Below are 72089 nucleotides of genomic sequence, written 5' to 3'. Positions count from 1 at the left end.
ATGCGGGGCTGCGTCCTGCCACCCGGCCGCTGGCTAGCTTTATACCCGAAATAATTACACGGAAACTGTATTCTTTTAAATCACTGCCTTGGGATAGAAGTAATCCACAGAGTCTCATCCTCTGTGAAAACAAAAGAAGAAACTCTTTTCCAAAGCATGATATCCTTAGATCCAAATTCTGAAGTCATACCGTTAAGATGTCCATTCTGGTCTAGCCTGGCAGCCCATATAATGAAATGTCTCTCTGTACTTAGCTCCTTTACAGTCAAAAAAATCAAAGAAAACACAACAAAATACATAATCCGGATTCTCTGTGAATTTTCCTTTTTTACGTGGCTTATTTTTACTCTATCACTTTACTTCTTTTAATCTATAACTATCTGTACTCTGTCTCTTTAAAGACTTTACCCTTTTTTAAATGCATTAACTTTATTCTCTATATTCTTTTTCTCTCTCTCAAGCCTACGTACATTCATCCAACATTGTGACCCATATGGGGGTCTTCTATGTCTGAATCTGTCCTATTGTGAATCTGTAATTTTTTTACTATCCAGGAGCACTTCTTAAAAGGTTAAGCACTTCTTAAAAACTTAAGTTGCGCCACGTAGAGGTAATATGGTACCGCCTGTTTCCAGCCAAGTCTAAACCTTAACTGCGCTGTTATCATGGTAATTATAATAGATCCTGCCTGAAATCAGCACAATTCAGCATGGCAGAGCAGAGCCAAAGCTGCTCCTGCCTCAGTCATTTGGTGCCCCTGAGCTGCACACAGTTCCAGGCACACAGCAGTCCACATTGGAGCCGCACTCAGTAGTTTAATTCTGAGACTGAGCATGCAGCACAGAAACTCTTTTCATCCAAGTTCAGCCAAATCTGACGAGCAGAGCACTGTGCAGTCTGAAAACATCTCTCTGTATAATGGCAGAAATCCACCAAGCTCTCCCGCTGGCCTAAACCTGATTTTGCCATCTGCCCAGGTGCAGGCAGGGAGTAGTGAGCCATTGGCATGGTCTCAGAGCACTTTCTTTCTGATCCCGAGCGGGCACACAAACATCCAGTCTGATAAAAGCCATTGAAATGCTTTAAAAGCCAGAGTTTGCAGTGGCGGCACAGTGCAGGAAGCTGCCTTTTAAAATGACTCAGCTTTTTTTTCTGCCGCTATTGCCGAAACAGAAAATCTCTCTACAGCACATCCTAGCAAACAGCAAAAAGCTGTGTTAAACTCTCTCTCTCCTTTATTTAAAGCTTTTTTAGGTTTTTAAGTGGATTTAGTCCATCACGTTGGAGCGCCAATCTGTGGAAGGAGCGGTGGGCTGCATTCCGCCACCCGCCTAGCTTTGCCCAAAATAATTACAGGGAAACTGTATTCTTTTAAATCACTGCCCGGTCCATAGTTTCAGCCTCTTATTGGCTAATTCTCACATCTTCCTTTAACCCATATTTAGTAATCTGTGTAGCACCATGAGGTGTGGCTTACCGGGAGGGATCTTAACCGGTGTCCATCTCGGAGAGGAGAAGCATGGCGACTGCATATGGTGACTGCCTGAAGCGTCTCCCCAACTCTGCTTCCTTTTTCCCACAATTCTGTTCTGTCTACTCTGCCTACCTAATTTTCTGTCTCTTAAAGGGCCAAGGCAGTATCTTTATTAATAATGAAAGTAACACATAGACACTCCTCCATCAGCTCGGCACCAAGTACAAACCTTGAACCCTTAATACAGAGACGTGGGATAATATTTCCTAAGACTCCAATCAATTCAGGTTGGGGCTGCCTGATTCTAAAATAAAGAAGTCTCCCCAGAATGTGCTTTTTCCCCTTCGTTTTCCAGTTGCCATCCCAGTATTTAATAAAAGATCCAAAACAACCAGTCAGCAAAAAAATGGAGTTATTCTCTTTTCCAGAAAAGAGAGTCCCAATTGACCAGACATAGTTTGAAATAAAAGCCATTCAGGTGTGAAGCTGATATGTCCCTCTTTCCATTTTCTGTTTTTGTCTGCATGTGGATGGATAGATGTTGACACTGCCACCCAGCTCATTCTATCATCCACCACCTCTCTCCCAAAACTCACTCCATAGCCAGCCACTACACTAGATGAGTCAATATTTTATGCGTGGTGGAGTTTAATAAACAGATCATAAAGCAAAGATCACAACTGTTGACGGAAACTGGTGAGATAGAAATGTATTCTTTTTCTCTTTTTCTTTTGTTCTGTTGTTTTGTGCTGTGTTGCTCTCTGGGATGGGAACCGATAGATGGTCGAGTGGACAAAGGGCTTCGAGAATAGGCATGAAGATATGCTGGATCCCTCACGTTTGCTTAAAAGCTGGCACTGCAGTCCTGAACTGTAATCCCAGCCCTGGGTACAGACACAGGTAGATCACAGAGGCCTGCTGAGCAGTTATCCTGGGTAAGTCAGTGATTAGGTTCAATGAAAGACTATTGTTAACAAGTGAAGAGAGACATCTGATATTGACCTCTGGCCTCCACGTGCAAAAACATGTGCTAGTTCACCTGTACTAACTAACCACATACACATATATACATGCATACATGCATACATACATACATACATACATACGTATGTATGTAAATACATAAATAAATGAAATAAATGAATGAAATAAAATAATTTTAATATTACATTTTTTAAAATCTAGAGAAAAGATTTTAGGCATTTTGTCTTTTTGTAAAGGCTATAATTAAGGGCATATGTAGTATGCCTTTCTCCTAATTTATCAGTGTTTTTGAACACATAGAAACTAAAGTCAGTTACATCCTGGGAAAAGGCAGAGGCCAAATGTTCCTCCATGTTCTGGCTCTGCGCCATGGCAAACTTCTGTTTGTTCTTTGGGAACAAAGGTTGTACTGTCATGTGTGACATGGAAGAAAGGGTTCTACTGCCGTGTGTTTAAAACATGGGGCTATTACATGGAAGGAAAGGCTCTATTGATAGGAGCTTAAAGCACAGGGCTATGACATGCAACAAAAAGGTTCTATTGTGTGTTTAAAGCGTAGGGTGGCGTCAGGGAAGGGTTGGGAGGGAAAACATTTCCTGTGGCAGAGATGTAACAGAGAGAGCTACACTTGGTAAAATGGATGGAGCGAGCTCTCGGTCTCATGGGGAGTAACAATGACTTCTGGTCACCTTGGAGGGACCAAGCCTAGGGCCTGGATAAGAGGATGACACGGTATCTTGGAGTGTTGGGAACACCAGGCTTAGCTGACTCAGGGGCATTTTACCTTTGTCAGAGGGTCTTATTAGTGTTGGACTAGCAACTGACTTTTCGTTAAAATTAATTTAGAAGTTGTTGGCTTGTTTATACGCTGTTCTCAACTTTTCCAGCTTCCCTTGGTCAACACAGCCCACATCACACCTGATGACACTGAGAGGTGAAGTTCTTGCCATACAAGCATGAGAACACAGGCTTCTGATCTCCAGCACTCAGGTGAAGAGCCAGACACGGTGGTGGAACCTTGTAGCTCTATCCCTAGGAAAGTAGAGACTGGAGGATCCCTGGACCTTACTCCTCAGCCAGCCTAAACGAACTGGGAACTTCAGGCTAGTGAGAGGCACTTTCTCAAAAAGTAAGGTGGTGAGTGGTTAGGGAAGATGGCACAGACACACACACACACACACACACACACACACACACACACACACACACACATATTCACACACATTTACACACTTAGAGACATACACACATACAGACACAGATATACACACACATAAACACATCCACATACATTCACACACAGAGACATACACACACACATAGACACACACACACACATATACCCAAACACACACACAGACATACACACACACACACACATTCACACAAACTACCTGAAAGAGACAAGAGCTCAGAAAATGTATGTAATCGCTAACAAAATTTCACTTTTTTCTGTCAAACGAGGATTGATTACGCTTCCTTACCCAGACAATAACATTCTAACAAAGCCTATCACTAGATATTTGTACCTAGGCTCAGTCCCAGGTACAATGGCTGCAAGGAACATGGCCCATTCCAGCCGTGTTTTACAGGTTGTGGTAACAGATAGCTTAAGCAACTGCAGGGGGTTAGAAACAGCTTTATCCAAAAACAAAATGAATGGCGCAAAATGAAACCTGTCTGAATTAATTTCTCATCAAAGTAAATTTGATGAGAAAAAAAAAAAAGAAATGAGCTGCTCCCAGAAAGGAGGGAAAGCATACTGAACATGGACTCAAAGGTTCCTGTGCTTTGAGAACCATATAAGAAGATGGTGTGTCTCAGTACCTTGACCAGGTAGATAGACTATGATGAATATACAAAAGCTACCCAAGTGCAGGGAGTTGGAATGCAAGAGTACAGTGTCTCAGAACAGTGTCATTGCAGAATGCCTTTCTTTCTTCCTGATTTCAGTGAAGTCATGGCATTCGGTAAAGAGTAGCCCTGAGTTAGAGTCAGACTGAATTCTAATTAGGTGCTGTAGAAAATGCAAGGGATAGTTTTACAGGGTCACAGTCCCTCCTCCACAGAGTCACTGAAAGCCCAATGTCTCTTTGTCAGGCATTGCTCTGTCTCTTTAGATACCTGGAACCCTCAGGAAACACACACTCCCAAACTAGGAGTACAGCAGAAAGCATGGAAATGACGATCGTGGGAAACTTATGCTCTCAGAGCAATCAAGAAACATCCTTTATTAATTGTCCCTGTGTCTTCTTTGATGGGGCTTAATTCCCTTTTCATCAAATACAAATATCTCAGTCTTACTTTCTGTCTTAGGCTCTGTCTAACTAGTCCCCATCCATATCGTAAGGATCTTGCTGCAGTGAAGCCAATATAACATATCTTCCCTTTCAAATTCCACGGACAACCCCACCAATCCGATGGATCCTCAGAAGCCCTTAAATAAAGACCCTAGAGAAGTACTAAAAGCATGAAGTGGAGTCAGCGCGATCCTTCTGAAACACGTTCACTAACACATTGCATGTGCTAACTAAAATGGTTTTGTTGTAGTTTGTTTTGTTTTGATTTGTTTTGCTTTGCTTTGCTTTTTTTTTTTACACAACCAGTCCTTAGAATGAATATTTCTAGAAACAGGCTGTCATTTGGGACTGATTAGATTTCCCCTCATCAAGGAACTGTACCAAGTTTGGATAATTCACTGCTTAGAAAGTGTGGTGACATGTTGAATTTTCAGTATTTGTTCACTTAATGCTTTTAAATCCTGAATTATTTACCCGCCACATGGATTATCCTGCATAAATATTACATGCAGCATTTACAATAGGGTCCCAGCTTCCCTCCTATAATCTCTTCTTCTGGAAGGACGTGGACATAAAGCTCAGACCTGGAGAGCCTCTGAGATTTTGAAAAGGTCACATTGGCCAGCCATAATTTACCCTGGGTGTCTTTCCATGAGAGGCAGACTTTTGGTTGACAGAGCTTGATTATTTTTGACATAAAAGATTCCACAGATCATTATAAGAAGGTTTAATTTCCAAACTGCACAAACCTGGAGGAAAAAAATCAATATGATAGATTGGAAAATGAAAAAGTAACAGATTTGAGAAACTAACTCAGCTCAGGGGATAAGCACTAAATAGAAAAATACACCAAATTCTCCCCTGCAATGCCTGAAGGGTCTGAGAATGTTTGATTTTCCCTTGTCCTTCATATTAGTGAACTAATAACTTTATGAAGAATTATAATTAATAAGGTATTCGGGGATAGTGTGGTATTGGAAAACTTAACAATATTTTCATGTTTGATCTAACTCAGTTATTTAAAGATAGAAGATAAATACACTTGGGTAAATATCACAACTTTTTCTTTTGTTAGAAATCGCCAATAACAGCAATTAACTTTTCTCCTGAAATATAAAACATGAGGTAAAAAATATATTTCTCTACTCAATTCTCTTGTTCTCCCTTATCACGTCTTTTGCTGCTTTATTTGGTACAGTGAGGCTTGACCTAGAATCTCAAATGAAGGAGTGTTTTAATTATTAGTAATTATTGAATGGTGCTGAATCTGTGTGGGTGCTTGCACGCATGTGCACACATCCCTATATGTGTGTACATGTGTGTGTATATGAGAGTCCACTTGTTACATAGTGTGTACAAGTGTAGTGAGGACCTACGGGCAGGCCTGCTTTTCGTCCTGCCCGGCTCTCGGCCACCGGCTAGCTTTACCCGAAATGATTACACGGAAACTGTATTCTTTTAAATACTGCCTGGCCCATTATTTTCAGCCTCTTACTCACATCTTGACTAACCCATATCTAATAATCTGTGTAGCACCACAAAGTGGTGCCTTACCAGGTAGATTCTAGCGTGCGTCCATCTTGGGCTGGAGCTTCATTGCGTCTGGCTTCTCTCTGAGGAGAGGCACGGCGGTCTGTCTCACTTAGGAGAGGCGTGGCATCTGACTGATCCTTCTACCTCACTTCCTCTTCCTGTTCTGTCTATTCCACCCACCTAAGGGGCGGTCTATCAAATGGGCCAGGCAGTTTCTTTATTAGCCAATGAAATCAACTCAAACAGAAGCCTCTCCCACATCATTTCCCCTTTTTCTGTTTAAACAATAAAAGAAAGGCTTTAACTTTAACATAGTAAAATTACATATAACAAAATAGTTATCAAGTAAGAATTAGTTACAATACTTATATCCATTTTATCTTTATCATAACAAAGGAAAACTTTAACTATCTATCCATTCTTCAACTCCATCAAAGACTCCAGAAGGATATAATATTACCTAAGTAAATAAGAAGTAAGCAACTTACAAAACTCTAGAAATGACAGAGACATCTCGCTGCCTGTATAGTCACCCAAAGTTCCTCTGTACCGTTGGGGCATCCATCTTCGGCCTTCAGGCCCATAGTTTCCAGCAGACATTTACATAAAGCAAGAAATTTCAAAGACAGTTCAGTCACTTTCTGCTGTGTCCTGCAGAATGTCTTGCAGACTCTTTCATGAATCAGGGATCCCGAAAGATCATCTCACTTTTAGACAAGTTCAGCAGTCCTCTCTCTGAGGGTTCTCTATGTCCAGTTTATGCAATAGTCCAGGCAAAAGCAGTTTCTTGCCCAAATGGCTATCAAACTCAATAAGGATCCTCTTCGATGCCCATCATCTTCTTGAAGTAGATTGGTGCTGCCAGGAGCAGACATGTCTCATTGTCATGAACAGTCCTAAGTTATTAAAACATCTAAAATGCGATATTCTGTAGTCTTTGAAAGATATGAAGAATGCCTATGTAACTTAAAATATCTCTATATAGCTAGAAAATCTAACTAACATAACTACAGGTTTTAATATTATTGATAACTATCCATTAACAACCTATATACATTACATTTTTAAATGAACTACACAATCACAATACATTAATCAGTATCAGAAATACACATACATATAACAAAATAGACCTTAAATTTCTATCAATAAGGCAAAATTTATACCAATGTAAATTATTCATATCTATATCATCTCCCCCTTTAAATGTAAAAGAACATTTATAAACAATATTTGGGAATATGGACGTAGTTATTTCTCTCCAAACTGCTTCCTGCTGAATGGGGACGCTGTTAATCAGATCTTTCATGGTATAATCTGTGTGCCAGGTTCATCTCAGTCATCAGTTGGGTGAAGTAATTTTCTGAAGGTGTTCACAGCAACCTTTCAGGAGGGCGTGGTCTATCATACCATACTGGGATAGAAGCAATCCAATGGGTCTCATTTTCTGTAAAAATAAAAGAAGAATCTCTTTTCCAAAGTATCATATCCTTAGATCCAAATTCTAAAGTCAAGGTATTTTCAAGATATCTTTCTTGGATTAGTTCAGCAGCATTTGTAAACAAATATCTTTTAGCAGCTGTTGCTCCTTCCTCAGCATTCAAACAATTCAAAAAGAGCATAATAGCATACAGTATCAAGATTCTCTGTGTATTTTCCATCTTTGTGCGGCTTTATTTTAACCTCTATTTCGTTTATTTTTACTTTTATTTTTTGAGACAGGTTCTCTGTATATCTTTGTCCTGGAATAACTCTGTAGACCAGGCTGTCCTTGAACTCTCAGAGATCCACTTGCCTTTGCATCCCAAGTGCTGGGATTAAAGGCGTATGCTACCACACCTTGAACTCACAGAGATCTGTCTGTCTCTGCCTCCCAGGCATTTGGATTAAAGGTGTGTGCTGCCACACCTTGAAGTCACAGAGGTCAATCTACCTCTGCCTCCCAAGTGTTGGGATTAAAGGTGTGTACCACCACAACAAACTACTTCCTTTTTTTTAAGAACTTTAACCTTTAGCCTGCATATATTTTTAACACATCATAAATCATTTAGACATTTTCTTCGACTTTGGATCTTTCTTTTACTGTATATCTCTCTTTTTCTGACAACATGAGTCTTTAATTTACCAAATAATATAAGTAGGACTAAAGCCGTGGCTTTGTCAGCTAGATCCAGCCCATTCCTTAGCTTTCCAGCCTCGTGGAGGAGGTACCGGCTATAGCCTTGTTTATCACCACAACTCTGTGGCGGTTCAAGGTCCCTGCCAGCAAGCCAGCTACAACAGTATTAAACAACAATCAAAAGCTCCATAGTCAAGACCGCCTGCTTGAAAGAGTCAGAGTTTGTCCTGGCAGTACAGACCAGAATGCCAGCATTTTAAAACAGCACAACTTTTTTCCTGCTATGGCTGAAAACAAACAATCATGCAGTCAGCTTTTATCAACGCCATTTAAGTGTTTCGTAGCAGAACCTCTTAAAAGAGCTGCAAGATTTTGCAGCTAAAGCTGAGTCAGGAAGCCTCTCTTAGATGAGAGTGCTTTCTTACCTCTAGCAAGCAAAGCCAAACCTGAGAAATAGCTGCTACCAAGAAAACATGCTTTACTCTATTCTTTCCCAAGCTTTCTCAGGCTTTCTGTGGATCCAGTCATCCACGTGGGCGCCATTCTGTAGTGTGGAGCTGCGGGCAGGCCTGCTTTTCATCCCACCCGGCTCCTGCATGGTTAGCTTTACACCCGAAATAACATCACACAAATTGTATTCTTTTAAAGACTGCCTGGCCCATTATTTTCAGGCTCTTACTCACATCTTGACTAACCCATATCTAATAATCTGTGTAGCACCACAAAGTGGTGCCTTACCAGGTAGATTCTAGCGTGCGTCCATCTTGGGCTGGAGCTTCATCGCATCTGGCTTCTCTCTGAGGAGAGGCACGGCGGTCTGTCTCACTTAGGAGAGGCGTGGCATCTGACTGATCCTTCTACCTCACTTCCTCTTCCTGTTCTGTCTATTCCACCCACCTAAGGGGCGGTCTATCAAATGGGCCAGGCAGTTTCTTTATTAGCCAATGAAATCAACTCAAACAGAAGCCTCTCCCACATCATACAAGTGAATACAGTTACGCCACAGTGTGTGTATATGAGTGTGTGTGTGTGTGTGTATGAGAAATCACTTGTGCCAGTGTGTCCAAGTGTGTATATGTCTGTGAGATGTGCGGTAGTGTGTACATGTACATGAGGGTACACTTATATCAGCCATGGTGTGCACATATGTATGTGTGTACTTTGGGGTACACTTTTGCCAGTGTTCCTGTGGAGGTCCTAGGAATACCGCCTATGTCCATCCTCACCTTCTACCTTGCTCTAGACTGTGTCTCTTTTTCAGATGCTTTCTGGATTTTGGAGGCCAGCTACCTTACCAGCTTCTGTGGCTCCCCCTGTTCCTGCTTCACACTTTGTGTCGGAACACGGAGACTACAGCTGTGTATGACTTGCCATGTTTTCTGTGAGTGCTCTGGGCTCGAATCCACTTCTTCACACTTGCGTGGCACTGTGCTACTCGTTCCCTGGTCCCTACATCTTTTCAGAGGGTTTACTCAGTTCACATTTTATGATTTTGAAAATGTGAGAAAGTTTATACCATTTGAAGAGTGTGTAACTTTTGAAAATTATGCCTATTATTTAAGAAAACCATCTAAATTATTTTAACATGGAATTTATTTTAATTCTAAAATAGTTACAATTAAAATACTTTTAAAATAAAAAGTAGATATAAATGTGGAAAATGGCTTATGCTCCAATTATATAATAGGCCAAATTTTTATGCAATGTACATATTTTGTAACCATTTAATGGCCTGACCCAGAGATATGGAAAATAGTACAGTAAATAGTCTCACCTGAATGTCAAAATCAAATACTTAAGTTCTGAAACCCTAGGGTAACTGAGGAGATTTGGTTCCAAATTAATCAATGAAGGTTGTCAGAAAGTGGACAAGACATCAGGAAGTTTAGTGAATAGATAAGGAAACAAATTTTCTCCTGAATAATATTGGAAACACAAAGCATCTAGTTTTAGGTATTATTAAGGACAATGTGCTAGTATTTCCGAATACAGGAACTCATAGATACACGAAGTTTGTTCTTCATTGGTATCAGAGTTCATTCATTTCTCAGGGAATCACGGTCACTGATCTTACGGTTCATTCCTCTTTACAGAAATCAGGTTAGGTGACCAAGGTTAGCAAATTTCTTAGTGTTAAGTATGCATCCCTATTGTTGCAAGCCCCAGGTTAACTCATGGAGGTGCTGCTAACTCTGACACCATTAGAAGTTCAGTATGTTCATCAGAACACACACATACACACACACACACACACACACACACACACACACACACAGAGAGAGAGAGAGAGAGAGAGAGGCAGAGAGAGAGAGAGAGAGAGAGAGAGAGAGAGAGAGAGAGAGAGAGAGAACCATAGAAAAATCTAGAGACAAACACAGTAACACAGTTTAGTTCAAGCTGCCCTGTCTGGTATTGCTCCCCTTTGACTTGAAGGTGCTACATCCTAGAGGCCACCTCTTTTTATTGAGCTTAGGTCAGGGGTGTTTGTTTCAGGAATGTGCCAAGTTTCCCCCAATTGGTATGTCCAGCATGAAATTCCGTAGTACATCCTTTGATCTCTCCCTCTCTGAGTGAGAAAAACAATTCCTTACTTCTGCATTTTCAGATGTTTACAAGTTAGCATCTATTTTGGAAGCCTGGTCACGCTGTGGTGATGATGACAGTGGGTTGCCATTTTGTGATTCTAACCTCTTTGTGTATGGATTGCAGGCAGCAGAAACAAGGAGACAGAGCCTTACAGATTGCCAGTAAGAAGTCTCAGCTCCTGCACAAAACCTCCCTCTTCTTTCATTTGACTTCTAAGTATTCCTCTAAGTATGTACGCCACACTCAGTTCTAAGAGATGGAAGTTTACATAGGAGGCCATGCCCTCTATACAGTGGAATCAAACCAAGTATGTTATTCTAAAATGGGCCCTTTCCCACAGTGTTTAACAAGCTGCTTTATATGCAAGGAAATATAATTGAATGTTAGTATTATATTGTGTGTTTGCCCCATCTTGACTAAGCTTTATGGTAAAATGTCCTTTTGTTACAGATATGGTTGTAATGAATATCTTCTGAAGTCATTCTGTCAAATTCCCATGTTTATTTCTTTTCTGAAATTTGTATGTTGATTTAGTTACACCAAAGTATACATGTATATGAAATTTGATAGGTATGGTCAAACTGTCATCTAGCAAACACATAAATATATATATATATGTATACACATGAACACACACACACACACATATATATATATGTATATATATGTATATATATATATATATACACATATACACTCTTCTGAGTATACCTGCTTCTAAATACACACGAATAATCAATGGGCTTTCATTATGTTTCAAATCTTTATCACTTTATCAAAAAAGATACTGTTCATTCTAGATATCTGTCAAAATGACACAACTGTACATCTTTATCATTGGTATTCTTTTCATCTAGTTGAAACAGTGCAGCAGAATACAATTTTGATCCCAAGAACATAGTTTACCCCTCTGTAGAGGCCACAAAACACATTTTGTTTGGGTTTTCACAATGATGCTCTTGCCATAATAAAGTGCCATAAAGTTCAGAACTTCCCCCAGGTTCTCAGAACCCACTCAATCATGGTTGTAGCAGCTTCCTCTTTCTGTTTTTCATTCAGTTGCCTAGCAAACTTTTTTCTTCCCTTAATTCCATCAAGACAATTTTAGAAGAGACTGACAGAGATGACCAGTGGTCCAGCTATGCATTATGGGAGAGGTCAGTCCAAGAACGCAGACTCAGGCATCTCAGAAAACACAGGGCAAGCACAATTCTGACTTATTATTGAAGTATGACACTGTGTTCTTTACTGATGTCAGCCTGCTGGCGACCAAGAAGAAGAATAACCAATTGACCCAACGGCATTCTGATTGGATTTGCAACCATGCAGTTTCTGACTTCCTCTCCTCAGCTATGCCAAGGGTCAAGCATTCAGCGGCCTGAGGTTCTGAGACTTTTCCAGTCAGCTCTTCACAAGCTGGTTTCCTGTGCACTGGAATGACTGGCATTCAGATGTGTTTCTCAGTCAGAGTGGAAGACACATCTGTTGGCACTTTAGCAGGTTTTGCTCTTGACTTCCCAAGTAGAACTTGCAAATTTGAGAATCACTGTGGTTGTTCAAATGGTAGGAACAATATGTCTGACAATGCTCTTTCATGCAGGTGATCCATTTAAACAGTGGGACTCCTTTTTGGGGTGCTAAGAACTTTCAAATGGATTTTACTCCTGGGAAATTGGTAATGCTTGCAAGAACGCAGAGATCTCTTACCACAATAAACAAAGCAATTAATGTGTCTTTAATTTGCACCTCACCAAACAGAAAGGGGGCATTTATTCCATGTGACATGTAGGCAAATTTTTCCTTAAAAACAAAGTTTCATGCTGTGACTGCAATTAGTGTAATTGTCAGCACTTCTTTAAAAACAAATATGTATTAAGAGAAATGCCAGCGTTGTGCCCTCCTCTGGTGTGAAAATGAGACAATCAAAATCTATTGTAATTACCTCAGTGATATTATAATTAGCAATGATTAAGTTATTCCATGCTGCTTTTTTCCTCTTGGCTACAATTAAAAAAGTATATATCTTTCCAGTGCACACTACTGTGATCATTTTACCTCAATACATGTCTGGTAAGTGGATAAATTAGAAGTAATTTTAAAGCAAACTCCGCTAAACCATATATCTTTCTATTTAACTACCTTAACCCTCTACTTGCGTCTGTGTTTCCTGTTGCTTGCTGGTTTAAAAAAAAAAATGACTTTCTCCCTGGTTTCTTGGTCAGAACCCAGGATGGTTTGAAATAGTTCTAAAGAATGGCAGTTTCTTTGTTTGTTTTGTTAATTACAGATATTAGAATATGATTAATCATTCAGTTCTTGCCAAGCATGCTCACCTTGCTCCAATATACTACTCTGTTAATTACCATTTTAAAAATAAATGTCTCAAAATGCCAGCCAGCTGTGCATCTCCGCAAGAACCGGCCCTGGGCTGGTGAATATCTCTGCATTTGGGTTAGAAAAAAAAAATACAAAGTAGGTCACCCTTATAAATATCTTTCATATAACACAGATATCATTATGCTTTTTTCCATAGATCCCTGAATATCATCTCTCACTCCTTACTGCTGATGGGTAAAATGAATTAGTGAGGATAAGGATGATTGGATTACCACTTGTAGCCTAACTCGATTTGTGGAATAGGAGGGCCATTGCAATGTGGCCTTCTGCAGCTCAGATATTTGAATGCAGAATAGGCTCATTTGTCTATATGTCCATATGTCTTATTAGCAGTGTCTGGATTTCTGTTTTGTGTTTTCTTGTTTCTGTTAATCATGCCCCATAGCTGACCATGGTAGAGAATAGAAGTAGGAGAGTTGATTCCTCCTTTGCAGGAAAGGTCACTCCAGGAGGAAGTCACGCTGATCTAGTGGTACGCAGGGACACGCAGACTCGTGCTCCCTCTTAGAGGACAAGGGACTTACCAGACAATTTGATCTAGAATGGCAGGATGGGCCAGTGGGGGAATTCGACTCACAAGGTTTCAATGGGTTTGGGCACATATGTGAAAAATCTTTCTAAGCCAGCAGTGACAAGCCATGCAAGAAAGGCTTGCAAGGTGAGCAAAGTATCCATAATGTATTCTGTTGCTCTCCAGGAGTCTTCACATGTCTGAGCAGTGGCGTGGAAAGGCACGGCGGTAGGTTCAGTTGCCAGCAGTTCCCATGCTAAAGTGTTCAACCATTTGTTATACAAGGTATTTAGATTTTCATTTTGCCTTGAATAGTTCACAAATGGAGTCCAGCGTGCCTGCCTCTTCCCTTGCTATTCCTGTGGTACTGGAAATAAGTCAACTGTCCAATGATCATGCTGTCTTTTCTAGAGTGGCGTAGGTAACATAGTTGAGAGCCAGTGTCTTGGCATGGGAAAGAGGACAATTCTGCCTTTCAATGTTTTTGAGTTAAAGTGAGAGGAGCCATCTGCTGTGATGTTTACAGGAGTAAGACCCAGGTATCTACTAAGGGAACACCAACAGTGAATTCATCATCTCTCTAGAACATGGTTTCCTAGTTCTAGTTCCATCTTTTCTGTCTGGGAGTCCCCTTTGCCCAGTGAATGTTTGTATCTGGATTCTATTTCCTCCCTAGTTCCATTTTCTGTAAACAATACCTTACATCTGTTTTCTGTGTATTGTTAAATGCTAAGGAGACTGTGATCATTTAACTGCTAGATCATATAGGAATTTCATGATTCTAAGGTAAATCCCACTGAAACCTTTCCTCCGTGCCCAATATCCTCTTTGCTTTCAAGAAATCACAGGGATTGGAATAATCCAAGCTCCTTGGATTTCATTTTCTTGTACAATTTAATATATCTAAATGTAATCATTCTTTATTCTCTTGAGTTTTATATTTTAGAAAAGCCTCCAGTTTTTTTTTGAAGGAGATAATGTATTTTAAATGAATAAATGACATTGATTCTAATACTGTATTAAAAACTCAGATTAATATTAAGCATGGTAAGAATGTAACAGCTCAGTCAAATTTTATGCATTGTTGTTTAAAAAATAAGTATTGCTATGTTGTAGTGTTTCATACATAGAACACTCAGCCCAGCATACTTGGGTTCTAATACTGGCTTTATCATCCATGTTTACCCATAGCCTGGATTTCTCAATGTCTGGCATGAAGATAAAACAATATTCTTCCCACCGGGATGTTTGAACCATAAGTATTTGAATACTGCTGTATAGTGCATAGAGAGTGTTCCATAAATATTCACTAGTAATGTTGCTCCAGGTTATGAACTCCTCTAGTTTTGCTTGATTATCCGACTGACAATGTTTTATTTTCATAAATTCAGCATACTTATATTTTTAAAGGCGATAGGCATTTTTTTATTAATGTTTAAAAGAAAAGGCCTAGAGGAGGCAAACTTTAAATCTCAGCATCCACCTGGAGAAGAATAGAGAAGAGGAGGTGGAAAATGTCCTTTGGGTAAGTCTATGTGGAGCTGCATGGTGGCTGAGAGCAAGCATATGGTCAGGAAGGGCTTTAGAGAAAGAGCAAGGAAGCTCACAGTACTGGAGAAGCATGCTTCAAACAGAGATAAAAATGGAAAAAGGAAAAGTTAGCTCTTGTGAGTAATTCAGAAACGTGGGAAGACACAGAAAGGAGCAGGCATGCTGTAAAGAACTGTGCTACTCGTTGGATGTCTGCAAGGAAGAGAACAGTATCTCCTTAAAGGGATAATTATTCCACATCTTCCTTTAGCACAATTCAAGTAAACCTACTTTTCTTGGTGCTTTACCTCCCTAAGTAGTTGTCCCTTGGCCAACCCAACTGGACTAAGACTTAAAAGAAGAAATCACTGCATGTATCCACTAGAAGTAATTTTATTTTCTTTTATATTTTACTATAACATCCCTCTCCCTGAAGAGGTAACACTAAAATCGTGTAGAAAATGTGGTGAGGCTGGGGATAGTCAGCTGTCATTTTTAGTTCATTTAGTTATCATTTAGCTATATATCTGAACACTGATTATTACCTAATGCATTGTTAATCTGTCCTTAGCTTTGGCTGTTCTTAAATTTTTTTCTAAATTTCATCAAGTTTTCAAATGTCCTCATTTTATGGTCTTTTAAATGACAGAACCAGAGATAGTATATTGAGAAAGAGAATACTTTCTTTCTCTGGCAAGTGGGTCAGAGATGTGGAAAAGAGATAGATGCTCCAAGGGCTCTCGCTGTACTGTTTGTTAAGAAGTTTTGTACTACTTACTAACATTGTTTTGTCATTGTTGCTGCTTGCTTTTTTTTTATTTACCATCAGGTTTCTGTAAGCTTCACACAGCAGATAACTCAGGATTTTTTCTTATTTCTTTCCCTATAAGTAGCATTCTGTTTTGGAACACAATATTCAAATTATTGTTGTATTAGTAGAGGTAAGTTCATTATACTTGTCAAAGTTATTGATTCTAACACATTTCTATCAGTACGCTTTAATTTTTCTTGAAATTACACAAGTAAATGGGACTAGAGACCCAAGGAAGATTGCATACATTACCAAAATCTGTACCACCACATTCTTTCATTGGGTGTAGAGTATAGCGCAGATTCTATTTGGTCTTAATAATAAAAATCCAGAGTCAGATTTTAGGGGGTGAAAGCTGAAAGATCAGAGAAACAAACCAGCCAGTCACTAGTTCTTACCTTTATGAAATCCTCAGAATGAGTAGGATATCCTGTCTCTACAAGTCCTAAAACTAAATACTGTCTCTATGAAACTTCAGACTGAATCCAGAGCTCCTGTGTCCTCCTGCCTTATCACTTCTTGACTTCACATCCCTAATGCTTGGATGCCATCCATCACTGCTTGGTTCTGTTTCTCTTTTAGACTGATTCAATCTCGTGTGGCCCATGGTAGCCTTGAACTCACAGAGATCCATCTGCCTCTGTCTTCTGAGTGCTGGGAATAAAGGTGTGTATGACCACTGCCTGGCCTCGATAGCTAACTAAACTAGTTTGGCTAACTCCACACTCTGATCTTCAGGCAAACTTCATTTGTTAAAGCACACACACACACATGTGAAATATCACCATATAGATTAAATTCTAAACTTCATAAATTGAAATATTTATTTCATTTTGACTTCCTTTCATTTACATACTATGAAAGTTTTTCTTTCAAGAATTACTTCTTATATCTGTTGAGGCTACCAGTATAAAATAGAGAAAAATGGGTAGTTCATAGATAGCAGAAACCTATTCTCAGGGTTAGAAAAGTTGCAAAATCCAGACCTAGGAAAAAGATTTGGTGTCTGGTAAATGGCTTGCATGTTGTTTCAAAAAAACAACATTTTTGTTGTGTATCTCAAAGACCAAGGTTGCACATGACCTCTTTTTTATTTTTCTTTAAAATCACGAAGCCTAATTATCTATTGCTATCTTATGGATTCTTTGTCAAAGGGAATCTCACAGACCCTCTCTTCAACCAAACACCACAGGCTATTGCTAACTCTATTGATTATGTTCACTCTGTTGAGTGGAGACACTACTTATATTACTGAATATGGAAAAGTAGAGCTGGTGTCCAAATAGAAGCTTCTCTCTTATTAAGTATCATTCATGGTCTGGAAGAAAGTACTTTACATGCTACAAGATGAAAATCATAATTATCAATATTTCCCAGCTGCCAACTCTTAGGGCTATGACAGTAACATGTCTGCAGGATGTATTAAAATGGCACAAATGTTATGGGAGTAAACAACCCTTCTTTTGCATTGTATCAAGAAGGTCCACTTCATAGACAGACCTGGTAACTGATACTGATAAAGTGGTCAGGATCCAGAGATTAGGTAGCTCAGGTGCCTAGGGACAGAGAGAGAGAGAGAGAGAGAGAGAGAGAGAGAGAGAGAGAGAGAGAGAGAGAGAGAGGAATAAATGAATGAGTTGGGTGAAAAGGATGTGGGAAAAGTTGAGTAAGAGGAAAGAATGTCATGAATCTGTATCATATCAAAATTTTTTATATAAAAATTTAAATACATTGGATTATAAACTTTGTCACTTTGGCAAATACACTGGATTATAGGAGTTGCTGCTTTGGCCATAGGTAAGAAAGAGGAAGTCCATGTGAAGTAGTGAGTGCTCGTTGTTCACCCTCGAATGACCAATGAGTCACTTTGGGTATAATGACCCATTGAGCTTCCTTTCTACCTTTATAAATTGGTAACAGCAATGAACATGAACTCTACAGCATGGACAGGCTCACTGTGAGCCTTGTCAGTTTGGTTGCTCACCTTCCTGGACTTAGGGGGAGCTGGGAGGACCTTGGACTTAACATAGTGAAGGGAACCCTGATGGCTCTTTGTCTTGGAGAGGGGTGGAGTGGGGGTATGGGTGGAAGGGAGGGGAGGGAAGGAGGAGGAGGAGGGGAGGAGATGGAAATCTTTAATAAAAAAAATGAGAAAAAAAGAGAAAAAAATTGGTAATTCTGACATTTCTCATTTAAGGAAAACAGGAAACATAACTCATTAAGTATCTTTCAGTATAGTTTCATGTCACTAAACACAGTCTCAATCCTGGGTGTCTTTAATTTATAAGTACCTTAATTAGAACTCAAAATCTAAATCTTAGCAAGGGTAACTATTTTGACAATACTTTCTTTAATTTTCAGTGAGTAAGTTTAATCATTTTCTTGAATTAGAAAGTGTGTGTTAACCAGCTTAATGCAGGTCAGATCAACAGACATCTTTTACATAGGGATCTGGACCCAGATTTGAATTTTGAGGTGGGGGTGGTGGCAGAGAGGGTCCAGAACCCCTTGCTATTTCAGTGCCAGGAGGTGAAGCAGAACTCTGAATCAAATGTTTCCCCAGATCCCCTAGAAGGAATGATCTCAATCTTACTCACAGAGCTGTGACGTCACAAGTGTGCGTTGTCTTAGTCTCACGTTTGCAAATCTGTGATAGAGCCCTGATAAGCTGCCATGGTAGTTAATTGTTGTTTGGAGGTTTAAACAGGGATGAGCGGAAACTAACTAGTCTGGTGTTTTAGCATGTCACAATGCATTCTCTTAGAAAGAAGTATGGGGATTGGGCACATGTTTTATGTAAAACAGAGGCACAGATTTGTCCCTTATTTGTAGAGGAAAGACAGAAAGGTACGTCACAGAGATACTTTCAGTAATAACTTGCCATTGTCATCCTATCCTGGTAGAATATTAAATAACTTTGCCTTCACATGTTCTCAATGGAAAACACAGTCCCCAATTAAAATCTTCCCTTCCACTGTGTTATGCAGTTTTCATAGCATCGACCCTAGTGGTTTCTCAAAATAGGTTAGTGTGTGCAAAAGAGACTGGAGACTTCAAGTTTCCTTATTAACAAGACTTGGGAGTCAGAGTCATAGTTCTTGTTTTAAAAGTTGTTAGCGGAATCTGCCTATAGTAGAAATCAATGCCAATGGTAGGCAGAGAAACTTCACAGAGTAGAGAACTGTCATATCATTTTCAGACTCTGAGAGCGGCCATGCCCTTTCCCTCCCATCTTTACCATTGGACTACAGTATTGTATTTTTTGTTTTCTAATCAAGTTTGATGTTGAAAGTGATTGTCAATACTCTGAGACAATTGAAAGAAGAAACTGTTGCTTTCTATTTTAGTGGTGTTTATTTTTTAAGGTGTAAAAATTAGGGATATCTTTTGACAATGGCATGTTCAGTTATTTATTGCTGCTTGTTTGTATGGTGCCCAAGCCTCCTTGCAGGATAGTACCTACAGTATGACACAGCAGACATTTATGTATTGTCCATCTTTCCAGTTAAGATTATTGATTCCACAATGATGTGAAATCAATCCCTTTCTCTATTTTAACTCCTTGCTTTTCAGTGTGATTGTGTAACCAACAGTATCAGTAGTAGCAGCTAAGAATCTGTAGAAAATATAAAATTCTGCTTTTTTATTTCCAACCACCTGAAGAAAAGACTGGATTTTGACCAAGAGATCAATTGTTCCTCTGTATCTTACATTTTACACACGCTGTTCTTCCTCTATGAGGGCACTGCCATGTCAACCTTGTCCACTGTGTTTAGATGTGGGGGCAGCCTGATTTCTTTATTCCCCGTGTCCTCTTCCCTTTTCTGAATGTCGAAACATGCAGATAATCTTTGCAGCCATTTTACATGACCAGGAAGAAAAATGACAACTCAGAGACTTTTGGATAATAGAGTGGTGTCCTTAAGCATCCTCTCCTCAGACTCAAAGATATAATTGTCAAAGCTGCTATCCCAGACAGCACAAGACAGCTCCCACTCATGTGAATGCTTGCTGGACCTCTTCCTCTTTCCATCCTGGAGGTTCAGACTGCTGAAGACAGGTGTCAAGATTCTTTTCCTTAATTTTATCTGAGAGGAACAAATATTGATATATAAATAAATTGTTCCTGAGACATCTCGGTGAAAGTAAATAAATGGCATGTATTACTTCTGTGATGTGACTTCTGTCTTGTCTACTCAACTATCAAGGATAAAATAAGAGGCTAGCTTGCTAATGGAAGAGGCTGTGGCACATTTCCATCTGGGCTTTTGTATACAGTAGAAGAAGCAGACATAGGCAACCCTTAGTTTGTGTGGGGTGCTATAATGAAATATTATAAACTGGTAGGCTTCTAAATAACAGGATTTAATTTTTTATGGAGTCATACAAGTTCAAGGCCATCACAGACTCGGTATCTGGTGAGGAGTTTTGGATTTACAAATAGCACCCATTGAATTCACATTATAAAAAAGGACAAGACACATTTTTGAAGTCTTTTGCGTGGAAGAATTAGTTTCGTTTTTGTTGGATCATGATTAGCTATGCTTAATACTCCCTCATCCTGGCAATGAATATCATAGGAGTTGGACTTTAACACAAGGACTTAGACAGATTCTGATTTGTTACAGCAGAGATGCTCATGACAACTTACATAAGTGAGTGGGTGAAGTATAGTCTGTCCCATGGGAAGTCAGTAAAATCTCATGGAGAGAGGGTATTTATTATGATGTATCTTTACCTTAATGTATACATATGTGACATAAAATCAAGCTTAGGTAATTGACTCTAAGTAGTATATATTTCTTATAGAATCAGACTGTTAGATACATGGTCCTTAATAAGTGTATGGTCACCAATCACTCAAATTTATATACATATGATACATACTTCAAAAACTTATACCTTAAGTATAATCTGTATTAAATATATATTCATCTGCTGCCCTGGAGAGTTAAATAAACATTCACATCATATCTGTTAGGACAGAGGACTGAAATCAAGAAGTGATTTCGAATTATTCTCTTTATGAATGGTGGCAAACCTGTAATATTATTTCCTCCAATGTATATGAATTATTCATGTTAATTTAAGAAAACATAGCTGTAGTGAAAAAAGGGAAACATAATTCTGAAAAGAATTATCACATACTTCAGGCCTACGAACCTTCCCAAGAGTGGTGGTACAGTACAGTAGGGTTATGTTGTAATTGGAAAAGGAATGTAAAACAACCAAAGATTTTCTCCCATACAGTTAGGAAAATATATTAACCTAATGTTGATGTAGAGCAGACTTGCTGTTTCTTGTTCATCACACATGCTAGGAACACCGAGAGAGACAGAATTGAACTGCTTCAAAGTGCTATCACAAGAAAAGTTTTCTCAATGTCCTTATTTAGAACTTATAAACAAAATGGTGGATAATGAGCTCCTACATTTAACTATTATGATACTTTTGAATCAGGTGACAAATTTATGATGACGTTATAGCCTTTCAATTTTGATGCTCAAGGAAGCACTCTATTGGAAAGGAAGAGATACAATTTCAGGAAATGTCATGAGGATTTTATAAAACAATGCTCTCATTGGTTTTCTTTCATGGACAAAGAGAAGGGACAGAACTCCCCGAGGAAAAGCCACACATTTGGGCAGAAGAAAGAAGATGTGGGAAAACCCATGACATATGACATGATATATTTATCAAAGAGTATGTCTGAATGTACATCTCTTATGGGGGCAAGGGTCTACATGTACACACATGTCCACAGCCTTACTTGGTTGACTTTGGAAATATAATTTTCCTGACATCTTTAAAAATAGCATCCCAATTATAATTTCACTGTATTTTTGTATTTATTGGCTTTAATTGTTTTGTACATTATATTTTGATTTGTTTCCTTTCTCTACTCCTCCTATATCCTCCTCCATCACCTACTCACTCAATTTCATGCTCTCTCTCGCTCTCTCTCTCTCTCTCTCTCTCTCTCTCTCTCGCTCTCTCTCTCTCAAACACACACTACACACACACACATACACACGCACACACACACACAAATGCCAAGATGCAAACAAAAGCACAGATCATTGGCAACTATTCCTGAGCATCGAGTTTGCTGTGGCAAATTGTTGATATATTTATTATCATTCCATTGGAGAAAATGGATTGCTCCTCGCAAAGCAGTAATCAATTGAGAATATCTTCTTACACAGGGTGAACATTTATGTCTACTTTCTCTTCTCTAATGTTGGGATTTTGTGTAACTTGAACTTGTGGAGATTTGTGCATGCTATTTCAGTTTCCATGAGTTCATCGGACCTGTGTCTGGGAGATGTTGGATCCTTGAAGTCGTTCACCACTTCTGGCTCTTTGAATCGTTCTGCCTCTGCTTCCACATAGATTCCCAAGGCTTGAGGAGAGGAGGTTTAAAGACATTCTATTTAAGGATGAGAGCATGAGAATCTCTCAGGTTTTACAAACTGTCTAATTGTAGGTCTATGTGAGAAGAAGAAGCTTCTCTGATTAGGGGTAAACAAATCTATGGGTATATCAATACATCCTCATATGTCACTTTTTGCTATGTTACTATAGCAGAATAATAGTGGAAGTTTTCCCCCTAGGATTCATGATTTACCAAGGCTCTGGTTCTTGGTCTCTTTGGCAGCATCAAATATGAGTTTTATCTCATGGAATAAGCCTTAATACCAATTAAACAGAGCTTGGTTACTCCAATAACATTTGTGCCAATACTGAACCAATATATCTTTATCAATGTGTAGGTTGCTAGGTTTATAACTTGGAAATATTGATGAATACTTTTTTCTTTAGTAACACAAATGGTACCATTCAGCACCATGATTGCTATTCAGTATGGGTGATGCTTCTAGCTGGGCACCGGGTAGATTTCTCTATGTTTGATGACATAAAGATATTGTTGCAGGAGCACCTTCCGCTCCTTCAGTCAATAGCCGCTGAGATACCAGCCCATTGGGGCGTGGTCTCTCTCTCTCTTTAAAAAAAAGCAGCGACTGTTCTCTGCTTGCTCTCTTGCTTCCGCCCCCACTTCTGGCTCCTAGACTCCCTTCCTGATCGCTCAGAGGGCTGTTGTCTGGGACGGTGATCTGTAAGTTTTTCCCCTTTAAATAAATAACCATTCTATTAATCATAATTCCAAACTGGTGTGGGATTGTTTGTGACTTACACCTTCAAGATATCTCATATGTGTTGTTTTCAGCAATACAATCTTATAATCAGGCTATGGAGGACAACAGATAGCACTGGCAATAACATGTAATCCGGGGGGGGGGGGTTCAATGACTCAACAAGATGTAATCCACCCATTCCTGGAACTGAGACTGTACTTCGTGGAATGAAATATCTAGTTGGGGGGCATTGTTTCTCCTTTTATTATGGTGACTCCATTTAAATTACTGTAATATATGCATTATTATTATTATTATTATTATTATTATTATTATTATTATTATTAAAAATGTCCATCTCCTCCCCTCCTCCCACTTCCCTCCCCTCCCCTCCACCCACATCCCCACTCCCTCCCTCTCCAAGCCAAAGAGCAGTCAGGGTTCCCTACACTATGGGATGTCCAAGGTCCTCCCAATTCCCCCCAGGTCCAGGAAGGTGAGCATCCAAACTGACAAGGCTCCCACAGAACTTGTCCATGAAAGCCCAGCGCCATTGTCCTTGGCGTCTCAGTCAGCCTCCACCGTCAGCCACATTCAAAGAGTCCGTTTTGATCACATGCTCCATCAATCCCATTCCAACTGGCCTTGGTGATCTCCCATTAGATCTGTCCCCACCGTCTCAGTGGGTGAACACACCCCTCGCGGTCCTGACTTCCTTGCTCATGTTCTCCCTCCTTCTGCTCCTCATTAGGACCTTGGGACCTCAGTCCAGTGCTCCAGTGTGGGGCTCTGTCTCTATTGTCAGTTATCCCTCTTTGTAATTAGCCCTTGGACTTTGCCCTCTGATATCTACCTCCATTTAGTCTTCCTGTTAAAGTTTCTCCTTCATCTCAATGTAACACCATGTTCTATTTACATTTCTTTAAAGATGCCTTCTTCTTACCTGCTCCATAAATTGCTCACTAATTCCTGTGGCTATTCCAATTGTAGCACACATATCTAAAGCTTTAAAACTAACACCCACTTAAGAGAAACCATGCCATGTTGTTTTTACGGATAAGGGATAACTCACTTAGGATGATTTTTTCTAGCACCATCTATTTAACCTTCAAATTTATAATTTCACTTTCTTAACAGCTGAATAATATTCTAATGTGTAAATGTACCACATTTTCATTATTTATTCAGTTTGCATGCATCTAGTCTGTTTCCATTTTTGAATAACCTGGATTTGCCAATGTATTTCATAATTTCATTTTTCTTAAAAAGGTGAATAACATCCCATTATGTACATAGATCACAATTTCATTATCATTCATCAATCCATGTACATCTAATCTGTTTTCAGTTTCTGGATATTATGAACAGAGCAGCAATGTACATGGACAAGCAGACTCTCTATAGTAGAATATAGAGTTCTTCGTTATATGTCTAAGAGAGGCATAACTAGGTCTTGAAGTGGATCTAGTCCCAACTTTGAGGAAATACTACACCGATTTCCAGAATGTTGGCACCAGTTTTCACTCCAACCAACAATGTCAATATATGCCATTGTTCTTTTTTTTTTTTTTTTTTTGGTTTTTCGAGACAGGGTTTCTCTGTAGCTTTGGAGCCTGTCCTGGAACTAGCTCTTGTAGACCAGGCTGGTCTCGAACTCACAGAGATCCGCCTGCCTCTGCCTCCCGAGTGCTGGGATTAAAGGCATGCACCACCACCGCCCGGCTCATTGTTCTTTTATTTATCTTGGCCATTCTGTTTAGAGAAAGATGAAGTCTCCAAGCAGCTTTACTTTGCATTTTCCTGATATTTAAATATGTTGGACATTTTTAAAATATCTCTTGATCTTTTGTATTTCATTTTTTGAAAGCTCTCTGTTTAATTCTATACTCCATTTTTAAATTGGGTTATAAATTTTCTTGATGATCAGTGTTTCTTTTATTTCAGTTCTCTGTATACTCTAGATATTGACATCTAGATGTTGACATCTATGGTCTTTCACAGCTTATAGAATACCCACCCAGACTTCTTATCTTTCAGTCTCTCCTTTGACAGTTGGGTGTTATCATAAAAGGCCTGTCTTTTTATATAACTTGTTGCTTTTCCTTTGTAACATTTAAAATACTTTCTTTGTTCTGTATATTTCATGCTTGATTCTTAAGTGTTGTGGAAAGGTGGTTTTTCTTGTTGTTTTATGATTTTTATGGTTCTGCCTATTCAGTGTTTGATATACCTTTGTAACCTTATAGGCATTATTTTCATTAAGATTTTCTCCTATGATTTTATTTTCTGTTCTAACCTCGGTTTCTTCCTCCTCTATACTTACTATTTGTAGATTTGATATTTTATAGTATTCCAGATTTTTTGTATGTTTTGTGCATAGATTTGTTTTTTTCTTATTTTAGATTTAGCATTTTCTTTGACTGGACTATCTATTTCTATTTCTTCTCTATTATTTCAAAGACCTAGAATTCTGTCTTTCATGTCTTTTAATCTGTTGATGAGGCTTTTCTCTGAGGCTTTTGTTTAACAGAATGAATTTTTTATTTCCAATGTTACCTCAGTTTGGATTTCTTTTAGTAATTTTCTTTCTTTGTTAATTCCATCTACTTTTATGTCTTGGATTGTTCTCATTATTTCATTTAACTCTTTGTTTGCTCTTTTCAATATCTTCATTAAGGCTTTTATTCATGTAACCTTTAAGATCTTTGAACATATTCATAATTGCTATTAGGCTAGGTTTGTTCTTCAGCTAATTTGTTTCACTCATGGCATTTTTTTTCAATAGGGTTTCTTGCTTCTAGAGAAGGCATGCTGTCCTGTTTGTTCATGTTTTTGTACCAGGACACTTACTATCTGGGTTTATGAAGTTTGTGGTGTTTCTTGGTATAGCTATCAGGTCTTGTCTTCGTTGGTTATGTACTTGGTTCTTTGGTTGCTCCTGCTACACTCTGACATGTTGTAGGACAGAGAATCATGCTTGGTTTTCAGTCTTTGTATCACTCTGGGTTTTAGGATTTATGCTCTGACTAGTCCAAGATCTGAAATTCCTGTTGGAGCTCTGGCTTCAACTCCAAGCTGTCCCAAATTACAACAGTAGCTGTAGTGGGTAAAAGGATAGAAAATAGGGAAGGGGGACAACTCTGAAATTCTTTTAAACAGAATGTGGGATCCAGTTCCATGAATGGGGGCAGATGCAGAGCTATGGCACAATTGGCTTTTGTCGTGAATTGTAGTAATTTTGAATGAGGTGAATGTGGGCTACAAGGAAGGGATGAGGCTTGCAGACAGCTGAGACCTACGAGTACTCGGGATATCGCACAATGAAGGATGAGCAAGTGTATGGGTAGCCTACCTGTCTTCCACCAAGTATGTCAGCTGGAGGACTCCTGATAGACAGTGGTTCTGTAAGTTAGTGGGGAGTCACAAAGGAATTGAGAGGAATAACTGAAGGGGAAGTATGGAAGAACCAGGGGAATCCTGGGTCTGCACTATAAATAGAGAGTTCACTGAAAGAATATGTTAAATTAAAAAAAATCATGAGCAAAACATCCAGAAAATCTAGCCAATGGTGGTGCCGCATAGGTTTATTCACAGCACTTGGAAAGCAGAGCCAGTTAGATCTCTGTGTTGGAGGCTAGCCTGGTCTATAGAGTGAGTTCCAGGATAGCCAAGACTACACAGAGAAACTCTCTCTCAAATCTCAAACAAACAAACAAACCCATAAAAGTCCAGGAAATCTTGGAAAGATCAACTCTAAAAATAAGTCCAGAGGTAGAAGAAACTCAGGTCACAGGCATAGAAAATATAAATCCCAAGGGATTGGAAGTGGGTTGGGAGGAGGGCTTTCACTAGGTTTCAAATCTACTCATTGAATTAATAACAGTCTAAGTAATACTTTTTTGTTGTTTGTATGATGAACTGACCAAAAGTAGGATAAGAATGTTGAATCTCAATAATAATCTGACTGCATATTGACAATTTTTGAGAACTTTCTTAACCTTGACTGTAGCTCACCATGCCCCCATCTGCGCTCTACACAGTTCGTGAGCTTCGGGCACCGGGGCTGGAGGTTGAAATGCACAAACACGCACAGAGACAGACAGACACACGGACGTCTAATCACTGGTACGAAGCCCTTTATTTCATAGCACCATGGAGGCTTAAATTCCCAGCAGTAAAGCGATCTAACAGGTGAAAATCCCATCCTCTGATTCTCAAGGCACAGCTTTTAGTAACTCCAATCAGAAGGCTCTAGCAGGGAAGAGCAGCTGAAGACCAGGACTCCAATTGGTCCAAACATCTGCCCCCTAATTTTTTTATAAAACAGAAGACCCTCCTTCTTAGGTCATCTCAGAAGAGTAAACCCTTACTTGTCTTTGGGAGGCCCCTTCCCTGTCTTAGGCGGACCCTCTTCTGTAGAAGTTGCCTGTCTACAGAGGAGTCTTCATTGTTTGTGCAGTATTTGCAGTATTTGCAACCAAACCTAGGGTACGTTTGAGTTACTGGCCTACAGGCTCAGAAGGACTTGCTAAGTGACCATATGCTGCATTCTCATGGGTTGTCTGATCTTACACAGAATTCAGAGACAAATGCCCATGGCAACAGGTATTAAGATTGTTAGCAATAGGGTTCCCAATCACCACTAGATCCAGCCTCCCATTTGGGCTATGGTATTCTATCAACCCTTTGGCTAAAACACAGGTATCAACAATCACCTTCTTGAGTCACATGACCTTATCATCTTGTGATAGTGTTATAAAGGATGCTTTTATTTATGCATTAACAAAATGTTATAGTAGTAGAACCATTTTATTCTGAATCAATAGTGTGATTTTCCCCAACATGTGAATTTATGTGATTAATTTCCTTTGAAAATTTATGTAAGATAGAGTATTATAAAATGGCATTAATTTTTTAAATGATTTTTGGGAGCAACTCATATCCTTTAATAATTGACAGAATTATTTTTAAAATGTTCTTTTAACAGTAAGGCAATATCTTTTATTTTTCCCACACATGTGGTGACTTAGAATAAAGAAGTTCCAAAAAAGACAGACAGAATTCATGATCTTCAGTTAGCATATGCAAAGAATTCCATTATTATATGCAAATACATGCATCCCTCTAGAGTTTGAACTTTTTGCTTTAAACAAATATTCTTGGCTACCATTTTGTGTGCCTTGATAATTTGCTTGGCAAAGATGCATGGATTATGCTGCATAGATTTGTGTCTGTCCAGCCAGCCCTTAGCTTTATTTATTATATATTTCAGACTAGCAAGGTGCTAACTTTTTAGCCTTGTTGAACTCCTCTCTAGTACAACAACAAAAGGCTTTGCACTTTGTATTTCTCTTTGAATGTCTCTAAATCTGCTTGATGATAAGGTCTTTTTATTCATATCTGTTACTCCTATGCTTATGAAGGATTCTCATTTTAGTTTTCAGCTAGTCTCTCTCTCTCTCTCTCTCTCTCTGTCTCTCTCTCTCTTTCTCTCTCTCTTTCTCTGTCTCTCTCTCTGTTTCTCACCTTAGGCTATTGGAGGCCATTAAGTCAGGAAGTGTAGATCTTAAAAGGTCTCTGAAGGCAAAGGTGTTGAATAAGCTGTTAAGCAAGAGAATTGGGAGTCCTTTGTCATTCTGAGAAACAGCATTGATTGATGTGAGCTGGGCTCAGTATTGGTTTTAGATAAACAAGATAAAGGCAAAGATTGAGAGTAACTGTTGAGGCTAAGGTTTAGAAAAGGTGGTTTCAGGAAAAAAAAAGTCAACAAAATAACAAGGAACTTTGTTATTTCTCTATTGACTTTCCCTTCAGCTGAGTTCATGTTAAAAAAAGATGTGAACAGAACCACTTCCTACACCAGCAGGTCATGTTCTTCACAGATGAGAGTTCCACTCACTTCCCCTTTTCTGTGGAAGGAATAAAGCTTAACCTCACATCGTGCAGGGTGATTGCTATGGTAATGGATGTACAAACAAACTAAAAAACAAAAGAAAAGCTATGAACACTGCAAAGTTCAATATCATTAAGTGTAAAGCTGTTACCTCTCCCAGTGGAAGACTAACTTATCTCCATAGAAGTCCAGAGAAAAGGTATTGGAATAACAGAAAATATTGCTTTTATCGATATAGAAGTTGTTGCTCTGTAGTTCATAGAGACTTTTGCTATTATAAAAACAAACAAAAACATTTGGTATAATTTGTCCATGCTAGTATAATTGATAGTTTTCTAAAACCTTTATTTTGAGAAGATAAATGGAAGAGTGATATCTCAAGATCATATGGCATTTTATAGGTATAGTTTGTACATGTCAATAAAATGATCAAATTCTATTTTAAAAGTTGAGGTTTAAAAGTGATCAAGTGAAGGAAATATATTAACCTCTTCCAAGCAGCAAGATCTCATTTGGACTAGCAAGTATAATTGAAGACACCTGGTCAACTGCCGGCATCCTACTACCATGCTCCCAAACCCAATCACATCTTGCACAAATCAGAAAAGTTGGTTGAATAAAGGGGTTAGCATTTTCATCCTGCAGTCGTTACATCTGTGATTGCTCTACAGTCCTCTATAACATCCCCATATTAAGGCATCAAATTTAGCTTAAGATTTTTCTAGGTTGACTCCCAAAAGCCACATACAAGGGAGTTAGTGCAAAGTAAAAGAATTCTGCTAGTTGTAAAGTATATCTGCCATGATTCTACATCCTGACACAGGGGAACTAATCAAAACAGGTATAGATGGGGTAAGAAGTACACAGGCAGAGATGGAGTGGGTAGAGGGAAGGCTAAAAAGGATATAAATTCTGTATTAATAATTGAGATTCTCAATTTTGAAAAATTTAGTAAGGATGATTATCAAGAAGGAAAGACTAGAGACAATTAGACCAGACTGGAAGTGTATGCATTCAAGTGAAATTTCTTTTTTTTTCCTAGAAAAATATCAGTCTTGACATTTTAAATAATTAGATAAGGCTTAAGTTGTCAAGAATTCTATATAATCCCTTTTACTAAAAGTTGCATATCAAGGTAGATGTGGTCTAGAAAAATAATCTCAAGAATTTCTGTCATACAGAGAATAATATTCTGTCCCACATACTAAAACTAGAAATTAAGAGAGCAAATAGGAAGCTTCACAACTGCATTGAAACTAAGTAGCATAATACTAGAAAATACAAGAATCAAAGATGTTTCAAGTAGATACAAATATATATTAAATTTCAAGAAAACATATTCAAATTTGGAAGATATAACTAAAGCAGTTAAAAGAAGAAAAAATATAGTTCTAAATATGTAACTTTGAAAATAAAAAAATCTAAAAACAGTAACCATAACATCTAATTGAAAAATTAGCAAACAGCCAGGAGGTGGTGGTGCACGCCTTTAATCCCAGCACTCGGGAGGCAGAGGCAGGCGGATCTCTGAGTTTGAGGCCAGCCTGGTCTACAAGAGCTAGTTCCAGGACAGGCTCTAGAAACTACAGGGAAACCCTGTCTCGAAAAACAAAAAAAAAAGAAAAAAAAAAAAGAAAAATTAGCATACAATGGAAAACTAGTCCAAAATATCCAGAGAAGATAAAGAAATGAATGGAGACAAAATCTAAGAGCAATACACTACAGGGAAACTATAAAGCAATACTTTCATAGTAATAAAACTCAGCCAATTGACCAAGAGCAAAACAAAATAAAAGGGAAAGGACACAAGTTATCAATATCACAAATAGACCTGAAACTTTGTACAAATGCCATAGCTGATGAAGGTCAATAAGGAGATACTATAGTCAATTTTATATAAAATATGGCAATTTATGTGAAATGAACCAATTATACAAGAAATGCAAGTCACCACAATATCTAGTGCTGAAGTTGTAATTTGAATAATCTTATAACTACTAAAGGAATCAAATTCACATTTTAAAATTTTCCCAATTAAAATTTCATTCCCATTTTGTTTCCCTGGAGAAAATTAAAAACAGAAAGAATTAATATTTCATGTATGCAATGTAATCTAGGAAAGGGAGATGTGAGTCCATTTTCAAATTCATTTTATAAAGTAAGTGTCAACCCAATATCAAAACAGACAAAATAACAGAAGAATAAAAATGCAGAAATATCATAAGTACAAACATAGATTGCTCATTCATTAAAGGAAACACAATAATACACATAATTCTGACTCCTTATGTTTTTTCTTTATGTGATATTTTTTACTCTATTACTTTTTACTATTCATTTTATTATCTTTGCTCCTTTAATCTATGACTGTCTGTACTCTTTTTTGCTCTCTCCAAAGCCTACGTGCATTTTCAAACACATTGTTTCTCGTTTAGACATCCTTTAAGTCTGAATCTGCCTTATAGTGTATCTGAAATCCTTTTCTAACAAGGAGTATAAGCAGTGTGTTTGTGGTGACCCTTGATGTTGATTCCACCTCTCTCAGCTTTTTAACATGGTGGAGGTAGTACACTGCCAGCTCTGGGACCACCAGGTGGGAGCCATGCTCACTAATTCGACCCTCAGAAGCAGTTGGCCCATGCCACCACCAAGTAACTTGTAGCACATTGCCCACAAACCCTATTCAAGTGCTTGGCCTCCTGAAAGAGCCAGAGCTGTTCATTCTAGAAGCTAGAAACTCTCTCTCAAAGAAGCTGTGCAGTTTTTGTTACTAATGCTGAGTCAGGAAGCCTTCCCTTAAAGGAGCCAAGCCTCTGCTCGCCACCAGCAAACAGAGCCTTTCTGAAAAAAAAAAAGTGGTTGCCAAGAAACTTTGCTTGACTCCTGTTTTTGTGGGTCTAGAAGCCCTCTTTTTTCTTCTTAAGCTTTTTTGGGTCTTATATGGATCCATGGCTCACATTGGGCACCATTATGTAAATGGAGATTGCTAGCTCATTTCCTGGCTGCCCAGACTCAAATAATCACACAGAAACTACATTAATTATAGCACTGTTTGGTCTATTAGCTCAGACTGCTTATTAACTAAACTTTACCTCTTAAATTAACCCATTTCTTTTTATCTATGTATCACCATGAGGCTGTGGCCTACTGGTAAGTTATCGGTGGCGTCTTTCTCCTTCAGCAGCCACATGGTATCTCTTTGACTCTGCCTGCTCTCTCTCTATATATATCTGTTTAGATTTCCCACCTGGCTTCACTCTGCCAAGCCATTGGCTGAAACAGCCAGTTTATCTATCTATCATCTATCTATCTATGCATCTATCTATCTATCTATCTATCTATCTATCTATCTATCTATCTACCAATGAAAAACAACATATGTACAGAAGGATATCCCACACCACATAAATGTAGGTATAAAAACTCCTAAAACATAGCAAATAGAATTTAGTAAAGTACAAAAATAATTTTATGACATGATCAAGTGGAGCTTATTCTTAAGGTGAAAGCTGACTTAATAATTGATAATTAACTTCTATTGCTCAATATGTTAAAACATTAAAGAAAAATTATGTGACCCTATTAATTAATGAAGAAAATAGTTGAAGATGTCCAATGCTCATTTATGATAAAATTCTCCATAACTTATACATGAGAATTTGCTCAAGTTGATAAATGATGTCTACCAAAATATACAAGTAATAATAAAGTATAATAACAAAGTATTATTTTCTTCCAATATCAGAAATAATAAAGAATATCTTTACTCACCACTGAAGTCAGTGTATTTCTGGAAGGTGTAATCACTACAACAAAGCAAAGAAAACCAGTAAATTATACATCGTTTAAAAAGGAATAAATATAACTGCTTGTACATACTATAGCCTGTGCACAAAACTTTAAGTTAGCATAAATAGTTTCAGTAATACTAAGGAAATTCAATAATATTTGTATATAGAAGATAATATTTACAGTTTATAAATTTAGTAACTATAAAATATTAATTCCTTGGCATAAATTAAATAGATGTAAAGTTCTAATTGGTGAAAACTGTGAACACAAATGAAAATGATCAAAGATCAAAATGGAGAGCTATGCCATGCTTGTTCCTAATAACTATGTTCCCATCAGACATAGAGAGCACTCCCATTTCAGGTTGATATGTAGGCCTTATGAAATTCCTACCTAATTCCCATCAAACAGTCACAGTAGTAAAAACTGTGATGGAAGGATATTGGTGTGAAAATAAACCACAGGGGACTCAGAAATAGACCCAGAAAAGTGAGCGTGACAAATTCTGAACAAAGTTTCAGTAAAATTTAACAGAGGAAAGATTAACATTTAAAAACAGTGCCAGAATAATTATACATCAATAAAATGACCTTAAACTTAGGCTCACATACAAAAGTACCCCCAAATGATTTGCAGGCACACTGTAAAGACGTAAAATTATAGAAGAGTTGGGAAACTAGCAGCAGACAAAAGCTAAGAGGTCTTATATATTATACCACAAAATGTGATCTATAAAAGTAATGATTACCAAAGTGAACACCACCAAAATTAAAAATACTTTTCCCTTTGAAACCATGTTTGTTTCAAAGAATGGGAAACATATTTGTAGTATTCTCAACCAGTGGATTGGAACCAGTTTTTAATATTTGTTAAGAACTGTCAAAGCTCAACAGTAAAATGTATATGAATTAATAAAGTAATTAGAACACTGTTTTAAAAGACAACCAAAGAAAATAATTTGATCAGTCATGGAGAGACATTTACTAAAGAAGAGATGTAAGAAGGGAACACAGAAGGATATTTAGAGGGAAGCATGACGGCGCGTCCACCGAGAAACTTCTTTTTATATTTAGCTTTTAACTCCAAAGGCATTAGACACAGATAATTAATGAAATCAATCACAATTGATTCCTTCAGCATTTGTACACTCATGGTATATATTTCCTGAGGAATTCCAAGATAATTTGACATTTATAGGGATGGAAGGTGTGAAAATGATATTTCTCTTATGGAATACTATATCCCAATATGGCATTTTATATTATATGAATATATATTTAATTCTAATAATATATAAGAACATATACATTATTTGATAAATATAATATTGAGAGAGAGAGAGAGAAAGAGAGAGAGAGAAACTTTGGGCTTTGCAAAGCAAGACTAAGCAGCATTGATAGTTTATCAGGATGAATGTATCATCATGAAGTACTTTGTGTGAATTGTATGGCTTTTCAAAAGTAACAATATAGAACTACCTTGACTTTTCTAAGTCTAGACTCTGCCTTCATTTTATTCTAGGAGATCAAGAAGGAAATATTAATAATATTGGAATGTCCTTTTGAAAGCTAAGTAATAGTTAAATCAAGAGCTTGCCTGTGTACACTTGGGTCTGTTTTTCAGGAATGCTTACTCCCCCACAACTCACAACCCTCAGTCACTCTGAGCTCACACCTGCATGAGTTCTCATATATCCAGCTTCAAAAGACTCATTATTCGTTATCTACTTAAAATTATTTTAAGCCAGTAGTAGTAGCACACACACTACTGCCAGAGGGAGGCAGAGGAAGGTAGTGGATCTTGGTGAGTTCAAGGCCAGCCTGGTTTACAGAACCAATTACATGGCAGCCAAGGCTATAAGTAAATGAAACCCTATTTCAAAACAAAACAAAGAAACAAAAAATTAATTGCATTTATTTTTTTAATTGTATGTGTGTGCACGTGAGTGTTGCATCTATGTTATGACTGCGTATAAAGGTCCTATATGGGTCTGAAGCATCAAAGTCAAGCTGAGAAACAAATGCTTTTACCAGTGGAGCCATAGTGATGGTTTTCACTCATTCATTCATTAAAGTATAATACATCTTTCCCTCACCTCCTCTCTCCTACTTGTGTCCCTCACACTTGCTCCCAAATTTATGGTCTCCTTTTCTTTAAACATAGTTGTCCCACCCACATATATGGTACACATATATAATATTTGTTACATATAAAATAATAAACATACAAATATAACCTGATGATCCCATTTCTTCATGGTCATTACTTCCCTCACGTATCATCTATTCAAAAAATGTATCTTTTAATTAGATTAGCTATATTTTAAGCATTGAGTTGTAGGACTTTATATATGTTATAAATATGGCTTGGTGGCCAGATATAAATATCTTTGCCTCTATGTAAGTGAAATAATACTGTGTGTACTATTTTGTACTTGGAGACTTGTTCAGTGTATATGTTGTAAAATTTATCCAGGAATATCATATAACCATAATTTACTCCTTTATTTCTTTATCACTGAATAACATATTAGGTTAAATGCTCCACAGCTTGCTTACTAAATCAGATCGTCAAGGACATGTGATGTGAGTTGTTTTGGGTTTTGACTTTGAGTTTAATTACCTTGAGTATTTGCATGCGGATGTCTTATGAGAATATTCTTACATTTCCATTCAATGAACACTTAGAAATAAGGACTATTTTTAAATGCCACATGTGCACTTTGTCTTTCAGAAATGTCAATTTCTGAAAGGTTAGGTATTTATTGATTGATTTCAGATAAGGGGATAGTTTTGTTACATACCACTGTGTCTTTGCTAAACATGAGCGTTCCTGGATAAACTTGCATATCTTCATACCAGTGCTGTGCTGTCATCAATGCTGATAATACACAGAGAATTTTCAAATGAAAAAGCTCTTTCTAAGTCTGTTTCATTATGCTATTGTTTTGTACTTCAGTGTGTAACACATATCATTTACTGTATTTTAGCAAAGTGTAATGTGGTTCTAGCTCTACTGAGGTTATACTGGCTCTTGACAAATAAGAGTAGCAAGTAAAACCTTAGTGATACAGCATTGTCTGATGCAAAATAGACTTGTTACCATTTATTCTGATCAACTTACCTGCAGTCCACTAAAATCACTTCTTAGTTTCCTTTGCCATTTTTTTGGATCGTTTGGGCATTTATTTGACATTGTCAAATGTTGATTGAGACAACTATGCTGGCTAATCCCTATAGCAAAATGGTAGAAAGAGAAAAATAAATTTTGAAATATTCAATTAGAAATAAATGAATAAAATGCCCTTATTTATAGATGATAGATGATACAGTTCTCTGTGTTGGATGTCCTAAGAACCCACAAAACTACTCCAAGAGCCAGTAAATGAGTTTCATCCAATAGTAAGAAACAAGAATAATGAATGAAAAGACTGAATAAGACAATGAAAAATGAACAAATCGTACACAAGAATAAGATTCTGTAAACTGCCTCTGTACGTTTTGGTACAGGATATTTGGGAAGGATTCAATAACTGCTTAAACTTTCACTTCTGTGATTGGTTCGTGTTCATGTCACTTCAGGACCCATGAGAGAAAGACACATATGTACTCCACATTAAACAAGTTAGATCTTCTTAGTTCTCCACCATCCACATTCCAGAAACTTCCAAGATTGCATATTTGAAGTCTTCCATTGCTTTCCTCTGAAGCCTTCCTGTTCTCCTGCTTGCCTGTGAGTCTTTGCCCCTCCCAGAGCCCCCCCCCCCTCCATAGGACTAGCAACTAACTCCCTTGCTTTCTGGAAAGTTCTGAATACATAGATTCTTTTGCTCTGGTTTGGTTATTACATTCATTTCCATGGTATAAATTATGCTCTATGTACTTGGAGGAAACAACATATATATGTCACCAAAATAGCACCATATTTTCATTATCCATTCATCAGTTGAAGAAAATGAATATGTTTACTAGGTTCTAATTGTCATTAACAGAGCACCAATGCATGCATATGTGTAAGTATCTCTGTAGTAGGATATAAAATTGTGAGACGATTTGCCAAAGTCATATGGCAGATCAATTTTTAATGTTCTGCATTTACTCCATACTGATATTCAGAATGGTTGCAATAATTTACAACACAAAAATGGTGAATGAACATTCCCATTCACCTCATCTTAACTAGCATTTTCTTTCAGTGTTTTTCTTAATTATCACCATTCTGATTAGAGTAATATGAAATCTCCAACTAGTTTAGTCCCAACTAACTGCAAAGACTATGAACCCCAAAACGGATCAGCCTGGTAAGACATCCTCAATGGTACAATAGTGAAACTTTAATTTTGGGGATAACCAAGAGCTCTGTAAGTAGACTTAAGTACAGATAAATAGGAGAGCATTCATACCCGATGCTACAAATCTAGCAACCTACCTGTGGACGGAGAGTCATAGACCCAGAGAAGAATCTACTACTGCTATTCCTAAGTCAAAATAATTTCTAAATACATTCTAAATACTTATCCTTATGCTCTCAGATAAGCATAGTTCGCACCCTTTTTCCAAAAAGCTTATTTCATCAAAAGATAGAAACTCTTATAGAGATCTGCAACAGGTCAAAATACAGGGCATAAGCAGCAATGGGGCAGCTATTCCTAATTGATACATCCCAATACAACTTCTACACCTATAACTCAGGGAACACCATACAAATGAGGGCAAAAAGACTGTAATGCCCAGAAGAAGACAATAACAGCTGCTGGACATTGTTTTCTGTATATAATATGGATGCTGGCATAAAATTGTATCACTGTTTACATAACACAATACCTGCATAATTACAGCAGCAACTAATATAGAAGTTGACATACCAGAATAAATGAAGGAAATTTCCAAGGTTCACTCCATAGATAAAAAACTATAGCCATCCAAAGGCCGGCAGGAGGGAAAATCAGTGTTTTCCAGAGTCAAGCTTCCAGGGCTGGTTTTTCAGTCCCAAGTGGTCAGGCCTAAACATGAGTCTATAGGAATGGATCTAAATATAGTCCCTTTCTCTAAGCAACAATAGTAATTAAAGAAGTCTTAAATCTGAGAGGGAGTAAAGAAGAACTCAAGAGGAGTTGGAACGGGAAGAAAGGGGTTTAAAATGACATAAATACAGCACTCCTGTATGAAATTCTCAAAACATAAACACACTAAATTAAAAAGAATAACATTAAATGTGAATGATTTAAATAATCAGCTCAAAAGGAACAGGTGTCAAAATGTGGTGGATAAAAGAAAAATACCTAACTCTATACTGTTCACAGAAAATATATTTAATTCAAAAATAGAAATAAATTGTAGGTTGGGCTGCAGTGGTATGCACCTTTTATTCAGTACTTAGAAGACAGAGGGAGGCAGGCCCTACGTGTTGAAGGCCGGCTTGTTAGTGAGTTCCAGCTCAGCCAGGGCTATATGGTGAGATCCTGTCTATAATAAACAATAACAACCCAATTTGGCTGTAGTTTAAGAATGCAGGGGGACACTTTACAGTGAGTGATCACAAATAAGGTAGAGTTGGCTATACTGATATTGGAGAAAGGTATGCTTGAGATGAAGAATAAAAAATGGTACCTCGTTTGTTTTATACTGAGATATTGCTGTTATTGTGAGAGTTGGGGCACAAACAGTAAAGGGAATGTAATAGTTTAAATGAGATAGGTTTGCATGCCAAGTTGACAATGGATCTATTGTCTCAATCGAGGAAATGCCCCTATAGAATTGGCCTATAGGCAAAACCATGGAACATTTTCTTAATTGAATATATGTTTTCTGCTTATTATAATATAAAGCATATTACAGGTATACCAAACAATCCTACAGGTCAGGCAGTTATAGGAAGATCAAATCAAACTATAAAGGATATGCTAAAAAAACAGAAAGGGATGGAAAATACCTCCAGAAATAGATTGCATAATTCTTATTTAACCTTAAATTTTTGTACTACTAATGAGAAAGAAACATCATTCATGCAGAGGACTGTGATCTAGGACAGTGATCTTTGAGTCTCCTCCAAATAAATAACCTTTTATCATATGTAATTCTGAGCTAGTGTGGGATTATTTTGTAACTTCTGCCATCAAATAGAGAATATTCAATAAGATCAAAAGGTGCTTCTTTGAAGAGTTTAACAAAATTGACTAAAATTTAGTCAGAGCACTTAAGGAGAAAAGGAAAAAAAGATTCAAAATAACAACTTCTAAATATATAAATAAAAACTTTCTAAAATATAGAAAGACTATATAACCCTCCAATCTGACATATATAAAAATGTATCATGTAAAATAATGGAAATTTTTTCAAAATTAGGTAACATGGATCATATAAGCAAATATCTATAAAGACTTAAATTACCAAAATAGAAATATAACATAAATATATTACTAAATGAAAAATGAAATATTTCATTTAAAATATTTCCACAAATCCCCCAGTTTTAAATATTCACTGATAAATTTTAATAAACATTTAAGAATTAATATAAATTAGAAAATTAGGAGATCACCTAGAAAATTAGGTGGTGAATTATTTTCTACGTCATTCTACAAAGACAGTGTTACTCTAGTGGTATAATATAAACAGATGAAGACACTGAAGACAAGGTAGAAAATTATATTGCAATATTTCTTACTGAACCAGACACGAACATAGTCAGCAAAATAATAATGACCAAATTGTAGTCACTTCTTTAAAACGCTTAGATCAAAAGTAGGATTTGTTTCAGTGATATAAGGTTGGTTTAATCCTTACAAATTCATCAATAAAGCAACATATTAACCAAGGAAAAAATTTAAATATTATTTAAATAAATACATTAAAACATATTTGGCAAAACTACCACTATCTTTCCTGCTCCTGGCCCCATTTTCTTAATCTTTATAATTTTATATCTACATGTTATGTGTTTTGTGTAAAGTGACCCATCACAATTACTCTTACATTTCCCCCACCACAATCCTCCATGTGTGTGCATTTGTGTGTGAATTGTGTTTAACCCTCTGAATCCATTTAGTATATGTATGGGAGTGGAACATCTACTTGAGTATCAATGCATCTCAGAAAGTTCATCCTTGAAGAAAATTCACCCAGCAGCCATCAATTGCAAATAACTCTTGACCTATGGGCAGGGCTTTGTGGCTACCTCGATCCTCCATACTGAGGTGCTGGCTGGCTTGATCTTGTGATCACAGTCTTTGACGGCTGTCACAAAAACTCTAATATCATATGTGAAACTGCCCACCCCTATGGATCCTGAAAACACTGTTTCATTGTAGCCATCCATGCCCCCCCCCCACTCTTGCTGTTAAACTCTTCTCATTCCCTCTTTTGTTCTGATACCTTAACCCTGGGGGAACTGGTTGTAGATATTTTATGAATAAAATAAGTAAGACTTGATACGATGAAAACATCACTGAAAAATCCCATAGCCAAGGTTTGACTTAGCAATGGAAGTCTTTTATTTACCAAAGATATGAAGAGAAGAAAGGTGCATACAAAGGCCACTTCCACGCTAAATTTTGATAGTGTTAATAACAAGTGTTAATCAGAATTATTCATACACACACACACATATATATGAATATTCACACACACAATTAATTCTAAAAGAAAATGTGGTATATGTACACAGTGAAGTTTTATTCCTATATAATAAAAAATCATTATATTTCCAACAAAAATAGAACAGCAAATCAATTTGTGAAGTGAAATACTTCAGGCTCAGAAAGACAAAATATTATATTTTTAAGTATCTATAACCTGGATTTGAATTTATATATGTGTTTCATGTGTGTATGTGTGTGTATGTTTATGTATGCGTGCATGCACAAACGTGAACATGAGCACATATGTGAGATGAAACTAGAAAGGGGTCTATGAAAGGAGCAAAAGTGATCTGATCTTAAGGATGGAAAGTAATGAGATATAAATAACATGGAAGTAGAAGGGGAAAACAAGGATGAGGAAGAGGCCTGTTAAGAGGAAGATGCATGGTAGGGGAGGGGCATAAGGGAGAGTGATGAATTACGACAAAGCTTGAATGATGGCATTGAAAGGAATCTGTATGATAACTTGAAAATCAATTAGAAAATGACTTCAAATTTTATCTATCAACAATGCAGAGTTCCATAAGTAGGTAAAATTACACAATTCATAGATTCATTGATTATGATTTATAGAATTGGGGTTATGCCAACTCTGTGGAACAGAGATCAGATCTATCAGTGAATCAGTTAACAAAATGAGGGAGACCATAAGCCAGTGGACCTTACAAAGGACCATCTTGTGGTGGGCATGTCTTGAGGATGACATCTTGGTATGATTTCTAGGTAGGGGAAGGAAGAAGCATGTCAAAGATACTTCTGCATAGCTGATAATGCAAATTTGTCCAATGTTTCATGCTTAGGGAGGTTTATTTTCTTCATTAATATATGGAATATATGATCCCAATATTTATGAAACTCTTATGCAGTCAAATGAAAAATCTGTGTTAAAGTAGCATATAAAATATAAAACTTTAATATTGTCTAATATCCATGTTAGCAGAGTAGTAACTTCATTAATAATCAGAGAAGTAAATTAACAATCTATTCAATATTCTAGATAACAAGTCTCATACATATCTGTGTAGTTCAATACTGAAAACTACTTTAACGATTTCATCAATAACAGATTGAATCAAAAAATGAATCCAAGTTTTCTTAATTAAATGCTAAATAAAGCTTATTATAATTATGACTGATGGATTTTCTAACTTTTAAAGAAAGCAAGACAGATTATAAATTGACAATTTGGCCATCTCAGTAAAGAATCAAATATGATTGACTTAGTATAGTTCTCACCTTGAAGGATAGAACAAGGGTTGTGGGGGTTCCAGGCCCTCCCTTTCAGTCTAAATGGAGCCTTACTGGAGGTAAAACAATCTATAAGGTAAAACAAGAGGATTAGTGTTGGGCCAGTAGATGTTCCAATTCAAAGCATAGAAGTGTTTCAGAGCCTACAGACTAAGCACATCATTTGAGATGGATACATTTTTACATTTTCTGCTTAAAATTTCCAATATGAAGCCTTTCAGCTTGTCAATAATATTTTCCAGATAGATAGTTTTCTGATGTATGTGCCAAACCATGACTATAAAATACAGAAGATTTCATAATAACCTAGGTTTGCCATCACCTTGAGCCTTAAGTTCCATTTGATTATTGGCTATTCCCTTTGTATTAGTCAGGATTCTCAAAAAAAAAAAAAAAGAAGGGGGAGGAGGAGGAGAGGAAGAAGGAGAAAGAGAAGAAGAAGAAGGAGAAGGAGGAGGAGGAGGAGGAGGAGGAGAGGAGGAGGAGAGAGGAGATGAGGGAGAGAAGACGAGAGAGGGAGCGAAGGAAGAGGAGGAGGAGGAGGAGGAGGAGGTGGAGGAGGCAATGACAACAAACAAAAAATGAGAATGACTCTAAATGATAGAATGACTACATTGCAAGGGGAATTAATGAGATTAGATTACTCAATGAATTCTGAGTAATTCAACAATGTTTGTCTAACACTGAAGTGGCAAAGGATCTGATAGCTGATTAGTCCCTAAAGATGGATATCTCAGTGACCCCAAACTGGTAAAGAAAACCAAGATGGTACCAAGAAAGATCCAATTCTTCAGTCTATGTTGGAAGGCAGGTTCTAATACCACATAAGAAAATGGCGGTAGTCATAGCACCTGACTAGATACTAGGTAAATTTTTTTCTAGTGATTCTGCTTTTGGGTCATCCATGATTCTGCTACTCATACTCTGCAAGTAAGCCCAATAATCTCATTGCTCAGTGGGGGTGTTCATTTGTGTAATCACTGTTTGTCAATAGTACCTTTAGGTGAGGGAATATACATCGTCCAGATTTCCAGGGAAAGAAGTTTAACAAAACAGGAGAGTGTGCCCCTCATACTTTTGAAATGTTAAACATTTAAGACTCACTCAAAGCCAGTTTTACCCTTGGTGGAAGCTTGCTAAGGAGGAAGGCTGCAGGAGACACATGAAGGATAATATGTGAGAGAAGAGAGCTGTGGGAAGGATCAGAGATTGCTGACGACGAGTACCACATGTCTGGGAGTGTTGGATTTTCTTGACAGAATTGGGAGTTCTCTTTGTCATTATTTTCTTTATAGCAGTCACAAACTTCTGGATGAGTGGGCACTGGCCTGATTTAGAAATAACAAAAGCGGATTTATACTTAACCACTTTAGAGACTATTGGGGGTGTCCTATGATGTCCTGGCTGCAGATGAGTTCTCCAGGATTACTTCTGGCAAATAATCAAATATTTCATCAACTTCACCTCCCCCCAAGTGCTTAGAAAGTTCTCTTTAAAATTAAATAATATGTAAGATGAAATTCAAAGCAAAGGAAGGAAAGGAGGTAGGATTTGGACTTTGTGTGTGTGTTTGCCTGTTTCCTTTTCACCTAAGCATTCTAGAAAAAATCCTGGAATCCATTCTGTCTTCTTCTTGTTGTTGTTGTTGTACAGATAGTCAACACTCTAAGAGACAACTGATTTCTAGACCATGTCCTCCTGTGGACTCTGATAGAGCCATAGGAAATTTGCTTTTCTCAGTATGTAGACATGTACATATTTAAATACATAGGAAAGCATGTCTATTGGTTGTTTTATAAATTTTTATTTGACATTGTTTTTTATTAATTAATCAACTAATTAATTTTCACTGCCAGATGACAGCTTCCCCTCTATCCCTGTTCTTCTCCCAGTCTCCTCCCCAATCCATCCCTCCTCCCTTCCCTTCAGAAAAGTACAGGCCTTCTTTCTGTGGATAGTAACTTACCATGGTATATCAAGCTGTGGCAGGACGAGGCACCTTCTCTCCTATTAAGGCTGGAGAATGCAACTCAACTGGAGGAAAGGATCCCCAAAACAAGGAAAAGAGTCAGGGACAGCCCAAGCTTTCTCTATCAAAAATGCCACAAGAAGACCAAGTCACACAATACAACACAAGTGCAAAGGGCCCAGGTCCATCCCATGAAGTTCTCTGCTTGGCGGATCAGTCTCTATGAGCTCTCATGAGCCCATATCAGTTGACACAGTGCTTTTACTCATGGTTTCCTAGGCCCCTCTGGATCCCATAATCCTTCTTCCCCCTCTCCCACAAGATTTCCAGAAGTCTGCCATATGTTTCACTGTGGGTCTCTGCATCTGTTTTTATCAGTTGTTGGGGGAAGCATCTCTAATGACATTAGGGCTAGGCAATGATTTATGAATATAGCAGAATACAGTTAGGAATAATTTCATTGTTTTTTATTCTTTTTTGTCAGTCAAAGTTGGTTCTATCCTAGGTCTCTGGACTTGGCCTGGAGCTCACTGAGCTAGGTTGACTAGAGAGCTGCAGGGCCCCTCCTATCTGTTCTCTTCCCCTACCCTCAGTACTAATGCTATTGATCCAAGTGGCCAAACAAAATTTGCCTTTCAGGACTTTTTATAAATGCTGTAGATCTGACCTCAGGTAATCATGCTTGCATGACTAATGCTTTACCAATTATGCCAATCCCTCAACCCCTTTATTTATTGTATCTGGTATTTAAAACTAATAACTGATGCTGAAAAATCTTGCTTAATTACTCACGTATCAAACAGCCTCTTAGGATTCTAGTGACATTTAGCAGTTCTTCTTAAATATAAAACATATATTTGAACCATTGTTATAATATGTTATCATGTCTTTTTTCTGGTTCTGTATAATCATAAGTTTCTATTATTTAAGAATTTTTGTTTGTATCTATATTTAGATTAGGCTGAAAGTTAAATGTTAGTAGCATTTTAAAAAGACTTAAGAGAACATTTCTCTTTAACGCAGGGAAGGCCAAAAAATTAATAAATGGTAACAGTAGAGAAAAAATGACCTATCGTTTCATATTAAGTGGTAACATTCAACAAAAGAACCCCTTCAAACACAAATCCGAGCCTTCTGGTTATGTGCTATTTGGATGAGTAGCAGATAACTGTTTATGTGTTTGTTGAGACCTAAAATAGACTGAACTTTCTGTGATGTAGTTTAGTTATGGGATTAGCCTTGGTTTCTCTGAGAACAAGAACAAAAGTCATGCTTTGCCCATGTGGCACTGACTAAGAGGCAGAGGGAGGAAAGAGAGAGAGAGAGAGAGAGAGAGAGAGAGAGAGAGAGAGAGAGAGAGAGAGAGAGAGAGAGACAGAGAGACAGACAGAGAGAGAGAGACAGAGAGAGAGACAGAGAGAGAGACAGAGAGAGAGACAGAGAGTCTCAAGTGGGGCAGATGCACTGCTCTCCCTCCTGAGTGTACTTCTTCCCTCTACATGAGCTTGTCATGATCCATCTCATCACAGACTCAGCTGCTGGGGAAAGGCTGGCAGGTGGTGAACCATGTTAAGTGGGGGCACCTTTCCATAGCACGGCCATTCACCTTCCAGCACATTCATCTCATCTGGGAAATCAACTGTAGTAGGAACAACTACTGGCATTCAAAGGAAGATTCTCCCTGAAGTTTCCCTTGATTTCTGTGACACTACTCCAAAAGTTTAGCTAGTAAAAATGGAAACAAAATTGGGTATTCTTACATGAACTCTCACCATCAACGTATTCAGGTGTGAAGTAAAATCTGTGAACATTTTGATCACTGAGAAATAATAATGATCTTATTTCACCAATGTCCATCAGGGGCTTCCAGATTACTCATAGAAAAAAATAGTCTTTGAACATTTTATATTTGCATTCGTGTTTAGAGAAATAGTGATTGCATTGCACATCTGTGAATTCTCCTATCACTGTCACTTAGCTTGGTGGGTACAAACAAGAGCTTTGGGTAAATTACTACTGTTCTTTCAAATGTTGATGCCCATTGGGGACTCATTTCATCATCCTTAGTAAGCTATTCCCACCAACCATTCTTTGTTCTATACAAAATACAATTCTAATATTACAATAGGAAATTAATCAAGGTGTGTGTGTGTGTGTGTGTGTGTGTGTGTGTGTATTTAATTTAATGAAAATTATCATTCAACAATCTTTTTCCATTCATTTATTTATTTGCTTACTTACTTACTTTTATTTCTTGAAGTACAAGTAGTAGCTACCCTGAGTTTCACATGGTATTAAGGCCTTTCTGGATTTCTGGATTTCTAGCTAACAGTCTTGTACTTCCAAAAAAAGACTCAGGTTACTCCACGGCAAGGAGAAAGTATGTGAAGGCTGCTGGGAATGCAGTTCATCCAGCCTTACTTACCAAGCTGTGAACGACAGGAATTACAAAACCAACGCTTCTGACATGGTGCAATAATGGCATGAATGTTATGGGGGGAAACAACTACTTTCTGATTAGACTTAAGCAATCCTCCACAGGAAGAAATGGATGCCAAAATGACTGCAAAGCTGGTCAAGAACACATGTCTGGACACTCCCAGTGCCCAAGAAAGAACCCACTTCATCAACCTACTGATTGCATATAGCATCAATTGTCCTCTAATTAACTCTGTACCACAGATTAGTGTAGCTATTAGACTTCACCAGCAAAGGTTGTATGTACAGTGGGTGGTGATTGATTAAGAAATCCATAACTGGCCAAATGTAGAGAATATGTGTCAGTGGAGTGCTCAGCCACAAAGAGAGTATCTGTATCACATCACACCCCTTTCCTCCACAAGGTTTTGAGACCATCACAGAAGATGAGCAGAAAAATTGTAGGACCCAGAGGTCAGGAAAGACTGGGCCAAAACAATGCCTTCTTGACATATTACTGCTAATGTATGAATTCACAGCAAGCTGTGACTGCCTACACAAGATGAAGCCAGCCAGGGTTCTGTCAAGGAGGGTGGAAAGGCCCTGGTTTTGTTCCAGGGTTTAAAACATGGTTTGCTGGGTGGGTAGACAGGATGGGAATTAATGATATTAACAGAAAAAAGGAGCACTGGACTGAGGGACAATAGAGTAAGGACTAACACCAGTGTTCAGTGCAAATTTAAAGTGGAATGATCAATCAATCAATCAATAATAAATAAATAAACACAGTTACTGGTTTGTTTTATTGCTTTAATATTGATCAATACCATGGAAATTAACCTGCTGTCTGGTACACAGCAGGGATGCTCTGGGATTCCTCACAGTGCAGCCCCTGTGTTTCAGGAGGAAATTTCCTATGAACAAGGCAGAGGGTACAATGCTAGTGACCCATGCTCAGGCAGTTCCACAACATCAGGCAACTGGTCAAGGTAGAAGCAGCTCTGAGAGAAGGGTCATAGATTCTACTTGTTGGTAAGTTATAGGTTTCTAGAGGTCCTTAGAATATAGGAAATACCACTGAAAAATATAGGGTAGCAGATATTGACAAGGTTGACACTAAACAACAATAATTGTGATTCCTATTCAGAACGTTGATGACAAAACACCTATGGGTTTTATCGCATTGTTATCAACAGCTAGGGCTATCGTTCTGAAAAGAAAACACTGCGAAGTTGATTCAAAGTTAATTTTTCTTTCTCTCAGATATCCCTTCTCTTACACTGAAGCAAAGTAAGAATTTTTGTTTATTTATTTTTTTGATCATTTATAGCAAGTATCTTTGTAAACACTGATTCCAGCTTTTGGCTAGCTTCACCATGGTCAAATTACAACATTAACAAAGTCTACATTAGGGCACATGAAAAATATTCTTGAGCAATTTCTTTAGCTAACAAAAATAGTTTTGAACATTTGTGACCTAGGACAATTCAATAATCTCTCAGTATAGGATTTTTAATTTTTTTTTCTCTTCAAGCAATTACGTTTTCTGCTGTTTCAAATGAAATACTCAGAATTCAAAGGAGTTTATCCCATTTGTATCACCACATGCCACCAGTGTCAGGAAATAATACCCACAGTCTGTTTCAGTCAGACCTCTTCATTGCCTGCAATTAGAGTCAATGTGAGTTGGTCAAACATTGAAGGCATCTTTCAAAAATGCTGTGCAGTTACAGCATATCTGAGACAGTCATTGAATCAAGCTGGGAAAACATTAAGAATAATGTATAGCCATACTTAACCATCACCTTGAAACCAGTGCTACGAGGAACTGCAACTATTTCTTTTTGAAATTTATTTATTAATATGTATACAATGTTCTTCCTCCATGTATGCCTGCACACCAGAAAAGGACACCAGATCTCATTACAGATGGTTGGGAGCCACCATATGGGGCCTGGGAATTGAACTCAGGACCTCTGAAAGAGCAACCAGTGTTTTTAACCTCTGAGCATCTCTCCAGTCCCAACTGTAACTGTTTCTGTTGAGTCACTGCGTCATCGGCACCAAGCATCCTTCTACCTTTACCAGCACTTGTCTTGTAAAAATGTATGCTGCTGCCATTGCAACCACAGCAGAGTTTCTATGTTACCAGCTGTGAAGTAGAGCATCATAGGAAAGCAGTTCATTTGTCAAGTTTAGACCACATGAGAAGTGATAATCAAACAAATGGGTTCCTCCTAGTTTTTTTTTTTGTTTGTTTGTTTGTTTGCTTGTTTGTTTTTTTTTTTTGTTCTTGACAAAGGGATGCCATTTATAGTCAGTTTATCAGGGAAAACAAAACAAATATAAAACCCAGACCATGACTTGTAACCACTTGTTTGTTCTGAGATACTATATGTTATTTGGGACTGGTGTATCAGTCAGAATGAGCTAGCTAATGTTTCAGTAACAAACACTTTAACCAAAACTGATGATTTGTGGTTCATTCTAATGGTAATAAGCTTAGATTAAGATACAGGTTCTCTGGGAGTTTTTGAAAATTATGGGGTCTGATGGCAGAAGTAAAAGGTAATTAGTGAGTTGTGTGTTGTCTTTTAAAGCCTTCATCACAGCTTCTTAATAGTTTCAAGAAGGCAGAAAAACACACCTTTAACCTAAGACTGAAAGGATGAGGAATGAATTGGAAAGTGAGTCTAACAATTACACATCGTCCCTTCTTACAACCAGATTCCAGCTACATACCCTCTAGATGATATCTTTTTGATAATCAGCTCAAAGTCCTATTCCAGGATTCAAGGTCTCATGTTTCTTTTTTAGGGGAAGGGGTAATACGTGACTATTATGAATTCAGACATGTACTGGAGAGACCAAAATATCAATATCTAATGGGATCAAAGGGCAACATGATTGCAATATAAATGTCCTATTCAGAAAGGCATAAATAATGGTGACAAACATATTTTCAAATTCTGCTGGGAAGGCAACTTTCAGTGGCATACTGGATATGCTTATCCCCCAAACCTGTTTTCTTTTTTCATGATACTCTATGCATTATGATTTCACAGCTGAGTTTCTTTCATTTTTATTTTCTTTGAAGAGGATATTGGGGTACATGGGCTTCTTGGAGTCTCACCAACCTTCTTGGCTCACTTCTAACTCATGAATACTTGATGCCAAAGCTGCTTTTGTACTTAAAATAATCCACTTTTCTTTAATTGGATACTTTATTTTGAAGCAATTTTAAACTCCCTTATGGCTGTATGAAAAACAAAAACACACGCTGTATCCTTCACCCAATCTCACTTATAGTGAAGTACTGTAAGTATAATAAAACACTCAGAGAATCCACAGATATTATATGTCTGTATATATCTATATATGTGTGTGTGCGTGTATGTGTGTGAGAGAGAGAGAGCATGTGTGTGGGGGTTGATGTGTGTGTGTGTGTGTGTGTGTGTGTGTGTGTGTGCCATATTCCATGTGGTTGTATCATATGAATATTATGGTATGCCACTGTCATAGTCATGGGTAGAATGAGTGCTGTCATTGTCAAAACTCTGTCTTGTTGTATCTACTCCCTAGTGACCAACCTCTGAGAACCACTAATATCAGTTCTATTTATGAAATTTTGTCATTTTGAAGATGTTATATAAAACAAATATACAGCATATCTTTTGTGGCTTACTCTTTTACTCACTGTAATTCTGTAAAAATCCATCCAAAGTGCTACATGCATCCATAACTGGTTTTGTTCTTTTTTCCTGCAAAGTAATATCCCACAATATGGATATGATAAAGGTTTTGTTTTAATTTTATTCTACTCTTTGTTAAGTAATATCTGGATTGCCTCCACTTGGAGGTTCTTATATATACATCAGGGTTTTTGTTTTTAATGAACATGTGTTAATTTCTCTAGCTCAAGAGTACACTTCCTGGATCATGTACTAAATAATAACCAATTTTATAATAAACTACCTGACTGTACTGTCCAACCCACTGTCAGTGTAAGACTGTTCAAGTTTCTCAGCATCTGCACCAGCACTTGGTCTTTTGCAATGTTCAGTTTTAGACAGGTATTCAGTATAAATGTATTATTTTATTTCATTATGTTTTTAATTTCCATTTCCTTAATGGGTAGTTCTTTACCATATTCATACAAATTTTAGCAAAATGTTTTTCTAGTTTTTCCTAGTTTTTTTTCCTAGTTTTTCTCTTTAATATTTCTTTATGTATTTTAAATGTTTGTTTTCTGATGAATATTAGTCTTAATATTTTACTACAGGATGGAAGTTATTCTGTGTTTTTTTTCATACAATGAAAGGTATGTTTTGACAGATTCTGGTTCTTTTAGTTAGAGTTTTTACTGCTGTAAAGAGACACCATGACCACAACAACTCTTACAAGGAAAACATTTAATTGGGGTGGTTCACTTACAGTTTCAGAGCTTCAGACCACATCATCATGACAGGGAGCATGGTAGCTGGAATAGTAGCTGAGAATCTTTCAGGCAATGGGACACTGGACAATATTCTGAGCATAGAAAGACTCAAAGCCTTCTCCCACAGGGACATACTTCCTCCAACAAGGTGTACCTATTCCAACAAGACCACACCATTTAATAGTACCACTTCTCGTATAATTATGGGGGCCAAATACATTAAAAATAATCACATTGATTTATCAATTATTTATTTATAAATTGTAGATTATGGTTTGACTTTTGATTATAAAAATTATTCTGAAGATTTTTCTTATGCTTTTTACATGCTATCATAATCTCTTTAATCTGAGTTAATAAATTGTTGAATTTTTATCACTATAGCTTACTAAAAAATTTAGCATCTTTCATAATCATAATTCGTTTCTATAAAACTCCATATTCTTATTTATTGCTATTATAGTATCAATGGTGCTTTGATAAAATTCTCATTTTTAGTCCTTTAAAGTATTTTCCTCTCCCTCCCTCTCTCCCTCTCCCTCTCTCTCTCTCTCTCTCTCTCTCTCTCTCTCTCTAATTATCTTATTTCTTTTCTGCCTCTTTCTCTTTTCCCAATCATGTGAAACAAATATACCATAACTAATACTTACAATCATCTCATAGAAAATAGGAAATTTTTCAGCTTAAATATCATTCTTAGTTTTTATTTTTATATTATTTTTGCAATTAAAATATAGTAAGCCATTTCCTCATTATCATTGCTTCCTTCAGCCCTCCCCATATAACACTTACTTTGGATCAAATTGGTGACCCAAGTTGCTTGATCCCTGAAATGTAGCGATGGTTCAACATATGCATATCAGCAGATGTAATAAACCATATAAATGGACTTAATGACAAAATTCACACGATCAGCTCAATAGAGGGAGAAAAAGGCTTTGAAAAAAACCAACACACTTTTATGACAAAAATCTTAGAGAAAGTAGGAACAGAGAGAACATATTTCAGCATAATAAAAGTTATATATGAGAAACCCATGGCCAACATCATTCTAAATGGAGAAAAATTTGAAGGAATCTCACTGAGATCCGAAATGAGACAGGGTCATCCACTATCCCTACTCCTTTCAGTATTGTACCCAGCACTAGCTGTAGCAATTAGGCAAGAGAAGGACGTTTAGGTCATATGAATAGGAAAAGAAGTCAAACTATGCCTGTTTGGAGAGATGACATGATATCATATATTAGAGATCCCCAAAAATCCTGTCAGAATACTTCTAGAAATGATCAACAAATTAGGCAAAGTGGAAGGATCCAGAATAAACTTGCACAAAGCAATAGTTTTTCTCTGAACCCACAACAAACATACAGAGAATGATATAATAAACACAGCTCCCATTCATAGTAGCATCAAAGAAAATGAAAGATCTAAGGATAGACCTAACAAAGGAAGTGAATGACCCGTACAAGGAGGGCTTTCAACCTCTGAAGCAATAGACAAAGACAACCCCCCCCAAAAGAAAGACAAAACAAAAGAAAGAAAGAAAAAGAAAAAAGGAAAATATATATCACATTCATAAACTGATAAAAATAATACTGTGGAAAATGACCAGGCTGCCTAAAGCCATGTACAAAATCAATACAATCTCAATAAAATGCCCCATCTCATACCTCACAGAAAAAAAAAATATCCTAAAATTCATATTGGAGCATAAAAGACCCTGGATAGCAAAAACAATTATGAACAAAAAGAAAAAATGAAGGGGGACAAATAGAGCTCAGGGTATACGACAGAGCCATAGCATTAACAACAATATGCTTTTGACAAAAAAACCCATAAAAACGAAAACCAAATATACAAAATAAAGTAACCATATAAACCAATGGAACAAAATTAAGACCCAAACATAAGTACATATAATTTCAGACATTCAACATTTGGCAAAGATGCCAAAAATATATTCTGCTAAAAAAGAAAGCATGTTCAACAGTTAGATGGTGGGAAAGGTGATACTCACATACAAAAGAGTGAAATTAGACCTGCACAAAAAATAACTCCAAATGGACCAAGGAAAGTGATGATCAATGATCAAAAAGTGAAACCTGAGACACTGAAAATGTTGGAAGAACACATAGGCAGAACCCTGCAGGATATACATGTAGGAAAGAATTTTCTGAATCTGACCTCTTTTGCCTAAGAATTAAGGCTAAGAACTGATAAGTGGGAATACATAAAACTTAATACTTTCTGTACAGCTAAAGAAGCAAATAGGAGAGAATCTTCGCTAGCTATTCATCTGAGAGAATTAATAGTCAGGATATAGAAAGAAGTAAAAAAAAAAAAAACAAAGAGTCAAAGAATAAGAAAACAAAACAAATGACCCATTCAGTAAATGGGCTTGGGACCTTTACAAAGATTTCTCAAAAAAAGAAAAAAAGAGGCTAAGGAATACCTCACTGATCGTCACTAGAAATTAGGGAAATAAAAATAAAAAAACTTAGAGATTTAGTCTTACCTCAGGCAGAAGGGCAAAGAAGAAGAAAAAAGCAAATGCTAGGGTGGGGAAGTGGAGGAAGAGGACCCTCCTTTACTCTTTGTGGTACTGAAACTGGTCTAGCTGTTCTGGGAATCAATGTGGAGAATCCTTAGAGAGCTAAGAATAAATCCACCATTTGACCCTGGTATACCACTCCTTGATGCAGAAAGGACGGGGCATCCACCTGCACCAACACTTATGCAGTCATATTTGTTGCTGCTCTATCCACAAGAGCTAAGAAATGTAATCAAGCTAAATTTCCTTCCTTAATGAAAGGAACACTGAAGATGTGGTACATATATACCAACTCTACAGGACACTATTCGGCTGTAAAGAAATGTAAACTCACGACGTTTACAGGGAAATGTCTGGAACTAGAAAATATCAAATCCTGTAAGGCGATCCAAATCTAGAAAGATAAGCAGTCCATGTCCTCCTTCATCTTAGGTTCCTAGCTCCAAATCTTCATAGGAGGGTTTACAGCAGGCGGTAGAGAGGAGAGTAGCAGGATACAGATGTACAGGCTCTAATTACGGAAGAGGGAGGGAGATAAATACAGAATAAGGATTGAGCAGGGCAAAAAACCACAAAAGATATCAGAAAGAGTCATAAGCAGTATTAACTATCTACCAATGCACCTAGACACTCTCTCTCTCTCTCTCTCTCTCTCTCTCTCTCTCTCTCTCTCTCTCTCTCTCTGGACATGAAACTAGCATATGATGAAAGTAGGCTATATATTCATGCTATCTAACATCAGAATTCACTGTTCTGCACTAGATTTGGATGCAGCCCTGTCTAATATATGATAAATTGTACATATCGAAGGGATAGTAAGCTAAATCTGAGCAAAAAGAAATATGATTATAACATATTCTGGCTCTGGTGGCTTTTAAGGTCACCTTTTCTCTTCTTTTCCAGAGGTTAATTATATCCCTTTCTTGAGTGGGGCTACTAGAGAATACTAAAGCAAACCTGTCTGTAATATTCTCATCCTTCTTGGATAAGTACAATGTTAACACATGGGAGCCTCAGAACCCTACACCATAGATTGGAATCAAAGTGCCAATGGCCATGGAAACTAGCTTGGAGTGTAAATATGGCCTGCTGATGCTTACAGTTATGGACTTTTCATATCTGGATCGTTGAGTTGTTGCATGGACAATGCATCAGGCTGGAGAGCAGTGTGGCTCTGCTAGCTGGGAGGTTTGACTTCTTCCCAAGCACTCCCGTCATGACAGTCCTTTGGAGACAATCTTATGCCACTGGACCCCATGGTACTGCCATTTGGGAATGACCTAGAGATGATACTTCTGCCCTGCCTGTTCAGTCTTTCTCAGTACTGATCTAGTAACAGTCTAAACTAAATTGAATGGGAGAAAGACAATACCAGACTACTCATGGCTGAAAGTCACCTTCTTGTGTGAACCAAAATGTTGGGTAGGCAGCATTTCTATCAGAAGGTAAACAATGGCATATATTTTAAAACTGATTTCACAATTATAACCCTGAGGTTTTTGTTTTCAGAAAAATTCAATTATCTACCAATGATACTCTCAATAAATAGAAAAAAGTAAGGAAAATGCTGAAGAAATTTTAAAGGAAACAGTAACACAGGTTCTCAAGACCCAAACCAAAGCACCTAAGTAAACAGAAAGGCTATTTCTCCCAGCTATACTTTGCACATTCTAATTTGTTTTTTGAATGCACCATAGCGTGGAATATACCATGTTTCAGTTTAATATCAAATAAGACTGGTTTATAGGGAATCCTTTTTTGAACCCATTTTCTGGATGCGCAGTCTTCCTCCGGGCTATATTACTTCTCCATTGAAGGGGTCCTTCAGATACCTCAATAGACAAGAAGACATAAACGAGAGTTAATAACTATCAAGTGTGCCTATTTCCCTTTCTCATAAATTAGAGCTTGCTTCCCTACTGAATTTTGCAAGAAGGCAAACAGATTCCCTCCTGCTGATGTGAGGAAGCCTAGCTAAATCTCCCTCAAGATTCACTTTGGCTTCATACAGCTGTATGTTAGTACCTTTTTATATGCAATTTTACTTCATTTAGTCTTTAAGGTTGTGCCTGAGGTTAGTTTAAAAGGTTAGTTAAATGTTAATGGATGTTAATGCTGCAATTAAATTGTTAAATCAATTGAAAACTGTGGCTCCATCTCTATCTGCGTTAGTGCCGGCTTGTGCTGCATTGGCGTATAAATTAAAAGCTGTAAATCTAGTGAAGTCTAATTAGAGACCAAATTTCTCATTTATCTTATTTTCACAGGACTGTAAGCACTGATAGATAATCAACGAAGGGCTAAAACTTTTTAACATTAAAAAACTATTTTATCTATTTCAGGATTCAGGTGACTGATTATAATTCAGATCCAATTACTCCAAAAGGTCATATGCGAAATGAAGTTCTTTCAGACACTCTTAAGTTTTATTTCAGAAGTTTGCATACAACCCACCGCCATCCCTACCCCCAAAAGCAAATATAAATACATTATTCAAGGCTGACTTTAATGGCATCTTGGAGTAACCTTGGTGCTACACCATGTGTTGCACAGGAGAGTGTATTAACCGAGAGAAGTGAAGAAGAATTTGCAAGCTTTTGTGCGGTCGTTCTAGGGCAAAATTAAGTTTTCACGGGTACCTAAGGTGAGAATTTTTCATTGTTGTTTCAAAATGGCTGTTAACATCTCGCTTTGCCTGTGTCTAAGAAGTGAATATAAGGGGTTCAGATAAAAGTATTTGTCAAGCTTAATCCCCTCAGCTCCGTTACAGCATTCCGTTAAAATTATTCAGTGCAACTCAATCTGGTCTTGTTATATTTAATCATACTTCTTCCTACAAAATTCCTTCCTCTGCGTTTCCTTATTCTCCAAATAATGGCACATCATGATGTGATCCAGTCATAGCTCTTGATATATACATGAAAACAATTGATACCTGAACAGTAGAACTAAAAAGGAAACATGCTTTTCGAAAAGGCAGGGAACTTCGAAAGTTCTTGTTCACAAGGCTGTTCCTTTTGGTCTTATTGTTTTATTAGAGGAAATTTCTCATGGATGCTAATTTCAATCATAAGATCTCCTGCTCAGAAAAAAAAAGAACTATTTATACTTACTTAGAGCTTCAGAAAGCATAGTTACTAGAAAAAAGGCACTCTCTCCCTTGCCTCCCGTTCCTGGCCATGTTTCAACAATGATTAAACCATGAAGCCCAGAGAACGAATCTAAGCTGATTGAACACCCACAACTTTTTTGCTTCCTTACTTTTATCATGACTTCTCATCACCTAAAACTCCTGATCACAGACTCTGTGGGGAAAAAAAAAAAAAAAAAAAAAAAAAAAAAAAAAAAAAAAAAAAAAAAAAAAAAAAAAAAAAAAATGACACATTTAGTCGCTTGTCCCCTCAAGCAAAAGGAGAGGCTTATATTCATGGTTTCTTCACAGCTGTTTGTGTGTGTGGTGGTTGGGGGGGAGTCGTTTTGAAGCATTCTAAGATGGAGATCTAATTCCGTGCAACCTGCCGAGGAGCCATCAGTCTGATTCCACTTTATTTTTAGGAGTATTCTTTGAGCTCTTAACCAGTGCTCAGCATTGACATTGAAACAGCGCAAAGAAGTTTCTAGTAAATGGAATCAAAGATTCCCTTGGTCCTTAGTAGTTTGGAAGCACCTGCTTTTACATTCAAGTGTGGATAGGCAACTACCCACTAGACAAGCAGGTAATGTCTGCTTTTTCTCAGTGATAAAAATAAGATCTGAGGCTGAATTTTATTATTTTGATGAACACATTTTGTCCCTAAACACAAATACATACAGACATCTATACTTTAAATTCTAAAAGGAGCTCTCAATCACTAATATACCAACAGCAAGATGCCTCAGATTGTGTTCATGGGATGGTAGAGTGTACAGGTGATAGAGATTGTATTGGAGGCTGGGAGATGGAACCAGAAATCAGGGTAAGGAACACTTTCCCTTGGAGAGAGGCAGAACAGGAAAAAAAAAAAACTTCTGAAATGGGTAACTGGGCTCAAACATGACTCTTCTCCAGATGTTTGATGGTCCTGGGCAAGTAAGTTGCTCTGTATTACCCTGCCAACAGCTCTTCATCTTTTCCTTGGCTCTATATATCCACATTCCCAAAGCTTTAAATCCTGTGTGATTGACGAAGGCAAGTGAATCCTGTTTTTGTTTTTTTTTGTTTTAGCTCTGATTTGAAACATTATGCCCAAACTCCCAGACTAAACATTTAATTCCCAGCTTCACTTCGACACATTCATTCATGTATTTCTCTGCCTACTCATTCGTCACTGTCAATGAAATTGAAACCACTGTGCCAGGCATGAAAGGCTTAAGAGGAAGCAATTGGAAGCATTTGTCTGCTTAATATTTTGTAATCTGGGGTTGGTGTAAAGAAACAGCAAACAGAAATTTAATACAGATTGAAATAGATATGTACTAAGATTAAACCCAAGTGAGATGAAACATAAAGTAACCAAGCCTTCTGTTTTGATATACTCGATCAAGAAACAGGGAATGGACTGGTGTGTGGCCAGACCGTTCTGTAACGTGCACTCAGACCAACGCCTTGAAAGTGGTCTTGGTGATTCATAGGCTCCCCCACATTTTTTTTTCTCCTAACTTCTCCACATTCCTGTTTCTTGTTTTCTTGTTAGCACTATTAGTTATTTATTTGTTCAGGACTGCAAACTTGAAACATATCTTTTCTATTCTTTCCTTACCCCATTCATCAGAATGTGTACTTTATAGTAATCCCTGAGGGGGAGGCTGGCCTACAAGAACATCTTATGGCACAGTAACTGGTGCTCGGTGGAGCGGTATGTTGGGAATATACAGCTCATTGATGGTGAACCCAGTTTGTTTTCAGCCAGAACCTCTGATACCATCTCTTCTTTTCTGCCTCTGAATGGAATCTGCAACAGAGACAAGGCTAGTGAATATCCTGTGTTTGTCCCACTAACAAAAGCTCTTGTGATTCACCAAGTTAACCACACCTTTCCTTGGTAGTTTCTACTCAACGCTGCACATTATTTGTCTCTGTAATTAGTAATTGAGCTTTTTCTCAGTTATACATTTCCCTCTATATAACTTTGCAAGCATTATTTCATCACTCTATGTTTATCCTATATAGCTGTTCAAGAATTGAAAACTCACTTTACCTCCTTCCACACATATGCTGGCGCTCAGTAAGTCATTCTTAACACTAATATAGATTTCTCCTTCTATGTCATAAATACGTACTCATGACAAAGTTAAGTGATGGCAAATCAAAATAAGCAACTAAATGATGTATCGCTGACTATTTTACCAATTGGAAATGAAAGTTGGCCCGTGGAATTTGAATAAGTTCGGTTGATTGATGTGTGATTTCCCTCTGTATGCTGTGAATATCATTGGTTAACAAAGGAACTGCTTTGGGCCTCTAGCAGAGCCATAGGGGAACAAAGCTAGGTGGGGAAACTAAACAGAATGCTGGTAGAAAGAACAGTGGAGTCAGAGAGAAACTATGTAGCTCCTCCAGAGACAGACACCAGAAATTTAGCCAGTAAGTCACAGCCACGTGGCGATACACAGATTAATAGAGATGGATTAAATTAATATGTAAGAGTTAGACAATAAGAAGCTAGAATTAATGGGCAAACCCGTGACTTAATTACTATAGTATCTGTGTGATTATATTAGGGCTAAGCGGCCAGGAACTAACAAGAGGCCTCCTTCAACAGACTGGTGTTCATGTGGCCAACTAAAATCCATTTAAAAGCTGAGAGAGTTTGAAAAAGAATTCTAGACATAAAAGAACAGAGTTAAGCATTGTTTCATAGAGGCATTTTCTTGGGTGGACTCTGTTTGCTAGAAGCAGAGGCATGGCTCCTTTAAGAGGGTTTTCCTAATTCAGTGGTAGCAAGAAAAAGGATACACCATTTTGAAATGCCAGCTCTCCGGGCCTTGCTGCCAGCTCAACCTCTGATTCTTTCAGGAGACCAGGCATTTGAATGGGGATTGTGACTAGCGTACCACTGCTTGCTTGATGGCAATTTATGCCAGCTGTGTGCCTGGAAGTGGGGCTATGTGCATGTCTCTGCCATGCTAGACTAGGCTGGGCAAGCAGGAAATTCTGTATTACACCTAGCAATGATACAGCTTAAGCTTTTAAGGAGTGCTTAGCATTTTAAGAAGTTGTCCTGGTCAGAAAAGGCTTACAGATATACAATAAAAGCAGATTCAGAGAGATATAGACCTCTAAATGGGTCGCATTGTTGGATAAATGTACGTAGGCTTGGGAGAGAGAAGAAAAGAGTATAGAGAATTGGAAAAGAAGTAAATTGTTTAAAAAAAAACAAAGTTCTTAAAGAGACAGAGTGCAGACAGTTATAGATTTAAAAAAGTAAAAAAAATAAGCCATATATATATATGTGTGTGTGTGTGTGTGTGTGTGTGTGTGTGTGTGTATCTGGAATATACACAGATTCTGGAGTATGTATACTATTGTGTTTTCTTTGTATATTTTTGACTACAGAGAGACATTTGATTCTGGGAATTACTAAGCTAAGCCAACATAAATATTTTAAAGGTATCTTGAATTCAAAATATGGGTCTAAGGATATGTTGCTTTGGAAAAGGGTTTCTTATTTTGTTTCCAAACAGGAAAAGAACCTGTGGATTGCTTCCAGACTAATATGATTTGATGGGCCAAGACCCCCTGAAAGGTCATCTTGAACACCTCTCAAAAAATTACTTCACCCAATGAACATCAGGAAGCAGTTTGGAAAGTACTATGCCTGAATTACCAAATATTGTTTATAAATTTGCTTACATTTAAAGGGGGATATGCTATAGAGATTTGCATTGGTATGGATGTTGGTTTACTGATAAAAAATTAAAGTCAATTTTGTTATATGTATTGTATATTTCTGCTCTTGATTAAGGTATTGTGTTTGCACAGCTCATTTACAAATGTAAGATATAATTATGAAATATAGGTTAATCGAGAGTCATCTATAATAGTAAATCTTATAGTCATGTTAGCTAGGTTTTCTATATATGTAAATCAGTTAGATAAGTATTCTTCAAATCTTTCAGAGACCTTCAGAATATGGCATTTAAATGTTTTAATAACTTGGGACTTTCATGACATGAGACACATCTGCTCCTGGCAGCACCAATTACTTCAAGAAGAAGATGGTCATTGAAGAGGCTCCTTATATAGTTGATTAGCCATTTGGGCAAGAAACTTCTATTGCCTGAACTGCTTGACTGGACATGCAGGACCCACAGAGAAATGCCTGCTGAACTTACCTAAAAGTGAGATTGTCCTTCAGGGTTCCAAGTTCATGAAAGAGTCTGCAACACCTTCTTCAGGGCACAGAAGAAACTAACTTACAAACTGCCAATATCGGTGGAACTATCTTTGAAATTTCCTGCTTCATGGAAAAGTCTGTTGGATGGTATGGGCCTGCAGGCTGAAGATAGATGCCCCAACAGTACAGAAGAACTTTGGGTGACTGTCCAGGCAGTGAGATGTCTCTGTCAATTCTAGAGTTTTGGAAATTGTTTACAAAGCACTTCCTATTTACTTGGGTAATAATATATCCTTCTAGAGTCTTTGATGGAGTTGAAGAATAAATTATAGTAATATAGTTTTTCTTAGTTATGATAAAATATAAAATAGATATAACTGTAATTCTTGCTTGGTAAGTGTTTTATGCAATTTTACTATATTAAAGTTAAAACTTCCTTTTTGATTTAAACAGAGAAGGGGAGATGATGTGGAATTTCCCTATGTATGCTGTGACTACCATTGATAAATAAAGGAACTGCTTTGGGCCTATAAAAGAGCTAAAAGGGAACAGACCTAGGTGGGGAAAACTAAGCAGAATGCTGGGAGACAGGAGGCAGAGTCAGGGAGAAGCCATGGAGCCAACGATGGAGACAGACATGCTGAAATTTTACTAGTAGGTCACAACCTCATGGTAATGCACAAATTAATAGAGATGGGTTAAATTAAGAGGCAAGAGTTAGCCAATAAGAAGCTAGAGCTAATGGACCAAGCAGTGATTTAAATAATACAGTTTGTGTGATTATTTTGTGGCTAAGTAGCCAGGAACCAACAAGTGTCCTCTTTACTACAGTTGATGAAGAATAGAAAAGGGAAAAATGAAATAAATAGGTCTCAAAGAATACAATGAATATTATATGTGAGTAACCAACTGAGATGCCCAGTGGGCTATAGGGGGATGTTGATCTAATTGAGTTTAGACATAAGTCTGTAAAGCCAAAAGGAATGTAAACTGAATATAAGTATTATATTATATTCTTGACTTCTAGTCAAGAAGTCTTTCTGACCTGGGCTAACAAGAATGTAAATGAGAAAAAAAATGATGGGAGCCAGATTTCCTACTGCACTGGAAATTTAAAGGGTAGAACATGGAGGAGACTGGATAATTCACTCCCCAATGGGTTAGCATTTTGAGATAACACATGAACTCACATTTACTTAATATAAATGCAAATGATTGCATATGAAACAGTATAAATATGCACTTATAAATATTCTTGTATAATATATGTATATGTGCATATGTATGTATGCATATATATATATATATATACACACATATATAATTTCTTGTTGTCCCAGAGAGTATAAAAGTAATAGTATTTAAAGACTAATAGTCCATGTTTATGAGTGAGATTGGTCTGTAATTCTTTTTCTCTGTGAGTCTTTGTGTGGTGCTGGTATCAGGGTAACTGTAACCTTATAAAAAAGAGTTTGGCAATGTCCCTTCTGTTTCTATTATATGGAATACTTTGGGGATAATAGGTATTAGCTATTCCTTCAAGTTCTGGTGGAATTCTGAACTCAAACCATCTGGCCCTGGGCTTATAGACAGCTTCTATTTCCTTGCATCTTATATGTCTATTTAAATTGCTCAACTGGTCTTTATTTGATATTGGTATATGGTATATATTTAAAAAATTATTCATTTCTTTTACATTTTCCAATTTTGTGGAGTAAAAGCTTTTGTAGTAAGACCTAATTATTCTCTGAATTTCCTCAGTGTCTCTTGTTATGTCCCCCTTTTCATTTCTGATTTTGTTAATTTGAATGTTCTCTTTTTGCCTTTTGATTTGTTTGGATAAGGGTTTGTCAATCTTGTTCATTTTCTCAAGGAACCAGCTCTTTGTTTCATTGATTCTTTGTATTATTTTCTTTGTTTCTATTTTATTGATTTCAGCCCTCAATTTGATTATTTCCTGTCTTCCATTCCTCCTGGGTGAGTTTGCTTCTTTTTGTTCTAGAGCTTTCAGCTGTGCTGTTAAGTCAAAAGATGCTCAATCATATTAGAAAATCATTTGTTCAACTATGTTCATAGCAGCATTATTTGTGATAGCCAGAACCTAGAAACAAGCTAGATGCCCCTCAACTGAAGAATGGATAAAGAAAGTGTGGCACATTTACACATTAGAGTACTACTCAGAGGTAAAAATCAATGACATCTTGAATTTTGCATGCAAATGGATGGAATTAGAAACACTATCCTGAGTGAGGTAATCCAGACCCCCCAAAATGAATATGGTATGCACTGACTCATAAGTGGATACTAGCTATAAACAAAGGACATTGAGCCTATAGTTCATTATCCTAAAGAAGCTAAGGAATTAGGTGAACCCAAAGAAAAACATATGTAGACCCACCTGGAAATTGGAAACAGACAAGATTATTTGACAAAATTGGGAGCAGGGGAGCAGAGGATAGAAGGAAGGGAAGAACGGGAAGAGGAAGGGAGAAGGAAAGGGTTGAGGACAACTTGATGTCGAGATGGAGGAATGACATAAATGAGAGCAAGGAAAGGGTTATTTTGATTAAGGGTGCCATTATGGGGTTAGCAAGAAACCTGGCTCTAGAAAAATTCCCAAGAATCCACAACGATGACCCCAGCTAAGACCCTATGCAATAGAGAAGAAAGTGCCTGAACTGGCCTTGCCCTGTAGTCAGACTGATGATTATCTTAAACATCACCATAAAATGTTTGTCCAACAACAGTTGGAAACAGAGGCAGAGACTTACATCGGAGCACTGGATTGAACTCCCAAGGTCCAGTTGAAGAGTAGATGGAATAAGAATATGAGCAAAGAGGTCAAGAACATGAAGGGTTCATCCACTGAAACAGTTTACCTTAGCTAATGGGAGCTCACCAACTCTAGCTGGACTGGGAAGGAACAAGCAAAGGACCAAACTAGTCCCTCTGAATGTGGTTGATAGTTGTATGGCTGGGGCAGACTGAGGGGCCACTGGCAGTGGCACTGAGATTTATCTCTATTGCATGTACTGGCTTTTTGGGATCCTATTCTCTTTAATGTATACCTTGTTTAGTCTAGATGTAATAGGGAAGGCCTTGGGCCTTCCACAAAATAAAGTGCTTTACCCTCTCTTAGTATTAGAGGGGGTTGGGGTTGGAGGGTGTGTGGAGGTAATGGGAGGAGGGGGCAGTGGGAATTTTGATTGGTATCTTTTAAATCTAATAAATAAAAAAGAATGTCATAAAAAATAAAGAGTAATAGTCATATCTTGCACACTACCCAACATTTTGGCATGAGGTAATTATCTGAAAAAGCACAATTTGAAAAGGGGGAAGATAATTTTGATTAGTGAACACTAATCGAGGGATTTCTTTCCACGTTTGACTTGCCTCATTGCAAACAACCCTAGAATAAGGGCAAACTAGAAGAAAGTTGTTCACCTCATAGCAGCCAGGAGGCAGAAGGGAGTAATAGGGAGATGCTGAGATACACTCTTCGAAGGCACATTCTTATGACTTAACTTTATCGCTGTAGTAGCCTATTTAATTTTACTTCTTCAGTGGGAAATACCATTCATTAGGTCAGAGCCTTCTTGACCTAATTATATTTCAAAAGACCCTGGCATAGATATGACAGGTGTCCTTTATTAAGTTCTTCAGTATCTTTTAATCCATTGAAGATGATAACAAAAAGTAGCTTTCACACTAAGTGTTCAGATATAGGCTTCTAAAAACATTTTCTAGTGACAAAACCCACAGAACTTTAGAGAAATGGCCGGTATAAGAAGTATTGAAATGAACATGAGGCACCTTCTAGTGTCAAAAAGTTAGGATGCTGAGAAGCTAATCCAACCCAACCCAACCAACCAGCTTAACAAACACTCCTCCACCATGATGAGGCACATCAGAGGAAGCCTATGGGTGGCCAAAACAATTAGCTAAAAGTAGCTTATCATTTAAAATATAGACTATCCCAAATTTAAATTATAATTTAAAGTATTGATTTATAATTTAAGTTATTGACTATCCCAAAGCTCATAACAGATAGAAATAGCTGAGTGAATATTTAAATTAAATACTTGGGGATACAACTCTCCCCAGGGTAGGAAGCACAAGTCTTAACTCTTAAGAGACAAACTACATAGTGTCTTTGAGGAGCAGAACAAATGACCATGGGGGAATAACATTCTTGGGGGACGGTCAGGAGGTTTCTGGCAAACATTCCTTCCCAGTCAACACCCTCATGGTCCTTGATCAGAAGTGCAGAAAAGGACACTTTACTGTGGGATTTTTCCAAAATTATATGATCCCTGTTTAATTAAGAGAAAACTGAAAAACTTCAATGGAGTGGCTTTCTAGGAAATTTATGAACAGTATTCCTCCCCAACTCTTAAAACTAAGGGAAATCTGAGACACTGAATCAGCCAAGAGAAGCCCAAGGAGCCACATTTACTAAATGCAATCCAGTTTTCAGGAGAATATCTTGAAACAAAAAACACTATTAATTAAAAGCTAGTATTTGTTCCTTAATTTTCTCAAAAGTACAATAGTTGTGTGAGATGTTAATAATATCAGAGCCTGAGTGCAAGGGTTATGGAAGTTTCCTTATTATTACAGAGTTTTCTTTAAACCTAGAAACAATATTAAAACTAATATAAAAACAAACTCATATTTCTAGTGTCTGATGTATTGTTCACATTGGATATTTTACAGGTTCTGGAAGTCATGTTTGAATTCAAATGTATCTTTTCAAGCAGAATACTAACTAGGTAGTATGATATTTTATTCTTTTTTTTTTTTTTTTGGTTTTTCAAGGTTTTTCAAGACAGGGTTTCTCTGCAGCTTTTTTAGAGCCTGTCCTGGAACTAGCTCTTGTAGACCAGGCTGGCCTCGAACTCACAGAGATCCGCCTGCCTCTGCCTCCCGAGTGCTGGGATTAAAGGCGTGTGCCACCACCGCCCGGCTAACTAGGTAGTATGATATTTTAAACTCAATGTCATACATTTCACACCATAATTCTATATATCCATTTCCCTAGGGAAACATGAATAAGTGTCTATTTATCCTGTATAGGCCACCAAAGATGGATGAGAAACACAATTTTACCCAGGTCTACATCAATGACTCAATTCGTGTACCAGAAGTCTTTACTGGAATCTGGGTGAGAGTTCACATACAGAGGGGGTGACTCAGGATGCTGCATTACTAGATATGACTGGCAGTTCCTGAAAACGGCATCCGTGGTGTTTCCTACACAATTTGCCAGCCTACTGCAGAGAATCTTCTCCCTAGCAATCAATCATGTCTATAACCTTGGGCAGGTACTTTGTGAATCCTCTAGTCTCAGGCACTCCCTGAGCCTTGTGGGTTTTATTCACTTCTTTCTCTCTTTTCTGATGAGCCTCCCTTCCTCCTCCAGAAGGGCTGTTTCATTTCAGAGAAAGCGCTTCCTGACACTCATCTGGTCTACAAACTCTGCTCTCACCGCCCGCTCCTCTTCTTTTCTAACTTCGGTTCTAATGTTTGTGCTCTTTCTACAGTGACTTTAGAATAACCTTCTCTTTTGAAAGTCAGTATATACATACATACATACACAAACACACATGAGAGAGAGAGAGAAAGAGAGAGAGAGATTCTCTGAATTATTTTTAAGACCTCCAAATGCCCTCTGTTACTCATTTGACGATATCTCAGGGTCTATCCATTATTACTAAAATGGAATTCAACCATGTTATCTACGTACTGCATACTACTTCATGCAGTAGCCATTTGCAGCATAAAGTAATCAGGTAAAGCTTTTCAAGTCATGGTAAGGTCATATGTAACATACTCTCTACACCTTTTCCTAACATCCCTTTCCACCTCCTCCACCCCAGAGTACCCCAACCTCACTCTTGGTTTGACATGTATTTGGGTCCTGTCCGACCTCTCCAGAGCCCGAAAGGTGTTACGGACCATTCATTCTTGCTGTCTCATTCTGGGAGAGCTCCTCAATGATTCAAAATTTGCTTTTTCTCCTATTTATCTCCTGTTCTAAACCCAAGGCTAACTTCCCTTTCATTGTTTATCCAGAGACACAATCACGTGAGTTGCATAAATGCTTCTCCTAAGCTGACATTTCATGTTGATCTGCCTGTGACTCATGCATACTGCTGGATGCATTCCTCTTTATCTGCTTGGTATAGGTAAGATACTAGGCGATACCCCAAACACTCTATCTTTCCATTTTGTATTCTTTACAGTGCTCATAATGGCAGCCCTTCCACCCCTCCTTCTAAGGCTCCATTGAAGACTGAATGAGTTCATCTGTGTACAGCACTGTAAACAGAGTTAGCAAAGTGTGTTTCGTATAATTGGGACAGTCTTATCTTTGTGTTTCCTACTGTAAGCAGTAAATAAATTGCCATGTATACAAAACATGTTTACTGAAGGCAAGCTGAAGTAGAATCTGATATCCTTTTATGAATAAACATGGCCTTCCTTTTGCTGAGAAGCAAAATATGGATAGGAGACCTGTGGCCAAGGCCATGGACACTCTTTACGTAGGTGATGCAGAAAACAGGACACCCTAGAGAAAGGCCAAGCTGAAACAATCAGAACCATGCAACTGTCTGGAAGAAAAGTACTGAAAATGAGTTGCATTAAATAATGCAACCAATAGTTGATGCCTGATGAATAAATGAACAACTTTAATGCAACTTTATACACACGCAGAGAATCATTTACTTTCAGAGTAAGTTTCTAAGACCAGACAATAAGCTCATATACAACATCGAATATTAAACAAAAGCCTGTAAATTATCACTCTAAGTAAAATCTTTCATGAGTATGACTTGACTTTATTTAATGACATAGTTGTTTCTACATGACCGAATAAATAAACTTTGATATAAAGTTTGATATGAAAAATACCAGCAATTTTATAAACACACAGTAACTGTATGGCATTTTAATTGTGTTTTAATAAATAAAGATTGCCTGAGGGTCTGAGAGTAAAACAGTCCCACTAGTCAGTCTTATAGACCAGGTGATAGTAACACACACCTTTAATCCCAGTAGCCACAATAACACACACCTTTAACCTCAGTGATGCACACCTTTAATCTTAGCCCTAGAGAGGAATATAAAATGGGAAACAGCTCTCGAACACACAGTCTCATTCTGAGATACCTGGAGGCAGGATTCCTGGAGGCCACTTAAACTGAAGTCGAGGTAAGAGCCAGTACTTGCTGTTTTGCTTTTCAGATCTTCAGATTGAACCCCAGTTTCTCATTAATCAAGCTTCATTTAATCATGCTCCAAGTATCCACATCCTTTCAATAGTACACATAAAATAACACAGTCAACTATTAGTGACCACTTTTATGTTATGTGACCTGTATTATAATGGAACACATGTTACAATGGATCTCAAATCTTATCTTTTGGTTTGATCTCCAGTATCTTCTGTTTACAATGTTAAGCTGGGAATGCAGGCCTGAAACACAATTGCTTTGGTTTTAATAATTAGAAACATTACACACATTCTTCTTTGGGGAAAAGAAAGGAGAGGAGAGGGGAGGGAAGGGGAGGGGAGAGGAGGGGAGGGGAAGAGAAGAGGAGGGGAGAGGGGAGGGGAGGGGAGGAGAGGAGAGGTTGCCTTAGCCTTGTTTCCCGTGTTTCCATGAGACTCGATTCTAGACTCGTGTAAATAGTCCAGTCTTTGTCATCTCCATTGAGTCATTTAGAGTGCTCCATATTCAGAAGAAACAAAACTTTCTCAAGCCATTTAAGGAGCAGGGGCATCATCTGAAAAAAATCGAACCCAGGTGTGGAGTCACTTTCACCCTGCCCAGAAAGAAGTGATGTGAGAACCTCATCAGCTTTGTGAGCTTAGCCTGATCCCTGGTAAAGCCGTCCTCTGTGATTTCTCAACACAGTATTAATCCTGACAACAGTCAGAGAGAGAGAGAGAAATGAAACCTTTCCAGCTTGTATTTAAACTTGACATCAAAGTACACATGCTTATTGGACTCATAAACCCCATGCCACCTTAGCATTCACTGACGAGGAAAAGAGACACGGCAAAGAGATTTGTCCATTGCGATGTCGTCATTATCACCTATTGTGTAAGCATCCCTTCTGTCCGGCAGCCCATTAGCCAGCTAGTCAGCCAGCCACTGTTAGCAGATCAGCAGGCACTACCAGTCACTGGAGCGAAATAGGTCTGTGTTCCTCGAGGTGCTCTGGGGAGGAAGGCTATATTAAACAACCAAGGCACTTGTGTTTAGTACAGGAGCCATTCCTGAGAAGAAACATGTCCTCTCTTTGGTACCGCTGCTCTGAAATGGTAGGCATGACTATGACATGGACTTTCAAATTAGACTTCATCTATAATTCCGAAGTTTTCATTTTTCTCCCTTTCTCCCACTTCTGACATGGTCTATAAAATGTTACACGAGATAGAGGGGTGGGCTAGTCTTGAAGAAATACAGTAGACAAAGTTTGACTACTAGATGCTGTCATCATTACCCTCTTCTCTATATACATGTAGGACCAGAATTAAGAGATGCTCTATGCACAGTGGGCAGGAAGCCTTGGCTCTCAAGATCATGGCTGGTTTTAACACTTAAACTCTGCCTACTTTCCCATCAAGGGTACCTACCCAGGCTTCCCTAAATATCTTCTATTTTTTTCCCCAAAAGAAGTAGTATTCTATTCCCCTCTCTCCCTTCTTTTTTTCCTCCTTCCCTCCCCACTCCCCTTCCTGGAGCATCCTTTCCCTCCCCCCATCTCCTGGTGGCAGCCCAGGCCAAGTTTGTTGCTTGCAGCAGAAAGATTCAAATGTTTTCATGATCGGACTGTTTTCAAACAGGCTGGGCTCCTGTGAGCCTCACCAGCTGTGACTAATAGCAAAGAGAAGGGAGGAAGAAGCTTCTGGGCCTGCAGGCTTCAGACAGGCAGGCTCTGGGGGAAACAAGAGAAAGCCATTAACTAACCACAGTGTTATCTTGATTCTGTCGGAGAAACGAGCAGGGACGCCTAATGAACTAGCCTTAACGTTTCAAACTGAATGCGCCTCTGGGAACTCTACTAGAACAAACAGTGTGACAGATCAATGCTCGGTTCCTATATCAAGAGGAAAGGTTATTCGGTCCTCTAAGGAATTAGGGGATTAGTCTATCTCTATGATATACTTTCTCCCCTTTTTAAATTTAACTTTTCGTAGTATGTTAAGGGATCAGCAGTGGGGAGAGGGTATTCCTAGTGCAGAAGCATTCTTTCACACCCTGGCTTAAAAACTCATCGCAGGAGGATTTCCTCCCGAAATAACCACCTCTCTTTATTCTTCGAGATCATAGCTCATCCTCCGAGTCTCCTGTTTCCAGCGCTCTCTGGGAGGTAGATACCTGGAATCAAACCACGTGCCTTTCAACTCCCAAGCCTCAGCTGGAGTCAGGTCAAGGTGAAGACGTGCAAAGCCCATCTTTTCGGTTCACAAATTCCCCCAGCAGCTACATGCCGGAGAGACTTTCGTGAGTGACTAGGTTTCTCAGCCAAATCTTCCAAACTGTTCATTTCCTGGGAGGCTTAACTGTGTCAGTCATTTTGAAGAGTTTTCTGATATGAACTGATGTAAAATAGTCAATTCTTATCTTGTCAGGGGGTACTGACTGAGATTGGAGGGTGTTTTCTAAGTGTCATATGGGAGGGTGGCTGAGGAGGATAACAATTGGATCTTGTGGGAAACTGGTGGTTTTGGATTCCATGCATACACATTTATTCATATCTATGTCTATATGGAATACATTTGGGATATGAAGAAACGAAAAAGGACAAAACATAAGGCTTGATCTGAAGGCCAGTCTAGAATCCCTTGTTCTGGTCATTTCATGTACAAATCCTGCCTATATTCGTTCTTCAAAGGACTTCTTTTGTATCAGTTAGTACACATCTTGGGGAGATAATATTTTCAGTTAGCAGGACATCCTCTAACATGGGCTTTAAAAGCTCCAGCTAACTCCTTGAAAGCTACTTTTCCCGCATTGCCAGGCGCTCAGTCCTGGAACCTACTTTGTGCTGGGTAGGAGCTCATCCACTGGACAATAGTCAAAGACCATTTCAATTTTTCATTTTGAAGCAGTGGTTTTCTAAGATTCTCAGACTGGCCATGGATTAATTCTGTGGCATTGGAAGATCTGATTAGTAGAGATTGTGGGCCTGCAGATCATATACTTCTTTGGGAATCACAATCTAAGATGAAATCTTTAAGAGCAAGAAAGAGATCTCTAGGGAGCAGGTATACATTGAACAGACCTTTTAACCATAAACATGACAACCAATTAGCACAGCCAATTATTGAAGGCTAATATATATTCAATTAACTTTTTTTTAAACCTCTCTCTTTAAACATTCTAAAATGCATACTTTCACCCAGCAAGTCACATTCCAAAAATTGCTAGGAGAATAATAATAACAATCCAATGTATATGAATACCTTCATCATAATATTTATTATGACAGTAATAATGTTAAAATACATACTATATATAATGTATGCTATATAATATTTTGGATAATCATATGCTCCATCCCATATCAGAGAGTAGGCATGTTTTACAGGTTCTCCTTTCTTTTACTTAGGAAAATGAATTAGTAAGCTAGTGCTTCATACAAACCCTGGAAATTTAGGTGAATATCACTTGAATTGTTAAGGATGTGAGCCTATGTGGATTGCCATAGCGAAATGTTCCACAGGGGTAGCTTAATGACAGAAAGTATTTCTCACAATCCAGAAGATAGGGAATTTAAGGCCAAGAAACTGGAAAGGGATATATCATTGTGAGGCTCCTGTGTGTGATTTGTAGGTGGTGTCGTCTAACAGTGGGCTGTGTGTGCAGGGAAGAAATGGAGGAGGGGAAGTAGGGCAGGGTACTCTAGTTTTCTGAGATCTCTTCTCACAGGAATAATAATCCTTTTGCACCAGGGTCATATCCTTGTGACTTAATTTAACATTAATCATTGTTTCACCTCAGAGACCTCATCTTCAAATGTAGTCATGCTAAGAACAAGGATTTCAACATGTGAATTCTGGGAAAATACAGACACCCAGTCTATAACATAATATCTTTCTGCCAGTGGTATTTGGTGTGAGATGTCCTTCTGTATATGTGTTGTTTTTATTGGTTAATGAATAAAGCTACTTTGGCCTATGGCAGGGCAGAATATAGCCAGCGTGGAAGGAATATATAGAGAGAGTAGGTGAAGTCAGGGAGACACCATGTAGCGGCCCAAGAAGCAAGAGGTAACAAACTAACCAAGAAGCAAGAGGTAACAAACTATGAGCCTCATGTTAAAATATAAAATAATAGAAATGGGTTCATTTAAGGTGTAATGGTTATTTAACAAGAAACCTGAGCTAATAGGCCAAACAAGGTTGTAATTAATATAGTTTCTGTGTT

Source organism: Arvicola amphibius, chromosome 12 (assembly GCF_903992535.2).
Source record: "Arvicola amphibius chromosome 12, mArvAmp1.2, whole genome shotgun sequence".
Classification (NCBI taxonomy): domain Eukaryota; kingdom Metazoa; phylum Chordata; class Mammalia; order Rodentia; family Cricetidae; genus Arvicola; species Arvicola amphibius.
The sequence above is the reverse complement of the archived record's forward strand: the minus strand, read 5'-3'. Positions refer to the sequence as shown.